This window comes from Vulpes lagopus, chromosome 24, assembly GCF_018345385.1.
Source record: "Vulpes lagopus strain Blue_001 chromosome 24, ASM1834538v1, whole genome shotgun sequence".
In the NCBI taxonomy this organism is placed as follows: domain Eukaryota; kingdom Metazoa; phylum Chordata; class Mammalia; order Carnivora; family Canidae; genus Vulpes; species Vulpes lagopus.
In genome coordinates this window covers 7,674,527-7,746,615 of record NC_054847.1, presented here as the reverse complement: position 1 = coordinate 7,746,615, position 72,089 = coordinate 7,674,527, and positions in this window count along the sequence as shown.

Here is a 72,089-nt window from a genome sequence, read left to right as displayed (position 1 = left end):
TCATCAGCATCTCTGGCTTTATACTTTACCAAGTTGTGGCAAAAAAAAAAAATGTGTGGAATCTACATATTGTCTCAGACCTCCAGGTTCGCTAGCACCACTGTCCTTTACTGAATACGTTGCTGGTCTTCGTTACCCACGTTTTACATAGTAAGCCTGGAGAGGTTGATCATCATAGCCAATGCCCATAGCTGGGAATGAGTGAACCCACAGCTTCTCTCCAGGCTGGGGAAATCTGTGCTTTTTCTGTCATACAACGCTTGCTCTTTAGTTTTGCCCCCCCTCCCCCTGATGACACAGTCCTGAGTAAGCCTGCATAACTCAGTAGCTCATCTGTACTTGGTTAAGAAGTTGGAGTAATTGAGGGTGGTCTACTTTTCTAGAGAGAAGACTTTTGACCTTAGAGCAGGAGCAAACTAATGAAACAAACATGACAAAGACTAGATTCACCAAATATGTCTACTGCAAAGCACAGAAACAATCCCCAAGAGGATAAATGCTTGTGTTCAATTTTGTATTTGGGTCAAGCAAACTAAGAAACTGCTGATAATTAAATAATCCTGGAAATTTTTTAGGTTTAGGTTTCAGCAAGTGAATATGTAGACTCTCTGGTAAGCTGGAAGATGATTGACATCCTTTATTTGTATGTAAGATCATGCGCATTTTCTTCCACTGTCTTGCCCTCTCTCCTTCCAGCCCTCAGTGTAGGTGAGCATTATCCTAACTAAAGGTGATGCAGGTTCAGCTTTCTCTATCCTGTGCACTGGTCTGGTCTGGAATTTTATTTTAGTTTGCTCTTTTTCTTAAATCCTCTCTCTGTAGGGTCAGGAGTCTTCTTGCCTACTGGGCTGAAATCTTGGGCTTTCACTCAAGAGTCATGGACAAAATCCTGTGGGAGATCTGGCCGCTGAAAGTTGTTTCCATTTAGCCTTTTGAACAGGTATAGTGGAGATGACCATTTGTTCATGTGGTTAGTTCATGGACTCTAACAAATTGCTGAGGGCAATGAGGATGGCCCCCTCCTGAGCTGCGATCCCTGTCTCTCCATCTCAACAGTTCTGGCCTCTCAACTCTCCTCTCCATTCCACGGCCTCTGCCTGCCCCATCCACGTCCTCACCACTGCTTGCCTAAAATGGTCACTACCCCAAGGGGTTGTTCTCTTAGCCCTGCTTTTTACTCTTTGCTTCATCCTGCTCACTGAAGATGGAGGTTTCTCCAAAGCATGACTGTTATTCCATCACTTCCCTGCTTAATGTCTTTCAGAAATTCCCAATTGTTTACAGGCCAAACTTCCAAACAAAGTCAATTAGACCCTGATCTGGAACACAATGGTCTTTCCAGTGTTAGTCCTTGAAACTGTCCCCTGGGATGCCCTGCGCTGGCTTTGTTAAAACACCTGCAGTCCCTCTAACCTGTTGGGTGTGCCCCATAACCAGCTGTTACTTTTTCTTCCTCATGTTTCAGCTGCTTGGTGAACATCAGGACTATTTCAAGATTAAACTCAAACCTTGCCTCTTCTGTGAAGTTTCCCTGATCCTATCAAGGAACTGACTGCTGTCCAATCCTGATTTCTCTTACGTCACTCAAGCACATGGGCTTTGGAGTTGTGAAGTATAGAGGTAAGTATGCCATGGACTGAAGATTCTCCAAAATTCATATGCTGAAGCCCTAATCCTCAGTGTGATGGCATTTGGAGGTAGAGCCGTTGAGAATGTTATGAATTTGTCAAATTAACATTGTTAAATGAAGCACAGAGTGCTGGATGGTTGAACTGTGGTTCAATAACACACCACAGGGGGAATGTAAATAATGAAGTTTATTATTTCACGGGTCCTAGAAGAGTCCCCAGAATGCCACAAGGGGTCACAGGGTGGGATCAAGGCAGAACGAGGACAGAGAGGGAGACAGGACCGGGGCACATGCCTTCATATGGGTCTGGGGAAGGAATGTTTTGTGGTTTCCAAGCCAAGGTTGTGTCTATTAATTCAAACCAAAAGTGCAGGATCTGGTAAGCCCCACCAGGGTCTTAGCTAGGGGGTGCAAGAGGAGAAGGCCCTGGGAGGCAAAAGAGACTGTTGACCACAAGGGCTGCTGGGGAAGTCATATCAGTAACTTATATCTGCCTGTGACTCTGCAGACTGCTGTCAAGGGCATGAACTTTTAAGAGGGGGAAGGGGTTAGTGTGAAATTACAGTCCCTACAGGCCACTCAGCTAAGCAAAATGGATGCCCAGAGAGCAATACCATGGAGTGACTTAGCTAAACTCTCCACAAAAAGATAATTAAATTGTGAAGATGGAGCCCTCATGATGGGATTAGTGCCCTTCTAAGGGGAAAGAGAGGAGATGATCTTTATCATGTGAGGCTATGGCAAGGAGGCATCCACCTGCAAATCAGGAAGAGGGCTCTCACCAGGAACGAAATCAGAAGGCCACTTGCTCTTAGATTTCCCAGCCACTAGAGCTGTAAGAAATAAATATTTGTTGCTTAAGTCACTCAGTCTGGAAAAAAAAAAAAGTTCACAGAAACAGGGATCAGAGTTGGTGGCTGCCATACACAGCATGGAGACTGTAATTAATAACACTGTCTTGTGTATTTGAGAGGTGCTAAGAGAATGAATCTTTAAAGTTTTTATCACAGGAAAAAAATTCTGTAACCAGCATGGTGACAGATGTTAAATAGACTTGTGGTGATTATTTCACAATATATATATAAATAGTGAAACATTATGTTGCACACCGGAAACTAATATAATGTATGTCATTATGCCTCAGTAAAAAACCAAACCCAAAGAAATTAAATATGCAAAAAGAGAGTAAGACTATCTTAGAAAAAAACTTTGAGTTTAGTTAGAGCTACATGGGTCAATTGGAATCAAATAAATCAGAATTTAAATGCATTTCTGAAGGCTTATTGCCAACAAAACTTTAACCCTGGAAAATACAAAAACAAAACAAAACACGCTTTCAATTTTGGAACAAATAAGTCATGGGGATGCGAGGAACAGAACAGGGAATATGTCCCTATATTGATTTTGATATAGCATTGTATGGGGACAGAAGGTAGCTACATTTGTGGTGAGCACAGCATAGCATGTAGACTTGTCAAATCAGTGTTGTTTGCCTGAAACTAATATAACATTGTGTGTCAACTATACCTCAACTTAAAAAATAAAAGTCTTTTCCCCTCAATTAAATACCCTGTACTTGTTTGATCTTCAGTTTGGTCTAGTTTTACTACAGCAAGAAGGCTGGGGAAGCAGTGATGTTCCCAAGGAAGACCCTCCCCACATCCCCTGCAAATATGATAAGGAGAATGATGGAAAGTGGACAGAGGCATTCTTTTTGGGAAACAGAATCAAAGCTTAATCATGGAGCTTCCCTCACCCCAAATGAACTGGATCTTATAAGTTGGCCAGTGACTTCTATGTGTCCTTTATTCTTTCATGATCAGGCTTGGAATTTTTATTTTCCTGGCCCTGGCTCACCATTGCTTATTGACTCTGCATATGCCTATGGTGGACAGGGGACTTTCACTGGGCCATGAGAAACCATGAGGGTATCTGTGTTGTCTCATGAGGGAGGGGCTGACTGTATTTCATGGCAACCAGCAGGCTAGACCATGAGGAATATAATGTTTGATGCTCACCAAACCCAGTTCCTTTTTCTCCTGGTCATCCAGAAGGCATTTCCCAAGCCGTTTCAACAAATCTATGCTTGCTAAAGTTCAGTGGGACTTTGGATGGAATTCTGGTCCCTGGAATGTGGGTGGAAGTGGTTGACCATTCAGAGCTGGCCCTACAACCCCTTCTTATAGAAGCCTCCACAATTTCTCTCATCCTCCATCTTCCAGCTGGATTTTGATATCCAGGGCCAGTTGGGGGACTACACGTGGGAAATAGTGAAGCCTCTATAATGAGATAGAGAACCCCCCACGCCCACCCCAGCTCAGGAATGTGCCAAGAATGAGCAACGAGCTCAGGCTGCTTTAGGTTTCTGAGATTTTGGGTTTGTTTTGTATTTCAATTAGCTATTCTGACAAATCCTATTTAACTTCCACCTGTAACCTCAGTAGTTAACAGAATTTCTGGAAAATAGTAGGTACTCTGTGCATACTTGTTGAATTAGTGTATAAAGTTTTCTACTGAATTTAAGGTAAGAATTTAATGAGTAACTGCTACGTGACAAGAATTCAGCAAAGTACCATCGGAAAATAATGACTCAGATAGTGTTTTTGCCCTCAAATAGTTACAAATCTATTTTTAAAAAGTTGTATTTACTTTATTCAATGATTTCGTTCTTAATGGTTTTGAAGCATCTTAGATTAAATGCAGATGCAATAGAATGAAATTCAATATCACTATGAATGAAGAATCAGGATCAGGGAAATAGAGGTTTTAATGGGTGGTCAAGATGAAGACATGAGGTTGATAATAGCAAGCTGTAACACTCCCACCACCACCCCAAACCCCCTCGCCTGCTGGAGTTGAGCATTTTAACTTCTTGGAAGCTCAACTGGAAAACAGGAAGGTATGGGAACCTAATTTTTATTGTAAGAAAGGAAAACCCAGGAAAAATAAAGCAATGGATATTGTGAAGCGTAAATAGCCATTTTTTTTCTATTCCAAAAATTCCCTTTGAACTTGGAATTGAGAATATCTTACTTTTCATTAACAACCTGAGTTGTTTATTAGCATTGGAAAGACCATTAGGATTCAAAAATTTTTTTCAAGGTAAAGTTTTATTTACAGTGTGACAGAAATAGTTCTTTAAAGTGCTAGTGACAAATACTATACATTTATGTGCACTTGAATCTATTGCAAAATTTTAAGCTAGTTACTCCAGGCTGCAAACCTAAAGGGAAGCAAAAGTGACTTTTGAGAAATACTTCCTAGGTGCCTAGTGCATAGTAAGCACTCGATAAATATATGTTGAGTGAACACGGTAGCTATCATCCGATTAAATTTCAGTTGAATTAGAGTTAGTTACTTTTTATAGACTGAACTTTATTAAAGTTCCTTTCAATAGGCCTTACATAATAGACTGCATTGATTTTAATAAAATGTGCATTGATTAAGGTAAAATGTCAGTTTTCTGCCCTGAACACAATCTCCCACAGTCATTAAACAACATTATAATTTTATGAAATAAATTCCATCCATTCATTTTAATTAAGGCTAGCTTTTTATTTGACCTTCCTTTTATTTGGAGGACACTTGATTAAGATTTAGTAAAGAGTTAATGATGTCACTCAAAGAATTTTTAAGATATTAAATAAAAGAAGCTGTAATTATGTTGTCTTGATGATCTTATCTAAAAACATAAATAAAATATGTCAATCACATCGCTTTAAATTTCATTTGGGGGTGAGAAGGGCCAAGTATTTGAAAAGTTACTTGTTTTGGAGCCAAATTTCTCTTATCTACTGATCTAGAGTCAGATTCTGAAGGCAGATGATAAAGCAGAAGAGTTTGGCCTTTGGAACACCTCCTCTTCCAACACTTTTCTTCTCTTTATACACTTCCTTTCTCTCTTTTTTTTTTTTTATCACTACTCAACTCATTTTCATTTCACATTAGAGGTGTAAGTAGCCATTTTTTCTATTCCAAAAATTCCCTTTGAACGTGGAATTGAGAACATTCCACCTTCCATTAACAACCTGAGTTATTAGCACAGTAAATAAGTGTTAATAAAGTGTCCCCCAAGGTGCTAATGGCAGATCAAGGTTCATATGCCTCACTTTCCAAGAGTTTTTGCATCTTAACAGAAGAAAATGCCTTGGTTCTTGTACTGCCTCATTTCTCACTCCAGACTGGATATGGACTGCTTGATCCACAGCCACAGGCCACCTGAGACTCTGTTTAAAAAAAAAAAAGAAAAAGAAAAAGTTTAAGAAACATTGTACTTATGACAAGGAGACCAGTGGGGACTGACCCCTGTCTCTTGTCACTGCTGTGTACCTAATAATACCAAGAGCCATGCCCACAGGCTTGACTCAAAGAGTAATTACAATCAAAGTGGATTATAACTAATTATCTGATTTTTTTTTTATTTTATATATGATAGTCACAGAGAGAGAGAGAGAGAGAGGCAGAGACACAGGCAGAGGGAGAAGCAGGCTCCATGCACTGGGAGCCCGATGTGGGATTCGATCCCGGGTCTCCAGGATCGCGCCCTGGGCCAAAGGCAGGCGCTAAACCGCTGCGCCACCCAGGGATCCCTAATTATCTGATTTTGATGAGCAGTTTATATCTAATTTTTAAAATATTCCATTATGAAAAGGATGAACTTATAAGGTGTTCCAGATGAGAGAAATAAATATGTATAAATTTTCCAGGCACAATTAATTTATCTTTAATCCCATCTAATTCTCTTATTCTTCATGTGAGTTGAACTTTATTATTAAAAAAAAAAAAGGTAAGCAATGTGTCCTGTACATTCACGCATTTCAGGGAACATGGCCACTACAGAGGGTGAAAAACAGAACCAAATTGAATAAATAGTGTGTTAATACCAAACGATAAAAATCTAATGAATATCAGTCATTTCTTTCCTTCTTCCTTTACTCCCTCCCCTTCCCTCACTTCGGCTTTTCTGTACTATCTGTTTGGTTTCTAATTCTTCCTCTGTCAAGTAGAAGATGAGCGTTTTGGGAATGAGGCCTGTCTTCTATCTTCATTCCATTTATGTTCATCATAGAGTCTAATTTATGGTAAGTCCTCAATCCATGCTTACTGAATGAATGAATAAATGAATGAATGAAAATCAAAATCACTCTTCTCTGTGAAAATTTCAGTAAACGTTTTACCTCTGCACTCTGCAAAATAAAAACATCCCTGGAGGAAGTCAATGTAGTATAATAAAAACTTAGGATAAGTTTCTTTGGAAAAAAATCTTACGTGACTTAAGTGCAGTTTTCTTAATGATAAAATAAGACTTCTTATTCCTTCCTGTGGTTATTTTCCAACTGTTCGTAGGGGACTTGTTAGACAGAATTGAGCTAAGCAACATGGAGAATTGATAAAAATACAACACTGCTGTCCACAAGCTGTAATCTGGGAAAACAGGCAGGTATAGATAACAGTATGTGAAAGTACCAAAGATTCCTAAAATTAAAAGAACCATCACGAGAAAGGCTCTGCTATGAGCTAGATGCAAACCAAAGGTGGGATGGGGGAAGCTTCATGAAGGGTGAGAGGTTCACTTGTGTTTAAGCATGGGTGGTCCATAGATTCAGCAGAGCAACCTGGTAGTCATGGGTTTTGGAGATCCCTATGGCATCTATTTGATCCATGTGGGGAGCAGAGTGTCAGGAATACCCCAAAAAGGAAAGATTGGATCAACGTTGATACAGGTCCACGTCTAGGCTAGGGGCACCTCAGGGTGACACTGCCCACCCCAGCCAGCCCCAGGAACCATAGGGGATTTAGAAACTCTTGAGGAGACATTAAAGGCATTCAAAATGGCAAAGAAGAAGTCAAACTCTCCCTCTTCGCCGATGACATGATACTCTACATAGAAAACCCAAAAGACTCCACCCCAAGATTGCTAGAACTCATACAGCAATTTGGCAGTGTGGCAGGATACAAAATCAATGCCCAGAAGTCAGTGGCATTTCTATACACTAACAATGAGACTGAAGAAAGAGAAATTAAGGAGTCAATCCCACTTACAATTGCACCCAAAAGAAGAAGATAACTAGGAATAAACTTAACTAAAGAGGTAAAGGATCTATACCCTAAAAACTATTGAACACTTCTGAAAGAAATTGAGGAAGACACAAAGAGATGGAAAAATACTCCATGCTCATGGATTGGCAGAATTATTATTGAGAAAATGTCAATGTTACCCAGGGCAATTTACACGTTTAATGCAATCCCTATCAAAATACCATGGACTTTCTTCAGAGAGTTAGAACAAATTATTTTTAGATTTGTGTGGAATCAGAAAAGACCCCGAATAGCCAGGGGAATTTTAAAAAAGAAAACCATAGCTGGGGGCATCACAATGCCAGATTTCAGGTTGTACTACAAAGCTGTGGTCATCAAGACAGTGTGGTACTGGCACAAAAACAGACACATAGATCAATGGAACAGAATAGAGAACCCAGAAGTGGACCCTGAACTTTATGGTCAACTAATATTCGATAAAGGCGGAAAGACTATCCACTGGAAGAAAGACAGTCTCTTCAATAAATGGTGCTGGGAAAATTGGACATCCACATGCAGAAGAATGAAACTGGACCACTCCCTTGCACCATACACAAAGATAAACTCAAAATGGATGAAAGATCTAAATGTGAGGCAAGAGTCCATCAAAATCCTAGAGGAGAACACAGGCAACACCCTTTTTGAACTCAGCCAAGTAACTTCTTGCAAGATACATCCACGAAGGCAAAAGAAACAAAAGCAAAAATGAACTATTGGGACTTCATCAAGATAAGAAGCTTTTGCACAGCAAAGGATGCAGTCAATAAAACTAAAAGACAACCTACAGAATGGGAGAAGATATTTGCTAATGACCTACCAGATAAAGGGCTAGTTTCCAAGATCTATAAAGAACTTATTAAACTCAACACCAAAGAAACAAACAATCCAATCATGAAATGGGCAAAAGACATGAACAGAAATCTCACAGAGGAAGACACAGACATGGCCAACACGCACATGAGAAAATGCTCTGCATCACTTGCCATCAGGGAAATACAAATCAAAACCACAATGAGATACCACCTCACACCAGTGAGAATGGGGAAAATTAACAAGGCAGGAAACCACAAATGTTGGAGAGGATGTGGAGAAAGGGGAACCCTCTTGCACTGTTGGTGGGAATGTGAACTGGTGCAGCCACTCTGGAAAACTGTGTGGAGGTTCCTCAAGGAGTTAAAAATAGACCTGCCCTACGACCCAGCAATTGCACTGTTGGGGATTTACCCCAAAGATTCAGATACAATGAAACGCCAGGACACCTGCGCCCCGATGTTTCTAGCAGCAATGTCCACAATAGCCAAACTGTGGAAGGAGCCTCGGTGTCCATCGAAAGATGATGGATAAAGAAGATGTGGTCTATGTATACAATGGGATATTCCTCAGCCATGAGAAACGACAAATACCCACCATTTGCTTCAACGTGAATGGAGCTGGAGGGTATTATGCTGAGTGAAGTAAGTCAATCAGAGAAGGACAAACATTATACGGTCTCATTCATCTGGGGAATATAAATAATAGTGAAAGGGAATATAAGGGAAGGGAGAAGAAATGAGTAGGAAATATCAGAAAGGGAGACAGAACATGAAGACTCCTAACTCTGGGAAACGAACTTGGGGTGGTGGAAGGGGAGGAGGGTGGGGGGTGGGGGTGACTGGGTGATGGGCACTGAGGGGGGCACTTGACGGGAGAGCACTGGGTGTTATTCTGTATGTTGGCAAATTGAACACCAATAAAAAATAAATTTATTATTAAAAAAATAGAAACTCTTGAGGAAGGTGGCAATGCAAAGTATGAGGTCCCTGTGAAGCCAGGTCTGGGTTAGGAGCCCAATTTCTTTGTTTGTGACTAAGGGCGATTTAGGTCTGGGCTTGGTCCCAAGTTGACTTTTCACTAGATGTGAAAGTTGAGCAAGTTTCAACCTCTCTGAGTCTTATTATCTTCTTCTCTAAGATAAAGATAATAATCTTGGCTGTTTGGAAGAGTGAATGAAATATTTATTGAGGCCCTGTGATAGGCACTGGAGACAGAAGTGAACAAGATACCTAGAAACTGCCCTCCTAAAATTTATAATTTATTCTTTGAATTTATAAATTATTTATAAAATGTATAATTTTATAATAATAATTTATATAAATATTAATAATTCATATAATTTTATAATAATTTATAATAATCTATATATTATATATTTATATCATTATAAATTATAAATTATTAAAATTTATATAAATTATTATGTAATTTATTATTTGCTCAGCTCAACTGTGTTGAGCAAATAATATACTCTCCATAAATGAACTAGCATTTTTGTTGGTCCAAATGGTAGATCTCCCTGGGGCATGATGCAGGCCTGCCTTGTTTCTTTTTTGATGCTTCGGTATGAGGCCATAACTTCTCTTGGGCTTTACAGGGTGGGTGAAAAAGGATATGATCCAGGTGAGGAGCAGTTTTACTTGTCTGATAAAATCCAAAAATTGCTTTAAGAGTACCTAGAGGAGAGGAACGCAAAGACCACAGGGCCCTCCCTAACTGTGTCTTCTGTGTCTTTCTTCCAACAGAGATTTTTCTAGGGATCAGGTAGCAATGAGTTCAAGGTTCTACTTGCTAGTGAGTCAGCCCTACTCTGGTTAGATAAGTGGAGCTTTCTCTGCTTGAACAGCGTGGGGGCACTAAATCACAGGTGAATGTGTACGTAGTAACAATATATGTGGTAGGTTTCCATCCAGTGATGACTCTTCCTGATGCCTTCAACATAAATCCTATTAATAGAAAAATGCCCTTGATAATTTTTCTAGAATGCAGACATTTCTAAAAGCAGTACAAAATCTCATTGTTCCTTCCATTCTATTTTCTGGCTTTCAAACATTTTTGGACCTGAAAAATATATTTTAAAAAGGGCTGTGTGAACCCTGGAGACACTGTTCCTCCTTTGAACACTTGCCTCCCATATATCCAAGTGCAATGTAACACAGTAATTAAAGGACACCTTAGTCATAATTGGGGTTAGCTTTATTTTCTGCTCAGGAGGAATTCTGTCTGAAGTTCACTTCCTTTCATGTTTAAATGAATACATCACATGCACTGCGGTTGAATAACAGAGGAAAACCAATTATATTTGCTACACCTATTTTCCCCCCTTGTCCCACAATAAAGCATTCTCTCCATGCAGAGAGAGTAAAATTGACCCTTGTAGAGTAAGTTTATGTGGAAGAGTTAACTTATCTGTGATCAACACTCTAACAAGAATGTAAGGCTACTCTCTGGACAAGTTTTCTGTACTTAAGTTCTTTAGAAGATAGTCATAGGCTGGCGATCGTTAGGGACTGAGTAGAGTTCCCCCACATTTTATACTTTGAAGCCCTCACCCCCAGTAGCTCAGCATGTGACTGTATTTGGAGATAGGATATCTAAAGGGGGTAATTAAGTTCAAATAAAATCATTAGGGTGGGCCACATTTGAGTCTGACTGGTGTCCTTATAAGAAGAGGAGATTTGGAGACAGACACAGAGGGAAGCTCCCGTGAGAAGACCATCATCAGTAAGCTAAGGACAATGGCCTCAGAAGGAACCAATCATGCTGGCAATATTGACCTTGGACTTCCTCACTCCAGAACTGTGAGAAAACAAATTTCTGTTGCTTAAGCCCCTGAATTGGTGGTACTTGGTTTTGGTGGCCCAAGCCGACTACTCTAGTGAATCAATACTTTATAGTCACACAAAACACAGGGCTGGAATAATAGCAGGAGAAAACAGTACACTTAGGAATTTTACTTCCATGATATTTTAGCTGAATCATAAGAACTGCTCCTTTCTGAGTATATTTCTGCAACATTAACCACCACCATCATCATTTCATAATAGCAACTCCAGCATCTACCATCTACCATACATTTATCGGCATGGGGCTCTGGACTTTCATCCATACCATAGAAACATCACAAAGCCCCTTGGAATATCAGTAACTCAACTTGGTCACTCATTGCCCAGCATGGGCACTCCTGCTTGGGAGGCTGTCCTTAGAGGTTACCTTTCAATAAGTGAATCAGGGACCCAGCAAGGTCCTGCTTCCTGCTCTGCCCTGTCTCTCAGCATCCCCTATATTAATTCAGTCATTGGAGAGAGAGAGAGAGAGAGAGAGAGAGAGAGAGAGAGAGAGAGAGAGAGAGAGATTGTGTTGCTCATATGAGGATTTTATGTGCCAAAATTGGAAATGGACTTTGTCCCTGGCCCACCACCTTCCATTACCCAGAATTAGTTATGTGACAAGTGCAAGGGAGTCCAAGAAGTGTAGACCCAAGAAGGTGAACAAAACTGGGCAATAGCAAGCCTTCCTTTGCCACAATCTCTGAAAGTTTCTTTTCTCTTCAGGTCTTATGCTATAATAATGACTTATAAAATGTGCAAATAAACATGACGTTAGAGAGGGCATGTGATGTGTTTAAGATCATATAACTGATATGTGATGGAATTGAGAGTGAAATCCAAGCCCAAATATTTCCAAAACATGTGATCTTTTCATTATACTGGTTTAACAAAATGAATTTCCAAGAGACACTTTAATTTAAAGAGAGAAAGCTCTGTGGTCACATACATTTAGAACACCGCACACCATAGTCCTCTCTTGGATATTTAAAACAGACTTTGATATATCAGAGGACAATGAGAACTCTGGAACCCCACCCAGAGCCACCTGAGATCCTCCTTTGGAGTCATTCCCATGATATGGTAACTCAAAGTTGCTGAGAACACAGCAGCAGGTCACAAGGACTCTTCCTTCTCTAGCACTAAGAATAGGATCTCTTCTGATTATTCACTGACAATATCTTTTAGCTTCCAGAAGTCTCCACTTCCTGGGTATCTTGATGTGCTGCTCCAATCCCTGACCACATTGTTGTCCAGATTAATGGATCCATAGGAGGGCACCATAAAGGAATAGTTCTGGCATCTGTTGGCCTGCTGTCTGCCAGCCAGTGGAGTCCCAACCAGAGTGATCTCTCCTCTAGTGGTAGAAGAGGCACTCTTGGTAGTATGACTGGCTCTCCAGTGCTAAGTGCCTGCTGTCTGTCTACCTGCATCCGTGGATACCCCCCATTTCTTAGTGCTTTCCCAAAGTTCCCTCCACATGGCTATTTTTGATAGAAATACTTCAGTTCTGAGAAAGCAAACAATGGACAAGAAAGCAAGTCATGACACAGTCATGGAGACCAATGTAGATACCAGTTGTGTATTATGTAATCTACTAGTACAGAGAGGGGGATATTCCTAAGATAGGACATAAAGCATAGCTATGCCTGTGGGGTGGTTTGGGATAAGGGAGTGCCAAGGCATAGAGTCCCTCTGTTAAACAATCCTATTGAAGTTCATCTCCATTTCATTAAAACTCATAAATGCTGACTTATCATAGATATTGGTAACTTTGGGCTTTTTAATAAAATGAATTTATACTTATACAGCCTTGCTGTATTCCAGGAAATACTGTCTAAATGTATAATCAACTCAATAGAGTATTATGACCATCATCATCATCCCCTTTATGGTGAAGATGATAAAGTAGAGAAAAATTATTTAATCATAGAGCCAGAATTTGGTCAGCCAAGCAGCTTACCATAGAATCTCTGCTACTTTGTAAAAAAGATTTTATTTATATAAGACAGAGAGAGAGAGAGAGAGAGAGAGAGAGAGAGAGAGAGAGAGAGAGATAACAAGCAGGGAAGAGGGCCAGAGGGAGAGGGAGAAGCAGACTCTCCACTGAGCAGGGAGCCTAACACAGGGCTTGCTTCCAGGACACTGAGATCATGACCTGAGCTGAAGGCAGATGCCTAACTGACTGAGCCACCCAGGTGCTCCTAGAATCTCTGCTCTTAATTACCAAATAACTGCACTACTTTCTGGTCAGGAAGGCAAGATTTGACCTAATTATCTATGGCATTCCAATACATGACTTTTATGGCAATCAGTAGTAAAAGTAGTGAAAAATGCAAAAAAATCTAAGACACTTTTTATTTTAAATTTTAAACTTTTTTGTGCTGGTTCAGCAGAAACTGAGAGAATAAGCAATGGAATGAATATTGTTAGTTTTAGAAGGAAATTTTGACCTCTTATGACTAAAAGTGGCCTAATAGCAATAACTACTGATTCAATGGAAAAGTCATCAAGATAGTTTGATGTGGTTTCCTATGTCAAAATACAGTTCAGAGAAGTGGCATCAGTCATGTCACCAAAGCTCACACTGGCAACCATTTGGGCATTTTTGGAATGATTTGATGAATGATTTATGCTATAAATTGTAAAGATTGATAATTAGTTTTACAGTTTGGTTTGTTTAGAAAAAACCCTAAATGTAATATTTTAATACATAAATATATAGATTTCTATCTTAATATTATGAATGTACCACTGGTTAAAAATCTTTAATATACACCTGTTAGTGCTAAATCTCACAAAAGTCGTTCTGGTAGCCCACACGTTGAAAATTACAGGTATATTATCCAATATATTCACGTGAATTATGTTCTTGCCAAATTTATGTCACTTGGAACTTCAGAATGTAAGGAAATGGAGTCTTTGCAGATGTAACTAGTTAAGATTGTATCATAATCCATCCTTTATTTGGACCCCAAATCCAAAGATTAGGGTTTGTATAAGAAGGATTCAAGATACACAGACACACCAAAGAGGAGAAGGCCATGGAAATAGGCAGAAGTTGTGGTCATGCTGTCACTAACCAAGGAATGCCAGGGACTAATGGAAATCACCAGAAGGGAGAAGAGGCAAGGAAGGGGACTTCATTAGTGCTTTTGGAAGGAGCTTGGTCCAGCTGACACTTTGATTTTGGACTTAGCCTCCAGAATTGTGACACAATGCATTTCTGTTTTAAGCCATCTGGTTGTGTTAATTTATTATGGCAGCCCTAGGAAACGCATACATCTGTCTCTGCACATCCTACTCATTCTTCAATTTAAATTCAGTCTTTGTCTTTTAAGAAGTCTTCCTACTTAAGGGACGGAGATACTGCATTTCTCTAAACTCTACAAGGGCTTATTGTCTTAACCATTCCTGCTCATCCTTCAAGATCTGGTACAGACTGCACTTCCCAAGAAAGACTTCCCTGAACACTGTCAACTCCTTCATAAGCAAGGGGCTGTTGGTCTACATTGCCATGGCTCTCAGATTTTTACCTTTGTCATTGTACACATTTTGCTATTTTTGTTGTTCATTTATCTGTGAATCACTTGAGTGTGGGAATTGGGTCTTTCATTTGTACCTAGTGTCCTTCCTTCAAGGATGTGCTTTATTGAATGATGTGCATGAAGGGAGGCTGGAAGTCAGAGGATTTTGCTCAATTGCATTTGCCAATGTTCTTGTGATTTTTACTCTAAATTCCCTTAGCCCTTTGCCATTGTTTTTCTCAGGGCCGGTGGGCTTACAAGATGTATATACTTGATGTAATAATACATTATAACCCTGGGTCTTTTAATAGCTGCAACATCCTCAGAGAAGTTGAAAATACATCAAAGATGATTACAACATTGCTTTGCATTTTCCAATTTGTTAATTCTCATCTTTTTTATCAGCTTCCTTTGTTAGCTTTTCTTTATTAGTTTTTAGTTCTTGTCTTATTATTTTAAATTGGGAAATCACTAGTAATATGGTAAAAACATTTAAAACTTTTTATTGCTCTTTATCCAATTTCATAGGACAAATTCATTCCTGTTCTATGTTCTTAACTATTCTTTATTCCATTATGCTGAAATCTCATGATTTTATTTCATCAATTCTGGTCGCTGTACATCCATACTTCATCTTTGTAAACTTTATTTGCTGTGCATCTATAATTTTGTGTTTATAGTGAATGTCTGTGACTGTTGTTTGTTTTTTAACTGGTAGAGCATCCTGAATCTGTTTTGTCAATCTACTTCTGTTCCATTCTCAGTCCTTGTGGCTCTGCTAGAATGACTCCAACCCAAACTATAGGAGTAGGTATAAGGCCCTGGAATTCTGGAATTTAGAGCAAAGAAATGCAGAAAAAGGTTAGGATATGTTTACCCTGATATTAGTTCCCAAATGAACAATCCATGTATTCCTCCTATACTTAGATTTAGTCATCCATTTATATAACAAATACCAGTTGAACACCTGCTATGTGCTGGTTTTGGCTTTAGGGATACAGGCTAAACAAAACAAAATCTATGTTCTCATGAAACTTGTAATAATTGGGATATGGGGAGAGGGGAGAAAAATTAAGTAAACCTATAAATTGGCAGATTATTTCAGATGGTGATGAAGCACCATGCATGCAATACAAAGATGATGTTCTGTGAAGAAAATAGAACGCAGAAGTGTGGTTAATAGTATTTGGTGTGAGTGTGTGTGTGTGTGGCAGGGGGGAGGTTAATTTAAACTAGGTGATAAGGAAAGGCATTTCTGAGGGACAACATTAAATCTGAGACTAAGTGATGAGACAGAGATAGACCAGCAAAGACAGAAAATTTTATTGTAGTCAACTGATTTTTGACAAGGGTGCTAAAAGAATTCAATGGGGAAAAATAGTTTTGTTTTTTTTGTTTTTCTGTTTTTTTGTTTTTTGTTTTTTTTTTTTTTGCAAATGATGCTTGACCCTGAGATAATAGTGGACTACTGCCTCACACCATTTATAAAACTTAACTCAAAATAGGTCAAATGTGTCATAACTTTTTTATATATCGTATGTATGTGCATGTCATAGCTTTTTGATGGTATTATTTCTTATAAAGCTCTTATAATGCCAAAGCACACAAACCAAAGAAAAATAGAAAAATTGGACTTCATCAGAATTTTAAAAACTGTAGAGAAAAGGACACTAAAAAGTCAAAAGACCACCAATAGAATGGCAGAAAATGTTTGCAAATCATACATTTGATCAGGTCCTAGTGTCCAGAAGATATAAAGCACTCCTACAACTCATGGTAAGTAGAATATCCAGAAGATATAAAGCACTTATATCCAGAAGATATAAAGCACTCCTACAACTCATGGTAAGTAGAATGGTCATCCGAAGATATCTACGTTCTAACCCCTGGAACTGACTGTTGTTACTTTATGTGGCAAACGGTACTTTGCAATGTGATTAAGCCAAGAGCCTTGAAATGAAAAGATTATTCTGCATTACCTATATGCACTTAATATAATCAACAGGGTTTTAAAACAATTATTATTTTAAAGATTTGATTTGAGACAGAAAAGAGCCAGAGAGATCACAGAGGGACAGAGAGGGAGAGGCCAAATCGCTGCTGAGCAGGGACTTCGACACAGGGATTGATCCCAGAGCCTTGAGATTATGACCTAACCGACTGAGCCACCCAGGTGTCCCTCACCACGGCCTTTGTAAGAGGAAAGCGGGGAGGTCAGGGCCAGAGAAGGTGTGACAATGAAAGCAGAGATCAGTATGCTGCAGTCATGGGCTAAGGAACAAAAGCAGCTCTGAAAAGCAGAAAAGGCTGAGGATGAGTTCTTCCTTTATGCCTTCAGGAGGAATACTTCTCTATCGACATCTTGAGTTTAGTCTAGTAAAACTCATTTTGAACTTCTGATCTGCAGAACTGTGAGATAGTACATCAACATTGGTTTAGACCACTGTGTTTTTGGTATATGTTACAGCAACAATAGGAAACTAGTATGGGCTTTGGCATCTGGAGATGGAGTCCTGCTGTCACAAATAGCCTAAAAATGTGGAAGTGGTTTTGGAATTGGACAGTGGGCAGAGGCTGGAAAAATTTGAGAAGCCTGACAGAAAAAGTCTAGTTTGCCTTGAGCAGATTGTCAGTAGGAATTTAGATGTTAAAGACTCTGCAGGTGAAGGCTGGGAAGGAAGTGAACAGCACAGTAGAGGAAATCTATGTAGTTCTACTGAGACTAAAACTGTCGTTGACAGACTGTTAGTAGAAATTTGATATTGAGTACTGTTGATGGGTCTCAGAAGGAAGTGAAATACATGGTTTTTTTAATTAAAAATTTTTTTTACTTTAAATTGAATTAACTAACATACAGTGTATTATTGGTTTCAGAGGTTCATCAGTTGAATATAACACCAGTGCTTATTATATCCTATATCCTTCTTCATGCTCATCACCTAGTTACCCCAACCCACCCCAACCCCTCTGCAATCCTCAGTTTGTTTCCTATGGTTAAGAGTCTCTTATGGTTTGTCTCCTGGGAAGTGAGAAACATCTTATTGGAAAATGGAAGACAGGGGATCCTTGTTACATAACGGCAGAAAACCCTATAGAATTTTATCTTACAGTTATGTGCAAGTCAGAACTTGTAAGTGATGTACTCAAATGTTTCATTGAGATTTCCAAGCCAAGCGCTAAAAGTGTTGGCCTGGTTTCATCTTGTGGCTTATGGGAGAGAGATAAATTGGTAGAAAAAATTATTAAACAAAAAAGGAAGGTGCTCTGGGAAGTTCTCAGCCTATCTATATTGCAAGAAACACCACAATTTGGAGATTTAGCCTGTATGACAGGACAATCTTTTGCTAGTACCTGGGAAGGATCTAGAGGTCAGAGTATTCAAATCCCACAGAGGACTGTTTGAAAAGATTAGATGTGTGACCCAGCCATCTCAGGAGAAGCCAGGGATGGAGACGGGATTCTTCTTTGTGGAGGAGCCTCTGGTTTATCGGATTGAACCTCCAGACAGACACAGGAAACCCACAGGTTTCTTGAGAATATTATACCATCAGAAACATTGTGCATTTAGTTACAAAAAGACAAAGAGAGGATAAAGTGAAAGGAGGCTAACAGACTCTCATAGGAGTCTAGACTTCTATAAGCAGGAGGCTGACAGACAATTCAGCAGCAAACATGTGCTACCCTCCACGAGACAGGAAAGATGTCTCAGAGGGAGGATGGAGCCTTGAGCCCAGAGAGACAATAGAGGCTCTCAAGCTTTGGTAGGAAAGAGTATACTATTTTCTCTTGAGAGTTGCAATGTAATATATATTGTATATACCAGTAATATATATCTTGATGCCACAGCAACAGCAGTGGCATCAAGAGGTGTCATTTACTGAGCGCTCTTTTTTTCAGACAATATTGTAAATGTGTTTCATTTGATTATTCTACCAATCTTATAAAGTAGGTATTTGTATGCTCTTTTAAAAACATGTGTAACTTATGGTTTGGAGAGATCAAGAAACTTGTCCATGGTCACAAAGCAGGGGTGGAGCAGGCTGCTTTCAGAGTGGGTCCTACTCTGCTGCATTTCCACCTCAGCCTATGGTGGATTAGGGTGACATAATAAAGGTCACTTTAAACATACTAACTGGCGGGCCTAATATAGTTTATGATATTAACCTATCAGAAGAGAAAAAAAAAAAAGATCAACTGGAAGGTAGCTATCAGCAATTCCTCCTGTAAGTACTCCATACAGAAAAAAATTGGCTAAGAATTCTGAATATTTCCAACCTCTGGCCCTGCTAACCATAAAGTAAGGTAAGGGTACTTCAAGGGACTTTAGCCTTTGAATACTCTGTACCCCAGAGAATCCAAATACTAGATGCAAAATATCAAGTCTTCACTCACGGCAGAACCTATGATTTTAACATAGCTCCAAATAGAAACTGTGGAGAGTACATATGCCTAAGGAAGCTGGTCCATAGGAGAAACGCATTTCTCACTGGAGTCACTAAAAATGACAGCCTTGGAGATGTGCAGTTAGGTGCTGTAACGCAGTTAAAGCTTAGATTTCAGAGGAGGATAGATAGACTGAGTGTAAATTACAGTTCCATCACCAACTAGTTATGTAACGACGGATATAAAGGCCTCGTCGGACAAGAGTGAGGACAAAATGTAGGATTTCATGGTGCATGCTTAGCACCATGCCTTGTACATAGTATGTACTCAGTATAGGTTAGCTGCTGTTCTTATGATTTTTTTTAAAGATTTTATTCATTTATTCATAGACACACACACACACACACACACACACAGAGGCAGAGACACAGGCAGAGGGAAAAGCAGGCTCCATGCAGAGAGCCTGACGTGGGACTTGATCCAGGGTCTCCAGGATCACACCCTGGGCTGCAGGTGGCACTAAACCACTGCACCACCAGGGCTGCCCTGTTCTTATGATTATAAGCTGATCCCTGAAACCTGGTTAATGTGACTTTGAGAGGATGGTGGAGAAGACCTACCACTGCAGCGAAACTCTTCCAGGGGTAATCTATTCTGTCTGAATGCTATGGAATTTCACGAAACAGAGTTATTTCAGAGAATAAAGGGAGGAGGAGGAGACGAAAAAAGGATTGCTAGCATGTTATCAAGTAAGGCTGTTAAGTTTTAATTATACAAAAAAGAGCCAAGTCATGAATAGAACAAACATATCCCACTGTCACCACAATTTCATAGAATAAAGAACATTTCACCATCAAAATATAATAAAGAAATAATTGGGGAATAAAGAATGGCTCTTTGAATGACTTTAGATTTCTGAAAAACACACTTAATTTATCTTGGTTTTTCTGTCTGATGCAGATCAGTGAAAAAAATGCCAGCCTCTTTGGTGCCCATATGTGGACTGGCATTTAGCAAAGATCAAGAGAGATCATTTTAGCAGGTCTGTTGTCATCCAACTAATTGATGTTGCTGGTGGACAACCAAACTTGCTCCTCTATTTATATGCAAGGTTGCATTAAAATGTCTATAGTGCTCTGTTAGTCCTCATATTTTTGCAAATGAATACTGAGCACAAGATCTGGCTATGCCAGAATGCGCAGAGCTATTGCTGGGAAAGAACAGATAACATTGAAAGAACAACCTGGTGGTTGCTAGAAGGAGGGGGACTGGGGGCTTACTCCTATAGGTGTATAGGAGTAAGGGGTACAAACTTCACATTGTAAACTAAATAAGGCACAGGAATGAAAAGTACAGCATGAAGAATACAGTAAATAATATTGTAGTAATTTTGTATGGTGATAGGTGGTGACTACACTTCTCGTGGTGAGCATTTCATAATCTATAGAATTGTTGGATCACTATGTTTTACACCTGAAATTAATATAATATTATGTGTCAATGATACTTCAATTAAAGATTTTAAAAAAGTAAAGAATTTTAGTTTCTCTTTTTACACACCTAATATGTTTTCAGCATATATTACTATGTCCTAGATGCTGTTTTTGAGTTTTAAATTTACACTATTTTGCCAGAGCACCACAGTAACAGCTGTTCTACTTAAAGAACAGTAGGTCAAAATATTATTTAGTAGGTAAAATTACTATTCCCATTTACAAAGTGTCTAAGGCATACAGGGGTTAAATGTCACAGTCAAACAAGTAGTGGAACGAGGATTCCACCCTGAATGTCTTCCTGCATAGCCCCACCTAGCAATTTCTCTTTATTGGTCAAGCTTGTCATCTGTGAGGGAGAAGGACACAGAAACAGATTATTTCAGCAAAATAACATTATTAAGACCTAGACAGGAATGTGTAAAATTAATCATTGGCTCATTCTGAGGTTCAGAAAATCTTCTTTAAGAAGATGATGCTTGAATACAGTCCTCAAGGAGAAGATGATAGTAAGAGTACTCCTGAGATAGAAAATAGCACCAGTGAAGGTCCAGCTCTATGAGAGGTATGTAGAAACCATGTAGCTTATGGGAGTTCCATATAGTTCAAGATTAATAAGTATAAATAACTCAAATGAGGTTTTTTTAAAAAATAACATTATTATTCTTATGGAAACCTACTGTCATACTGGAAGTTGAATAAGCAGGAGGATGGCTTTAACTGGCCAGACATTTATATCAGAGTTTTTCTTTGCTTTTCTTCTGCTTGGTTAATTAAATCAAGCTTTTAACAAACCTAACCCCAGACCAAAACATGGTTATGTCTGGGGAGGGTGAAGAATATATGCTTCCTCATATCTGAAGCATTTATATTTAGGATTTTTCAGGTTGGACATGAAACTTCTTGGAGTACAATTGTTTCCTTGTGGAATATTTAAGAATGAGATGGTGTCAATGGGAAAGGTGGGCTCAGCAATGTCTCAGTGCAAAGGACAGAGTCTCTCCACTTCTTTCCGTTGTATAGTGATGGAAGTGTTTATACTGCTTGGTTGGGAAGCATTTTGGAAGTATTAAGAGGGAAGATTTTGTGAAAATCTATTAATATTGAAATGGGTTTAAGATTTTGTGAAGATTTGTTAATGTTGATGCATAGAATCAGGCTTGGTTGGGATTATTACTCTACTCTTATGGCATATGGGAGGCCACGTGGTCAAGAACATCTCTTAAAACCCTGCTAAGCAATAGGCCTCTATTTTAATTTAATGATCTTAGTATCCAGGGGCCACTACTGTAAGAAAGCAGGGGTCTGGTTCGTTATTCCTGGCAGGAAAAGACATGATGGAACAAAAGAGAGCTAATTTATGCAGGGCTCTGTATGCCATCTGAAGGAGCACACAAATGATTAGGAATCACTAGTGGATCTTAAGAAATGGAGTCTCAGTGGTTCAATATGAAATAGTATTTTCATATAACAGTGTGGAAGATGGAACAATGGATTAAAGACAGGAGGAGAGCACCTGGAAGTAGGTGGAGGAGCATGGGTTATGGAGTGAGACGCAGCAAAGTTCAAACCTGGGATCTTCATCTCCTGGATTTAACTCCTGGAAAGTTACTTCAATCTTTTCTAAAGCTCAGATTTCTCTGCTGTATGGAGGAAGGTGGGAGGCTGTAACTCTCAGTATTGTGAGATTTAAGAGATCATCTGTACAGAGTGCCTGACAAAGCATCTGTCATAATAAATGACATTATCGCATCATGTAATTTTTAGGTGCCCATCACATTTTCTCACTCATATGCAATACTAATTCTGAAAATTTCTTGGAAAGCTAATGATATAAGATAATGATATCTTTCTTTATTCAACTAAGTATAAAACTTATAATGAAAATCTCTCATAAAGAGAGCTCACTGATTAAAATTAATCCTGATCAAGATACAGATGTTTGACATTAACACCTTAACCCGAAACCATGGAAAGTGGGTCTCTGATGAGAGAGAAGTGGAGGAATGAACACGTTGCAGCAATGGGAGGAGGGTTGGCAGTGGATGTGTTGTGAGAACAAAAGGCAAACGCTTTACAAAATGGCTGGCCCTGCTAATTGGGTCCATCTGTAGTTTGATCAAGCTAAAAATTCTAGTTTTTTCCTTTTGCGTTTTCAGGTTTTATTCCTCCATCCAACAGCACTTTGTATTGGAGTGAAATTCTCTGAATGCAATTTAAGTATAGGTTGTGTTATTACTGAATGACCATCTGGCTTCATTTTTTTTTTCCTACTAGTAGTTTCAAAGTAAGGTCTCTCAGTCTTGTGGGTGGTTTGAAGTGGCTGTTTGGAGCCAGTAATACCCTTGTAGTCGATTTTATTTTTTCAGTCGGGAAGCAATAAGGTCATCGTCATCCTCGAAAATGATGGATTTATTTGACAGCCTCAGATTTCTATACTTGAACAGAAACTTTGCTTTCACTATATTCAGCAGTGGATTTCATAGGCTACTTTTTGGTTAAAAAACTCTAGAAGAAACTCTACTTTGAGAGACAGGGTGAAGGAGTTGCATAAGTTGAATGGAGCTGCTATGGTGTGAGTTCTTTGACCTCTTCAGTGATCAAAACTAAAATTGATTTTTCTCCATAGTTTTGGGCTAGGAAGCTTTTCTTCCTAAGTCATCAATTTATTTTTCCTTTTTTTTTCAAATGAAGTTGAGCACAGGAAGACTTGCAGTGACAACCACCCATTGATAGTAGATATAATTAAAATAAATATATTTAATGCATTTTTTTTACAAATTAAAACTGATTTCTTCTTATATTACATTTTTATGAAATGGTGCTGCCATAGTTTATAATGATCTGAAAACATAATTTGAGCAGAGTCAAATGAAAGAGACATGTGGTTGTTTGAATATGGTCTATTTTTCCACATCAGCTCAATAGATCTAAGATTCAATAGCGTGGATTAAGAAATATTTTATTACCAAAAAGACTTAAATGGGCATTGATAGGGTAAGCTGAATTATTTCCCTTACAGAATATGCTCTGAGCATAGACAAAATTGGCAGCAACCTAATTCACAGTAAGATTTGAATGGCCGCAAAAGTCCTTTTGTCCTTAGATTCACTCTGCCCTGATTTCCAGGTCACGGGTTCTCACACTGGCTCATCTTTGGGAGAAGGCTTTACGATTTGGATCAATGCCTCTTCTCCATCATTTGAGAGTATCACCTTGTTGGTGGAGAGACAGGCTTTGCAGCACATCTCTCTACTTCTCAGCCCATGGGTCATGATTAGACCAAAAGCAGTCAAAAGCAGGATACTACAAACAAATCAGCAAATAGGTAAACTTGGGTCATTAGATTTTCTTGTCGCTTTGAATCAAGATATGCTGGGACTGTGTCCATCAGCAGGTTGTCAGGGGGCTCTGCTGGGGACCCTGGTCAGCAAACTAACTCCATATGCAGGTGGAGGAAATAGACATAGTGTTGAATACAGGATGAGGACATTGGTAAGATGGAGAAGAAGGGTCAGATATGCAGAGAAGCTGAGATTTGGTTAAGAAGAGAGACCTAGAAGAGAGAAGCAGAGCCTCACTCCCTTGGCACGCTGATTCTTGCCCAGCCTAGATGGCCTTATGATAATCACACACGCTCTCTTCTCTCTCTCTCTCTCTCATAACTTAAATGAGGTCTCTAAGCTTATGCAAATATCAGAAGTTTTTCCAGTTGCAAATAAGCTTCATAACCACTTACCTGGTAGGCTCCCACAGGTTAATGAACTTAACAAAACTAATGAACTGTCACCTGATGGGACTGAGGGGTTGGGGCAGAAACTGAAAAGGTCCAATGGGAAGGGCATGCTGAGGGGAGTTCTACTACCCGGCCCTGGTTGTTCTCCTGAGTAAACTTTTGGCAGGGAGTCTAGGGAGATTGGGAAAGATACATTGCAAACAACTTTCTCTTTCCTCTCAGTAAAATGACTTTCACTCAGTTGTGTGCTGACATTGTACCCTAAACATTCATTGAGACATCAAAGAAACCACTTTCAGTCTTTTGCTTGCATTTCATATTGAGATATGGCTATTAATACCACCTACAGCATTGCTTGGGTTCCTTTTAAGAAGTCCTATGTAAGAAATTTCTTTCAGAGCTAAATGCTAGGTGACATTTTGCTTCCTCTTAGGAACTGTCATGTTTTGTCTTCATGGGCATGTAAAAACCACCCAACAATTCTGTTACCATTTTTATTTTGGTTGTCAGGAGGCTCAGAAGTAAAGCCCTGGAGGACTTTCTGGCCCATAATATCTGCATTCTCTGTATGTTTTTTTCCCCCAAGGCATTAGTTCCCAGGCTTTAACACAATATTCACTAGGCTTAACATTTATATTATAATTTGTACTTGAATATTTTATTGCCACACTTGTTGCAGACATTTCTTTAAATTACTGAACTCAGGCTCTTCCTTCATTTGTCTTTGTTCACTGTGCTCCTTCTGCCTGGAAAGCCTTTACCCTCTGCCATCCCCACCCCCTGGAAGGATACCAACATTTTCTTCAAGGTATACCCAGGCGCCACCCTCTGGAAGCCTTGCTGCCAGCTTCAGGCCATGCACCCCATCACCTTTTCTGGCCTGTACTCGTTATGTTGCCCTGCGATGATCTGATACATGTCTATCTCTCTCCCTAAACTGTCAGCTCCTTGAGGACAGGAACGGTTTTGCGTGGCAAGTAGTAGGTGTTTTATAAAGCACAGTGAAAGAATGGATGAAACGCTTTATGGAATATAATAGAAAACACGCAGAACTTAGTAAGTAACATTTCAGTTGAAGAACAGCTTCTTACAAAGAAAAACAGTTGATAGTGACAAAGTGCTTACTGTACGTCGGGGTTATTGATGCACTTTTATATATTAACTTATTTAATTATGCCTCCACCAAATAGGTAGCAAGTACTCTTTTTATCTCTCTGCTACAAATGAGGAAACAAAAGCCCAAAGAGGTTAAGAGACTTGCCCAAGTTTTCTCAGCTCGTGGCAGAGGAGGCAACAGAATGCTAGTGGCCTACCCCTAGACCAGGCACACTAATTTACTCTGCTGCACTACCTCTCTGTGTCATAATGTAGCGATTGGGGCACCAATTATTTTAAGTGTGTATTTTTATTTTACTTTTATAAATTGATATATAATTGGCATATGGCAAAATATTGGTTTCAGGTGTATAACAGTATTTGAATATATGTTGCAAAATGATTACCACAGTAAGTCTAGTTATCATCTATTACCACAGTTATATTTTTTCCTTGTGATGAGAACTCTTAAGATCTACTCTCTTAGAGACTTTCACATATGCAATACAGTGGTCACGATGCTGTACATTACATCTCTGGGACTTGTTGTATAACTGAAAGTTTGTACATTTTGACCACTTTCACCCAATTTGACCACCTTTCCATCCCCCACCTTTATCAACCACTGATCTGTTTTCTGTATCTATGAGGTTTTTTTAAAATTCCAGATATAAGAGAGATGATATGGTATTTGTCCTTCTTTCTGACTTAGCATAATGCCTTCAAAATCCATCCATGTGGTTGCAAATGACAAGATTTCCTTCTTTTCAATGGCAAAATAATATTCCTTGTATGTGTGTTCCTGTGTGTGTGTGTATAAATTCACATATATATCCCATTTTCTTTATCCATTTGTCCATTAATGGACACTTAGGTTGTTTCCATATCTTAGCTATTATAAGTCATGCTGCAATGAACATGAAGATGCAGTTGTCTTTTCAAGTTAGTGTTTTCATTGTCTTTGGATCCAGAAATGGAATTGCTGGATCACGTGGTTTTTCTATTTTTTAGTTTTTGAGGCATCTCCTTACTGTTTTCCAAAGTGGCTACACCAATTCATATTCCCATCAACAGCGCACAGGGTTCATTTTTCTCCACATCCTCGACAACACTTCTTATCTCTTATTTTTTTCATTTTAATCAATCTGATAGGTGTGAGGTGATATCCTATTGTGTTTTTTTAAAAACGATTTTATTTATTTATTCATGAGAGACAGAGAGAGAGAGAGAGAGAAAGAGAGAGAGAGAGAGAGAGAGAGAGAGACACACAGGCAGAGGTAGAAGCAGGCTCTACGCAGGGAGCCTGACGTGGGACTTGATCCCAGGACTCCCTGGGCCAAAGGATCATGCCCTGAGCTGAAGGCAGGCACCAAACTGCTGAGCCACCCAGGGATTCCCCCCATTGTGGTTTTGATTTGCATTTACCTGATGATTAGTGATGTTGAGCATCTTTTCATGTACCTTTGTACATCTTCTTCAGAAAATGTCTATTAAGAGCCTCTGTACACTTTTTAAATCAGATTCTTTGTGGGTTTAAATTTTTTTAATTTAATTTATTTTTTTTTCATTATTGAGTTGTATGAGTTCTTATACATTTTGGGTATTAACCTTTTATCAGATATATGATTTGCAAATATTTTCTTCCATTCCATAGACTGCCTACATTTTATTGATGGTTTCCTTTGCTGTGCAGAAGCACCAATTTTGATTGCTGTTCCAGGAGCTTCAATCCATATTTTGATTTGTTTTAGTCAATAGGCATTCCCATTCTCCTCACATCATGCTGTATAAGCATAGGCATTCACACCGCTAGGTTTGGAGGCCCTCCTTTTCTCCTTTGACTCCTTTGATACTGTAACTGAGTCATTAGATGTAAATAAAACATATGCAAATAACCTAGTACAATTCCTAATGCATATTAGATAACTGATATATGGAAGCTTCTATCCTTGTTATTATTCTTATAATCAGTTATATTCTTGATTAGCTACCCTTTTCTTTAATGGAAGGGTTTTTATCTTACACAAACATAGTTGATGTGTATAGATGTTAACTTGGATTGATTAGTTTCTGACAGATTAGGGGATAGCAAACTTATACATGTGAAGTCACAGACAGGGTGGTTCCATTCCTCATCCAATCTAAAAATATTTAGTAAGCACCTACTATGGCCCAGGAACTATTCTTGTCTGTGAAGGATTCAATAGTGAAAACACAGATGGAAACCTCTGTTTCATGGCATCTGCATTATGATGGAAAGAGGCAGAGAATCAATAATATAAAGAGTGAAAATATTTAATATGTGAGACGTATCATGGAGAGAGCTAAGTGGGGCCCAAGATGAGGGAGTGCTGGAAGGATTCTAATTATGAAAGAGTGGTAGAAGAAGGACTTGTGGAGAAGATGATATTTGAGTAAGGTATAGAGGAGGTGAAAGAGGGAGCAATGTGGAGTGGAGATCAGCATGGATGAGAGGTCCAGGAAAGAAAACATCAAGTGCAAGAGCTCTGAGGAAGGAGTAGGATACTCAGACTCGAAGAACAGTGGGCTAGCCAGTGTGGACCAATGGAGGGTTTGAGGTGGGAAGATATATGACATAATTGGGGTGGGAGTAAAACTGCGTAGGACCATCCAGGCCACTGTAATAATTTTGGTTTTCACTTGAAATGACACAGGAAGATACAGAAGGGGTATAAGAAAAGAGGAAGATGATATAACTTGCATTTTAACAGGACTAGCCACTTGCGGTGCCAAGAATAGATCAAAAGACTGGATGTAGGCACAATGTAGATTACAAGGACAGAAGCAAGAACAAAATATTGGTACTTCAATATCCACACCAGGGATGCTGCTGGCTTGTCACAGGTTTGTCTCAGTGCAGGTGGTAAGGATTCTTTGTGTATACACTTTGATGGCAGCATGGGTGTGCCTATAGATTTGATATCGAATGTGAAACAGAGAGAAAAGTCAGAGGCAGCTGGGCCAGAGCAGCAGGAATAATGGGGTTACCAACACTGGGATGGAGAAGACTGGGAAAAGCTCAAGTTGGGATACATTAAATTTCAGATGTTTACCAGATGTCGGGGTTGGGATGTTAAGCAGATAGTTGGGGAAGGAGCTCAAGTGAAAGGCCTGGAGAGAAGAGTCACCAGCCTCAGCCTATAGATGGGGATCCTCAGCCTATAGATGGATTTTAATGCCATGAGACTGGTGAGACCATGAGGAAGTGAGCACGTTCAGAAGACAGGCACCCAAGACTGACTCAAGGGAACAAGATGGGTAGAGCCAAGGATATGCAGAGGTAATGGCCAGTGTGCTAGGAGGACAATTTAGAGAGGATAAAGTAAGCAAAGACCATTGAAGAGGAAGAGGTGATCAACTGTGTCAAATGTGAATTGAGGATGGAGAATAAACATTTATATTTATTCCAGCAACATCGCCTCAAGGAATATCTTGATGAGAATACTTTCCTCCCAAAGCAACAGAAGTTAAAAGCCAAAGAAGGTGGGGGCAAAGCCGATTAAAAGAAAGAGGATGGCTAAGTATTAGGAGGGAGGGGGGTCAACACCATATCTAGAGGGGGCAGGTTAAGACTGAAGCCCTTAACCCCAGATTTTGGAGTAGGTGAAACAGAATCTTAGTTCAATAGGCTTACAGGCAAGTAAGAATTTCCTTAGAAATTACTTTGAGCATAAGCTGGTGTTTTTAGCTGCTTTTTATAGAAGATGGCTGTGTGGTGTGTGAATGTTTGGCACTAGCTCGTAGGGTTAGTGAAAGAAGGAACATAGACTCTTAACATTTGGGATGGATAAGTCAAGGAAAAAAATACAGTTGTGGATATTTGATACAAATGTATGTGGAAAAACATTTTCAAAAAGAAAAAAAAACTCAGCTTAATTATCTCGTAGCATTTTACCAATGTTTTGAATTGCTGTCATTTTATCTTTTAAAACATATCCTTACAGATTTAACCTCTATGTTTTAGAATAATTCCCGTATTTTTGCAGAAGATAAATTTTATTTTTGGACATGATAATTTCATTTCCCAGCATAATGAAATTCAACTGAACAATTGCACTAGCCCCGAAAAAAGATTTGGTCATTTTGGGTCAGAAAATTAACATTAGACTGAAATACAACAAATCTCCCATTACTTTGTCCTGGAAAAAAAGTAAAAGCGAGTTTTCTGGTTTTACTGCATCTAGTGATCATTTGGGTGAAAAAAAGCTTCTGTTCCATCCCTTGTGGTGCCAAATTTTATTGCATTTCCTTCACTGCACAGCTTGTTAAATGTGAACAAGTGCCTTGGATTTCACAGCAGTGCTAAGATTCTCACTTAAATTGCCTTGGAACTTGGTGGCCCCTAATTAATCCAGTGACTGCTAGACATTTTGTGTGATATTGTTTATATGGTTGATAGGAAAAACACATCTGTGCTGCAAGGGCTGGAAGCATAGTGAAGTAGGAGATACAGACTTTTAAATGTGGCCATTAAAATGTCCCAACAGTATGCACAGAATATAGTTGTTGTTACTCTTGTTATTAATGCTATTTTTAAAAAGCTTACAAAAGGCGCAAGGATAATTACATACTAGGCTGGTTTTGGACGTTGTTCTCTGAGGGAGTTGTTGGAAGAATTCAAGCATGAAAACAGCATGATCCCTTTATTCTGGTGGACCTTTGGAGACATACAGGAGAAATATGAGATTGCTGACAAGGAGTTGATCTAAGAGGTTATTAAAATTGTCCAGATAGACAAGGGACCTAGACCCAGGGGAGAAGAAATGAGGTCAATGGCACGGATGTGGCAGATGTTACTATGTTACTTTGCATTTTACTCTTGCCTTTGACTCTAGACGAGGTAAGGATAGCTCACTTTTCCCTGCTCCAGAGTTTCCAATTCTAACATTTGCTTCCTTACTTCATTGGTTAGGTGCTCTGATATCAAGTGCACGATCTATTTTCTTGAGTTCACTAAATTGGAATATTATTCAGCCATCCAAAAGAATGAATTTGCAATAACATGGGTGGAGCTAGAAAGTATTATGCTAAGTGAAATAAGTCAATCAGAGAAAGACAAATACCATATGATTTCACTCATATGTGGAATTTAAGAAACAAAACAAATAAGCAAAAGAAAAAAGAAAGAAAGTGGCAAATCAAGAAACAGACTCTTAATATAAAGAACAAACTGATGGTTGCCGGAGGAAAGGTGGGTTGGGGAATGGGTGAAAAATGTGATGGGGATTAAGGAATGCACTTACTGTGATGAGCAGCAGGTTATGTTTGGAAGTGTTGAATCAGGACACTGTACACCTGAAACTAATATTATGGGGCACATTAACTAACTGGAATTTAAATTAAAACCCTAAAGAAAACCCTAACTTTTGTTTTGGAACCTGCTCTGGCATGACTGAATATGGCAGAATGTGGTAAGCAACAACTCCTGATACGCTGCTGGATTGTGGATTAAAAGGAGATACTGAAAATAGTCTTTCTTAGAATGCCTAGGCCACAGGGTATTATCTGGTGATGGAGCTTACCCATAACTGTTTATTCTAAGTAGAAATGAGAATTTTTTGGATGAAATTTTTGTGACTATTATGTTAACCTAAAACAGCTTATAACTAGATTTCAATTTATGGAAGCCTGTTTCCTATGATGTTTTGCTTAATGGGCAAATAGGCAACAGAGGCCTATTATTCCTCTGTAAGTGCTTTCATTTTTGCATCTTTTGGCCCTTCTCATGCTTGGTCCTTAGGAGGCAGCCAATAAATTAATGCTGCAACTGTATAAACCCAATAGAAGTCTAATCTGGCATATTAATATGTCATTAAAAACATTCTTAGTGATAATTTACATATTAAGCAAACCATTCATTTAGGAACAAAAAGTCCCACATGTACCCATTTATCATTTTCTTAGTCTCCACTGTGTGTGTGCAAGCAATAATTACTGCTGGGGTCTTCTGACATCAGGACTGCATTATTTGCATCTTCTAGCTACCCACAGTCAGAAGGAGGTGACAACTCTATAAGTTATTACAAATCGGTATGAAGTGCTGTAGTAGATGTGTTGAAAGACTTATGGTATATCTGGAATGGCCTCGTCAAGGCCATCTTAACCTAGAAACACAAAATCAGTGAATGCTTTTTTTTTTTCTAGAGTTGGGGCAATCATGATGCAAAATTTTAGCCTCTCTTCTCAGACAAGTTAAATAAAACCATTTTATTTTTTTTATTTTTTTTTTTAAGAATTTTTTTTTTAAATTTTTATTTATTTATGATAGTCACAGAGAGAGAGAGAGAGAGGCAGAGACACAGACAGAGGGAGAAGCAGGCTCCATGCACCGGGAGCCCGACGTGGGATTCGATCCCGGGTCTCCAGGATCGCGCCCTGGGCCAAAGGCAGGCGCCAAACTGCTGCGCCACCCAGGGATCCCAATAAAACCATTTTAAAAATGAATCAGTAGCAGATAGTTTGAACAAAGACACTCTATCAATTGCTAACTTAAATGATCATTATTTCAATAAATGATTATTTAACACCTATGATGGGCCAGAAACTGCTTAAGAATTCAAAATATTATAACCTGAATTTGATGCATTGAATATATATATATGTATGTGTGTGTGTATGTATATATATATATATATATATATATATATATATATATAGTGCTCTATGCTTTAAATCTACCACATTAACCAATTCTAGTTTTTAACTCTTTTTTTTAAAAAAGATTTTGTTTATTTATTCATGAGAGACAGAGAGAGAGAGAGAGAGAGAGAGAGAGAGAGAGGCAGAGACACAGGCAAGGGGAGAAGCAGGCTCCATGCAGGGAGCCTGACATGGGACTCGATCCTGGGTCTCCAGGATCACACCCTGGGCTGAAGGAGGCACTAAACCACTGAGCCACCTGAGCTGCCCCTAGTTTTTAACTCTTATATGCACTTTCTTTCTCAAAATATTTCCTGCATGTTGCAATTTTGGATTGGAGTAGAGCTGACCGGAATTGAGAAAGGCATGACTTTAGGAGCAGACACACTGGTGAATTATGTTCTCAAAGGTTTTCCAATCCAGAAATGAATTTTTTTCAGGTGGAAAATGGTGGCTGAGTACTTATGAAGACCATGGAAATTCTAGATACTCACGAATAGTCGCTGGGTTCAGCATAAAGGACTACCAGCCCACCTGGACTGTAGGCTCTTCTCACCAAAGGAGGAAATGACTATTGAGGACAGAAAATGGAAGGGACTATTGAACTATTGTAACAGGTGGCTATGAAGAGGGCAGAATCAATGGAAAAGGCAGAAACATTATTTTTCACTGTATTTCCATACTACTCACTGATCGGTAGATATGAAGAATAAATTCTAGTTACTTTCTGCCATTTTAGGGGAATAAGAATGGGTTACACTCAGTAAATTTAGCTATTATTATTAGACCCACATTCTAATATTTTGTTCGGAGACTTGAGTAGGAAAGAAAGCCCCATACACTCTTGAGAGAGGAACAATTCTTCCACTTAAGGGAAGCATAGAGGGGTGGAACTCAAGGATAGAAGGGTGGAAAAAAGAAAAAAACTCCAAAATCACATAAGAAATCTGAGTTCTGGGTAATGACAGAATGGCTTGGTTAGATTAACCCTCCCATAGATAACTAGTATCGAATGCAGATAAATATTTGGCAATACAACCATCTGAAGGCCTTAGAGAGTAAACATGGACAAACAAGAGTGAGACTTACCAGTTGGCAATATTAGGCTCGGAGGCTCCCTCACTGCCCCATACTTGATTAACATGCAACTTCAGCTGCAGAAAGTAGCTGCCTGGTTGGCATGAGATGTGAAAGGGTAGAGTTCAGGCTAGCAGAACAAGGGCAAGTTGTGGGAGAGTTCTTGGAATGGAGGGAACCACACAGAGAATGTGAATGCCTTTATGTACACATAAAATGCATCCAAATCCTTGGCTGGATGCTTAACTATGTCCACAAAGGGGGAAACTGGGGAGGGGGTGAAGAGAGAAGGTTCTATTAAACAACAACAACAACAACAACGAGCAGCTGGAAATGCAAAAAAACTAAGTGGACATTTTAGCTGTTTTCCACCACAGGAGAACCAGAGTTTGGATTTGAAGTCCAGCCAAATTAACTATCTTCTAATCAAATCTCATTATCCAAAAGAATATAAGATAATCCAGAGTCTTTACAAATATATCACTAATAATATTCAGATTCAACGAAAAATCACTTTATATGCTAAGAACCAGGAAAATCTTATCAATAATCAAGAAAGAAAAAATAGAAACTGGCCCTAAGATGATTCAGATGTTGGAATTATAAGAAAATGATTGCTGACATTGCTGTTAATATGTTAAAGAACTTAGGAAACTTACACATATAAACAGATGATTAATCTTGGCAGAGATGTAGAAACTACAAGGAAAAACTATCAAATGGAAACTCTAAAGCTGAAAAATGCAATAGCTGGAATGAAACTTTTACTGGAAGCATTTAACAGCATAGGAAACTAGTGAACTTGAAGGCAGAGCCAAAGAAATTACATAATGTAAAATATGAAAAGAAAATAAAAAGTGAAGAAAGATGAGCAGACCCTGTGGGATTGCCAAGCAATGTAATTTATGTGTAATTGAATTTCTGAAAGAGCAGAGACAGGAAATTTTTTTTAAGATGGAAACTTTTCAAATTAGGTGAAAGATATATCAATATAAAAATCAAGTGTTTCATGAACCTTTTTTTTTTTTTTGAGAGAGTGTGCATGAGTGTTGAAGGAGGGGTATAGAGGAGGAGGAAGAGAGACTCATAAACAGGCTCCACATCCAGCACCAGCACGGAGCCTGAAGGAGGGGCTGGATCTCGTGACCCTGAGATGATGACCTGAGCTGAAATCAGAAGTGGGGCACTCAACCAACTGAGCCACCCAGGTGCCGCTCTATTTAATGAAACTTATGCAAGATAAATACAAAGAAAAACACACTAGGAACGTCATCAAACTTGCTGAAATAAATAAAAAGAAAATATTGGAAGTGGTTAGAGAAAACTGTCACATTACACACAGGGAGCAAATGATAGAGATGGTGGTTAACTTCTCCTAGAAACAATGAAGGACAGAGGTAAATGGGACACTTCAAAATGCTTAAAGACTAAACACAGTCAGAACAGAGTTCCATATTCAGCAAAACCATCCTTCAAAAACAAAGATGAAATAAGATATTTTCAGAGAAACAAAAACTGAAGACATTTATTGCCAGCAGATCTATTGTGTAAGAAATGCCAGAGGAAGTTCTTTTCTTCAGGGTGAAGAAAGATTCTACAGGATGGTAAGTTGAATCTATGGGACGAAATGAAATCACTGAAAAGGATAAATATCTAAGTAAATATAAAAGACTAGGACTTTTTTCCTCTTCTTTATTTTTCAAAAAACTAAGGGTATTTAAAGCAATAATCATTATCACTGCAATATGAGGTTTATAATGTTTATAGGTATAGTATGATAATTACATCACAAAGAATGATGGTGGTGAATTGAACTATGATATTAGAAGATTTCTGCAGTTTTTAGATGAAGTAGTAAAATATTAAGTCCATGTAGATTGTCTTGTGTTCAATAAGTACATTGCAGTTTTTAGTGAAACTAGTAAAAATAATGCAGAGATTATAGCTAAGATACCAACAGAAGAATAAAAATGGAACACCTATAATATTTGATTAACAAAAAGAATATAACATAACATGTAATATATAATATGACAAAAATAACACTGTAAATCAATAAGAAAGACACTAAAAACCCAACAAATGAATGGACCAAGAAGCATAAAGAAATAATCCACAAAAAAAGAAAAAGAAAGTGGTCAATAGGGATCCCTGGGTGGCTCAGCGGTTTGGCGCCTGCCTTTGGCTCAGGGCACGATCCTGGAGTCTCGGGATTGGGTCCCACGTCGGGCTCCCTGCTTGGAGCCTGCTTCTCCCTCCTCCTGTGTCTCTGCCTCTCTCTCTCTCTCTCTATGTCTATCATAAATAAATAAATCTTTTTTTTAAAAAAAAGAAAGGGGTCAATAAAGACAGGGTTGAAGCACTTTATGAAGGAAAAATTCAGAAGAAATTTATACAATTATTAAAAAGCAAAAGTTTTCTGTTATTTGAAAAATTAATCAGGATGAAATATCCTAGGAAGCTTTTTTTTTTTTTAATTGAAGAAGGATGATGTCTGACATTGAATTCTAATTTTTTTTTTCTTGACTTATGCTGTAATAATCCTCTCCTATCTTCAGGTCTTCAATTAAGTCCATTATATTCAAGAATCTTGTGTCAGCAGTGTTTGAAGAAATGTAATCATAGTCACCACTAGCAATGTGGTATCTCCTACTTTTTCTTTCCAACATCCAAAATGTTGTAAATCGAGGCAAACCAATGATCTACTCTGTGTCAAGCACTGTACTATATACTCCAAGCATTTTTTATCTCTTACTCTGGATTCATTCTCACTTCATGGATGAAAAAGTATGGAGACGTAGGGAACTTAAGAGACTTAGTGAAGGAGCAAGCCGATTCTTGGCTCTCTGACTTGAGTGTCAACATGTGTGATCATGGAATATGTCTAAGGAAGATAAGTGGTGCAAGTGTGACACAAAATGGGAATAAAAAGAGAGTAGCTACCTAAAGACTCAAGTGTTATGAATGGAAACAAGTGTTAGATGTCAATGGGAAGGATCACTGCATACTGGTGGGTGTATAAATATCCAGGCAGCTGATGTCTGAATCACAAAAAGATTATGATTAACACAGGATACTGATAACTGTAAAAAAAACAAAACAAAACAAAAAAACCAAACCCAAAGTGGGACACAAAATTGAAGCAGTGTAAGAATGTAATTAATGTGCATTTATAGGGACAACTGGGTGGCTCAGCGGTTGAGTGCCTGCCTTCAGCCCAGGTTGTGATCCTGGAGTCCCGGGATCCAGTCCCACATCGGACTCCTGGCATGGAGCCTGCTTCTCTCTATTGCCTGTGTCTCTGCCTCTCTCTCTCTCTCTCTCTGTGTGTGTCTCTCACGAATAAATGAAGAAAATCTTAAAAAAAAAAATGTGCATTTATATAAAAATAATGCTAGAATTTAAGTTTAAAGATCTCACTTATATAAAATAAATGCTACTCATATAAAAATAATGCTAGAATTTAAGTTTAAAGAGTAATAGAATACAAATATTCAGTTACCCTCTGTGTTTGGACAGGATGAATGCATAGATGAATCCCACATTGATCTCTATTATTCTTTATACTTTTTAATTTTCAACTTTTCTACCATAAACATATTTTTATAAGGGGAAAACATATTTCTAAAAGGAAAAAAAAATGAAAGCATCACCATTTTGACTGCTCCAGGAAGAAGTGTAAAAAGAATAAACATAATTTCATCTGGCTTTAAAGAGTATCTCTCATGGCAACTGCTTCTGAGAATCTGAGATCTTCTCTGAGGGAAACTGCTCATTAAACAATTTTCAATAATGTGGTGAAGAAATACAGCAAAGTTATTAAAGAGATGATGGCTCTCCCAGGGTACACATACCACAGGGGCCAGAGCCACTCTTTAAATATATTTTCATTTGACTACTGCTCCTATGGACTGAAGCCGTATTACCATACCTAATTTTTAAAACTCTTTTTAATGGGGGTCATTCTTCTTGCCTTGAAACTAGCTCATTTTATTACTTTGGAGTCTCTGTGGAGCCTGGTGATTTTACATTCTTTTGATACTTGCGTATGGTTTGGTTTTCGCTAAATCAAAGGATACAGTCTGCTTGTGATGACTTTAGGGGACTTCTGACACCTCACCTGCTCAGTGGCTGCTGAAATTACCTAAAAGTGTACACCAGTTAATTGAACAAATTACAGAAAGAAATTAAATGCAAATAACCTAGAAGAGGTCATGTATTGGCAATAAAATCACACTAAAGTAGAAATGTCTAATTACCTGTCATCTATCTATTATCTATCTATCTATCATCTATCTATCTATCTATCTATCTATCTATCTATCTATCTATCTATCATCTATGTATCATTTTTCTGATTATAAGAAATTGGAATTGATGGAGATGTACTATGGATGGGGATACGAGAGATAAGCAGGTCATATAGTTTGACTTGTGAACCAAGTGTTCTTGCCTCATTAAGTGCCTATGTTGTCTGTTGAACAGTTCTGCCTCAGTTTAGCCCTAGCCAAAGGAGTTTGCATGGCTTAACTGAAAGACTGTCAAGGTTGGGAACAAATATACTTGGGTTAAAATCCCCTTTCCATGTCCTCCAGCTCTTTAACTGAAGGCAAGGTGTTCAGTCTTCTTCAAGGTCAATTTCTTTATCTGTAAAATCAAGGCGATGTGAGCCAACAGTCTACTCTACGCCAAGCACTGTGCTATGTATGCAACTGACATGTTTTATCTTTAAATTTGGATTCATCCCCATTTCATGGATGAAAAAATAGGCTTATTGGTTAGTTATGGGGGTTAAATAGGGGAAGGCTTGTGAAGTACAAGATATAAGGCTTAATACCTCATAAGCACTCAATAAATATTTGGTCAACCCTCCAATGTCTTTTGACAAGGACAATGCACACCAAGAGAACTAATTCAATCCATAAATTAATGACTTTAATTTCTTAAGCAACTATTTATTTTCTGCCTGTAAAGATGTGTTCCTTCTCTCCCTGGTGAATTTCTATCCTATAATTCAGGTTCATGATTGAACTATCACAGCCTTATATATTCATTCTGTGAACGCTGATTTCTCCTTCCTTCAAATTTCTGTATCAGGTTCCATACATCATTCGACTGGAATTTTGCTCTATCTTGTAAACTTTGGAGTCCATGACTTATAACCTAATTTTATAATTCACTATGTAAAGACTCAAGGCAAAATATTAAACCTCTCTGTGTCCTTATTTGTCCTCCTAAACAGGGAAGGACTTCAATGTACTTTGAGGACCATGATAGGGATAAAGCTAAATAAAATATGTGGAAGCACCAAATGCATATATACATACAACTGGGATATCTACAAATGAGCTCCTGTCCTCAATTGTCCCAAAGAACTTTAATATTTTGAAGCATGGATCGTTTATTTTTTGTTTATATCTATCACATATTCATTGTTAAGAATTTCCCTGGACATATTGAACTACTTGCAATCTCCTACATGTACCATACTTTCTCTAAGATATGAATTTTGAATTTTTTGACCTGACTTCTATTCATCCTTTAAAACCCAGCTTAGGCATCATTTCCTCCTGGAAGTCTCTTGGGCTCCGTTAGGCTTAGGTTTCTCCTCACAAGGCACTATGTGTTTCTATTATTGTCCTAATGATAATTTATTGCTTAGGTACATAGTTTCCTCCCTCAGTGGGCCACGAAGCTCTTGGGAAGTGATTTACTTGTCCTTTTATCATAGCAGGATAGTTCGGTCCATGAAACATAGGTGATCAGTGAGCATTTGTGGGATGGATGAGTAAAAGAATGGGTATGAAGAAAGACTCTCAGGAAAGGAGTGTTGCCACTGGGCAAAACCTCATGTCACACTTTGGGGGATGTCTGATTGCCAATGAATATGTTCAGCATTGCTACCCATTATGCTATTGGCATTTTTGGTGATCCTTTCCTGACAGTCTCTGCTATGTCTCAGACTCTCAGATATGGCAAAAGGCATGTGAACAGTTGTCTCAATGGTCAGCATCAAGATGACCTTTGGAAATTTAACCACAAGGGACAGCTTGCCTTCTTTGGCCATGAGTTTATGTAACTTACAAATGCTGTAATGGTTCAAATATTACTTATTTGTATGCCTGCAGCAGCTGATCTATAAAACATATGGTATTTTGAAATATTGATCTCTTCAGTGCCAGCAAGTAAGAGATATTAGTGTGGCCTGGGATTCCATTTGTAACCGTGGGATTAGAGTCAGAGAACTGGAAAATTGGAATAGACCAAAATTCATGTGAAGTGGAAAGTACAGCTGGCAGTGGTGCTAAAGAAGGAGAATAACAAATAAGGGAAGCATTATTTTAAAAGCTGACTCAACCATCAAGTGGGAAAGGAGCACTCAAATGAATAGGCTTTCACTGCCTCAGCTTCCTGTACCTCCAGGTTGGTTTTGCAGACTTAAATTCAGCATAACAGCTGGAAAAGGCAAAACCAAATGATTTGGAAACAGGAAAAGGTGGCATCCCTATGGGTTCCTATCACATCTGTCAAGCAAGTAAGTGGGATGCTGAATTCCAAAAGCAGTCAGTTGTAGTGAGGAAAGATTGAACAAACAATAGCACATTTTCCTAATGCTTGGAATTATACCCAAACTAGACCTTTCAAGCTTCTTTCAATGTTACTTATACTCTGAAGTCTTTCTAAACCCCAATACTGTCATGTCTACCTGCAGAACTGATCCTTTTCTCTCATCACTAAATATAAAGATTCTTTTAAAATGCCCTGGACTTTTGACTTCATGTGTTTATCTGTTGCATCTGCTTTGGGCAGGTACCAGGTTTTACCTGACCTAGTGCATTTAGAGACACAGTGTCTAGCACATTATTTGGCACATAGGAGGTGCTTCCTAATAGTTTTTGATTGATTTACTGGATGAATGTATCTAGAGGGTTTTAGAATTATTTGGTTTATATTCTATCCACTTGACCTCTTTTAAGGAATTTTTGAAAAGAATTTTATTTATTTTGGAGAGAGAGTGCATGATAGAGTGCATAAATGGGGTGGGTAGGGGCAGAGAGAGAGAGAGAGGGAGAAGCAGACTCCCCACTGAGCAGGAGGCCCAACTCAAAGTTTGACCTGAGCCAAAGGACAATACTTAACTGCCCCGACCTTTGAGGAATCTTTATCCAAAAATATATATCGTTTTTAGATGGGACTGAATCTTCTTTGGTTGTAAGGAAAAGTTACACTCTAACATCTTTATCTTTAAGAGAGAGGAGATGTACTAGATAAAACAGGAAAGGAAACTAAGATACTTTAGGTAAAACATTTAAAATTAAAGAATGGTCCCCTGTTTAGCAATTCTCATCTCTGGTTATTCTCTAGCAGCTTCTTATAGGTTATGGTCTACCATATTCCTGAATTTAAACCACACAGTATCACCTAGAAGATTCTAAAAAAAGATTTTTAGAATAAGTAGCAGAGACAGTAATATTCAGAAACTATTTCATTGATCCTCTATATTACCTTTCAGTAATTTCCTTTTGCATATAATTTGAGCCATTCTTTGCTCTGTCAATCTGACCTTGTCTTTCCTATATCTTATATTCTATAATGTTGTGGATTTATTATTTTAAAAATATTCTCATTTATAGGGCTTTGCAAGGGGCTAAACAGCAGGTGTTTTTGCTTGGGCAGCAGTCTTGCTGTGCCCTTAGAATATACATAGTGGGGATACATGTATGAACATGTTCATAAGAGAAATGAAGATTCTCAAAACACATTCTTATGATTTGAAGGAGACTTCATGATACAAAGTGATGGATTTTCATAATAATATCATTTCGACTGAGCAAAATTATCATATATTTAGTATATGCTAGGCTTGCTAGATGCCATTAAAGAGGGTGGGAGTGGAAGAATAAGGAATTCTAAATCATAGTTCCTGTTTTCCAAAAATTATAATATTTCTGGTTTTAAGGGTGAAAAGTATGCAGTTGAAACATTAATGCAACAAAACAGGCAAATATTGAGTAATTTTTCATTGAGGTCCAAACAAATAGGTATAAGTGATTTTGCTTTAGAGTGATTGAAGTCTACCATCTTTTCTTGTTTTTACCACCATGGTGATCTCTTAGACAACTGTTTTAGGAACCTCTTCTTTTTCTCTGCTGAGCAATAAATTCATGTGAGCCATAGTAAGTAAGAGGGAATTTCTCAGAAAGACTGTAATTGGAACTTGGTATTGAAGGATGTGATACAAGGCAAGGGGTGAGGAGAACATTCAAGACTTTGAAAAGAAAGATTATGATGGAAGAAATATGATAATGGCCACCTGGATAGACTTAGGGCTGTATCTTAGAAAAATAGTAGAAGGGGTTCAGGTTTTTGTGGGTCTTCTTATTTTCCATCAGAAATATGATTCTTTATTGTTTACCTTTTTTAGTCACTTAATCTTGTGCACGACCTATTGCCAATTTTATAGTTTTAGTACAGTGATTAAAATGTGGGGACATTCCCAGGTTTACCAAGATAATCTGATTTTTAGTCATTTCTATATTCATACAAAGGCTCAAACTCATCTCCTAGACAATCTGTCTTTATCATCATCTGTCCTTTTTTTCTTTCCACCATTGATCTTCCTCCAGCTCTTAGCACTGGATAGACATGCAGGTTAAGGTATAGAAAAAAAAATCTCTGTAAGAATCACTCATAGTCTGGACAGAACTCTCTCTGGATGTTTATCCTCTCATGTCTTCATTCACTTCTGTTTTTTCCACAAGTGGTACTGAGTGTCAGAGATTGTGCTAGTTATTAAGGGTACTCATAATGTTAGAAGGGAAACAGACTTATAAAATCCTGCAACACAGTGAGATAATTATGTTAGATTTATGATTGAGAAACAGAAGACTTAGCTCATGAGAGCTGAAGTTCAAAACTGGCTAGAATTTCATGTGTCAACTGATCTCTGTTTTTGACCTATCTAACTTGACGGCAGATGAAATATTTTCTTTTGTGCTAGTCTGATCCTGATACTTAAAAATAGACTTATTGTCTGTCACTAGAGTTGTTTAAACCAGCCACACACCATATGAAACAGGAATTGGGATGCAGTGACTCCCCAAAAGAAATTTGAGAGTATTATTACCAAGAGAAGAGGAAAGTGATATAAAAGAGCAAAAACAGTAAATATCTACTACCTGTGATCAGCCTATCTGAAAAGAATTCTAGGAAGCCATAGAATAGACTATGTTAGAGTGGAGAAATGTAGACTGTAAAATAAACATATTCTGAGGGAAAGAGCAAGTACAGAGCAGGTGTGACAGACACTTCCTTTTCTTCCTCCAGATCAGATCTGTCCCCTTCTCTCTGCCCTATTTTGTGTCCCAGGTAAATGAATTATATGGGCTACCCTAGCCCAGCTCCATTGCCCTACGACTTCCACAATCCAAAGATGGTAAAGTGGAAATACAGGGAGACTAGGGTATTTATTCCCTTTACTTCTTCCCTTTTGAGTAGAGGTGGTAGTGGCTGTATTATTCTCCAGAAGATCAGAACTTCTGGTCTGTGATCCTCTCCTACAGCTATAGTTGTTATAGTAGTTTACCTATCACTCTCACCAGGGTCTGGAATCTGTTCTCTCTTCTTGCCCTCTCATCTTAAGGGGTAGAATAGCTACCTGTTATTTCTGTCCTTGGGGCACTTCACCATTCCTGGTTGGCTTCCTTTAACTTCATTCACATCATTTAAGTGTAGGAACTATTACTCTACCTGAGTGGAGTCTGACTCTTTTTTTGCCTCCTAATGTACGATGGGATGTAGCTGCTGGTATTTGTTGTTGTATAAGATACAACTTATAGTTGTATAAGGTACAACTGAAGGCAGAGCCCCATACAGAAACAGGTAATGGGTAACTGTCAAGTTGGGTAAAGTCCCCACAGGCTTGTGGACATATTGAAAGGTAGCCCAGGAGCAGGTAACACGTACACTCAACCACATCAAGATAGCTGATGGCAAATTAATAGCAGGACCACCAGTAATTTCAGGGATTGCTATTCACTGAAGTGATTGCTATTCAGTGATTGCTATTTTAAGTAATAATATTTTCATTGATAGTCAGGAACCACTTTTAGTCTTAGGGTGCAGCTAGGCAAGGTAAAGTGAGTTATCCTTCTTAGAGGTGCTGAGTTTCTGGGAAAGTAGTCTTTGTAGGATGTTGATTAGACAGGGTCTTTGCAGTTACAAACACCACAGTTGATGAGAATGATGCTACTTTTATTTCAGGGGATTATCTAAACTCTTCAATTCTTAGTTTCCTCATCCATAGACTGGGGATAATGATACCCACTCCTGTGTATGGGCTAGTCTTGCAGCAGCCCATGGAGGGTCATAGTCTTGGCACAGATGTGGTGAAAGGTTTCTCATTGCAGTAGCTGATCCATTATGTACCCTGTAATTAGAGGTTTGTGGGGCGCATTGTCTTGTCTGTGTTCTCTTGTGGCAGAAGTCTGATTTTAAGAAACGATACACACAAAAAACCCAATATGTCTAAAAAGAAATCAAAAGAGACATAAAAAAATCCTGAAATAAATGGAAATGGAAACACAAGATATCAAAATCTATGGGATGCTGCAAAACCAGTTCTAAGAGGGAAGTTTATGGTGATAAATGCCTATATCAAGAAAAAGAAAGATTTTAAATAAACAACCTAACTTTACACCTCAAGTGACTATAAGAAGAATAACAAACCAAGCCCAAAGTTAGCAGAAGGAAAAATAAGAAATATCAGAGTAGAAATAAATAAAATAGTGACCAGAAAAAATCAATAGAAAAGATTAATGACACTAAGAGCTGGGTTTTTGAAAAGATAAACAAAACTGACATACCATTAGCTAGATTGAGAAAAAAAAATGAGAAGACTGATATAAATAAAGCCAGAAATGAAAGAGGAGACTTTACAACTGACATCACAAAAATACAAAACATCATAAGAGACTATTGTGAATAATTATATGCCTATACATTGAATAACCTAAGTTAAATGGACAGATTTCTAGAAATATATAACCTATCACAACTGAATCATAAAGAAATAGAAAATATGAACAGATCAATAATGAATAAGGAGATTGAATCAGTTAATTGAAACTTCTTAATAAAGAAAAGGCTGGTACTAGATGGATTCACTGACAAATTCTACCAAATATTTAAAGAAAAATTAATAACCTTCTGAAATTCTTCCAAAAACTTGACGATGAGAGAACAATCCTAAACTAATTTTACAAGATCACTATTACATTGATAACAAAACTATATAAAGACACTACAGGAAAAGAAAATCACAGGCTAACATCCATGATGAATGTAGATGCAAAAATTCTCAACATAATACTAGCAAACCTAATTCAATAGCACATTGGAATGATAATACATCATGATCAAGTAGAATCTATCCCAGGATGCAAGGACAGTCAAACATACACAAATAAATAAATGTGATACAACACATTAATAACAAGATAGATTAAATAGATACAAAAAAAGCATTTGACCAAATACAACATCCCTTCATAATTAAAATGCTCAACAAATTGGGCAGAAGAAGAACATATCTCAACAGCATATAGTCTATATATGACAAATCCACAGCTAACATTATAGTCAAAGGTGAGAGGTTTAAAATTTTTCCTGTAAGATCAGGAACAAGACAAGGACAAGACTCTCACTACTCCTTTTCAACACAGTGATAGAAGACCTGGCCAGAGCAATAAGGCAGGAAAATGAAATAAAGGGCATCCAAATCAAAATGAAAGAAGTGAAACTCTTTTTGTTTGCAGATGATATGATCTTATATATAAAAACCCAAAAGACTCCACCAAAAGAATGTTAAATTCAATTAAGTTGTAGAACATAAAATAAACATACAGAAATCAGTTGCTTTTCTACACACTAACAAAACCTCTGAAAAAGAGCTAATGAAACAACAGTAAGCATTTTTTGTTTATTTGTTTAGCAACAAAAACAATAAAATACTTAGGAATAAATTTAACCAAGATCAAAGATCTATACACTGAAAACTATAAGACTTTGATAACAGAAAGCAAAGAAAACACAGACATTTGGAAAGCTATACTATGTTCATAGACTGAAAGAATGAATATTGTTAGAAATTTTTTACTATCCAAAGCCATTAATATATTCAGCGCAATTCCTACAAAAAATTGAAATTTTTTACAGAAATACAAAAAAAAAAGTTCTAAAATTTGTATGCAATCACAAAAGACCTTGAATAGCCAAAACAATCCTGAGAAGGTTGAAAGCTGGAGGTATCACACTTCCTGACTTCAACTATACTACAAAGCTATAGCAATCAAAACAGTATGGTACTGGCATGAAAGTAAATATACAGACTAATGGAACAGAATTGAGAGTCCAGAAATAAATGCTTGCATTTATGGTCAACTAATGTTTGACAAGAGAGCCAGAAATACTCAAAAAGAAAAGAAAAATCTCTTCAGTAAATGGTGTTGGGAAAATTGCATAAACACGTGCAGAAGAATAAAATTAGACTCCTATCTTAAACCACTCACAAAAAATAACTCGACGTGATTAAAGACTTAAACATAACTGAAACCATCAAACTCCTAAAATAAAATAGGAAAATATCTCCTTGATGTTGGCCTTGGCAAAGATTTTTTTGAATTTGCACAAGCAATGAAAGCAAAAATTAATAGGGAGGACAGCTAAATTAAACTTAAAAGCTTCTGCAGAGCAAAATAAATAATTAAAAAATAACAGCAACATATGGAATGGAAAAAATGTTTGCAAATTGTATATCTAATCAGGGGTTAATACACAAAATATATAAATAACTCATACAACTTAATAGAACCCCCTCCCCTAAATCTGATCTTAAAACAGAGGAACTAAATATACATTTTTCTAAAGAAGATATACAAATGATCAACATGCACACGAAAATGTGTTTGGCTTGACATCACTAATTATCAGGGAAATGCAAATCTAAACCATTACGTCACAACTGTTAGAATGCTTGTTATCAAAAAGATAACTAACAAAAATTAGCAAGGATGTGGGTAAAAGAGAAACACATGACGGTTGATGGAGATGTAAATTGGTGCAGCCATTATGGAAAATAGTATGAAGGTTCCTCAAAAAACTAAAAATTGAATCATACAATTCAGCAATTCCATATTTGGGTATATATCCTAAGGAAATGAAAACAGAATCTCAAGGAGATATTTGCACCCTCGTGTTTATTGTAGCATTATTCACAGCATCACGATATGGAAACAACCTAAGTGTCTGTCAACAGATGAATGGATAAAGAAGATGTGATTATATATATTATAATTATATATAATATACATATATAAAATTATCTATCTAATGAAATATTATTCTGTTATGAGAAAGAAGAAAATCTTGCTATTTGTGACACCATGGATGGAACTAGAGGGCATTATGTTAAATGACATAAGTTAGACAGAGAAAGACAAAAACAAATATTGAATGATATCACTTAGGTGGAATCTAAAAAAGCCAAACTCAGGAACAGAAAGTAGAGGGGCAGTTACCAGAGGCTGGAGTTTGGGGGTGGGGGGAATGGGGAGATGTTGGTCAAAGGGTAAACATTTTCAGCTATAAGATGAATAAGTTCTGAGTATCTAATGCACAGCATGGTGATTATGATTAATAATACTGTATTATATACTTGAAAGTTAGGAAGAGAGTAGATCTTAAATGCTTTAACTAACTACAAAAAAGAAATGGTAATTATATGACGTGACAAAGACGATAACTAACATTATGGTGGTAATCATTTTGCAATATGTAAGTATATCAAATCAACATGTTGTTATACAGTGATATATGTCAGTAATATCTCAATAGAGCTGGAAAAGAAAAGAAATAGTTTACAATTTCAAAGCAAAACTATCCATTAAGTTGTCTTGTTTCTGAGTGATCTGAACTAAGGAACACAGATTATATTTAGTTCTTCCTGAAGGAAAGGCAGTATCCTTCTCAGAGTCTAGGGGTGAGCCAAGTGGCCAAGAATGAAGGCAAAACATTGCAGTTGAGTACAAGGCTTGGTCACTCATTATATCATGTGGATTGTATTACAGGACCAAAACCAAGCAACCAACCAACCAAGAAATGTCTGTGATAGAAATCCTCACATCTAGAAATATTTAGCAACCTCAAAGGGCATAAACAAATTTAATGAGGGGAATAGGTTTCATTAGCATTGCTCAAAACCCAGTGAAGCCATCAGAGTCATTACACCCCATAAATCCCCATCAGAGTTCCTATGTTGTTTTCAGGATTCAGAGTTAGCTTGTTCCAGCCTAAGAAATCTGGATAACAATCCATATAATCAACTGAATAATTTATTCAGAAGTGGACCTATGAGTTTTTGCATTTAAGTTTTTCTCCCCTCCCCCTCCAGAAAAATCAATGTTAATGAGATTACATTAAGAGTTACTTCTAGTCAAAAACTTTATTGAAAAGATGATCTTGGTAAGTACTTTAAGAGGTCTAAAGCACATTAGAGAGTAAATTTGTGTCCCAAAGATATCAGTTACAGCCATATCTAAAACAAATAATATTATGATATTGTAATGGGAATAAAAAAATTCATTGCACACATGCTATTAGAAGCAGCTCAGTATTAGAACATAAGTGATGACAATCCAATTAAGCCAAGTATTTCCTCCCTGTTTTAGGGTTACATGCTTAAAGCACTTCACAGCTCCATCCAGACTTTTATATTGGCTCTGACCAGAATCAGTGTCATGGCTTACTATCATTTGCAATTTTATGGAAAATTACAACTCAGTATAACTTGCTTTTAAGACATAATGGCTATGTATTTGGAAAATAGGATAAATTATTAAAGCACAGGCTTTGACTATATCTCTAAAATTGATATGTCAGTGAATTAATTGGTCAAGCTTTGATGAGAAGTTGTGATGCAGAGCTTTGAGGTAAGATAGAAGGGGAATAGACCAGTTACATCTCTGTAATGTCTGTCAAATATTTAATTAAGTAGGCAAATAGAACCTGAAAAATCCAGTTGGCTCAGGGTTTTGAGAGGGTTGTGTTTTTTACTTTTTAAAAAATTTATTAGGGTGTAGAAAGATCAGTCCAGCCAAAAGACCTGGTGGGTCCAGTTGTCTATACTTTCAGCCTGTGTGGAGCATTGTGGGGCTGGGGTGGGGTGCCCTTGGAAGGTAAAGGCCTGGCCCTTGTATGTGGAACACAGTGATTCAGACTGCACATCCTCTTCTTTATGTAGGCCCAGACCTGATGTTGACACCAACTGACAATTTATTTTTGCTAAATTCCTAAAAGGAGCTAGTAGAATAAAGAGGAAATGGATTTTAGTATTTTAACTGATTTTATTCATCTGATTCATTCATTATTTCCATAAGAATTTAGCAAGTGACTCCTGTATTTCAGACCCCATTTCAGGCATTGCTCACATGAAGATAAGTAAGACATGGTCCCTGAACTCTGGAAGTTTGCAGATAAGTGTCAAGGGTGGTATCAGAGAGACAGTAGAGCATAAAGTAGAGAAGTTTCCAATTCTTACCAGGGAGGGATAAGGTAGTACTGAGGCCATCCAGGTGAAGGTACCAGCTGAGTCAGGGCACAAAGATGGAGATCTGGCAAAGCTTGGTGCTTTCAGTGGCTACAAGGAGAAAGTCAGCTTGGCCAGTGAAGGACCGATGTTGGGAATCTCTGATTCATATTAAAGAATTCAGACTTCATTGTATAAATTCTGGAAAAAGATTTAAAGTTAGGATTGAAATGTGGTCAGGATTATATATTAGAAAGGTGTCCACAGTGGGGAAAGTTTTGATGGTGATATGAGAGGATTAGAGAGGAAGATATTGCAGGAGTAATTATGGTTAACATTTCCTAAGCCATAATATGTGCAGGACATATAATTTTTCCTATATGTAAAATATATAGTGTATATATACTGTATATATATAGTATAAACATGAAATATATACTACTATAAAAATATAACTTTTACTATATTCCTGATAATAGTTACTGGGGACTTTTATAAAAAAAAAACTAGACAGAAAGCTTCTGTCATCCATTCAAATGAGAGAAGATAAAGGTTCAGACCAACATTATGGTGTCAGGGATGAAATACAAGAATGAACTGTGCACATGAAATACACAGGACTTGTTGGGGATTGGCTATTGTGTGCAGCATTCATTTTGCATTGTATCCCCTGATCTTGAGATATAGTAGGAGTTCAAAACATGCTTGTCAAATCAACTAATTTCTGATCAAAAGGTGTGTGTGTGTGTGTGAGAGAGAGAGAGAGAGAGAGACGGAGAGAGAGAGAGATCTTATGCAACCTACTTTATTCACCAGAAATCATGTCCCTGAGGTTCACAATGGAGCTTGGCTATTTCCTTACATGGCTAAATGTCTTACAATCATTGTTCTGACCTCTCTCAAGAGCATAAAGATGATTTAGGCCTAATTATCTCAGGTTTCCTGAGAGGAACCATTATCACTAATGGATAGCATCTAAGAAAGCTCCCCATTCTCCCTTTATAGAAATCAGGGCGATGCTTTAATTCCCAAGCCAGATCACAGCACTTCTGACAGCAAGAGAAGTTTGGACTCTTCAGTTAATTAATTTTAATTAATTAGTTAATTAGTTTCATGGCTCCTATCTACTACAAACATATCTTTTGTTAGTCTTTAGGCATTTTATTTTCATTAGGTAATTTAGAAATCCATTGAAGGATCTCATGACTACCCTGGATCCAGGGAGAAAAAGCTGAAACCTTGCTCATGACTCAAAACCAGGAACTTGCATACCTGTCTGCCACCAGCCTCACCAGTCACAAGCTTTGTGGTTCTCATTATTGGCTACCTGGAGCTGATGCAATCAATAAGGAAGCCATTTCTTGTTTGGTATCCAGCTTTCTGACCACATGCATATGCAGGAAAAAATACATGGCATTTTTGATTCAGAAAGACACCCTACCTTAGTTTTCAGGGAGGCTTCTCCCATTACAATAAAGGTTTTACTATATGGGAGAGTAACATGTATCATGTGAAGCAATCTACAGAAGTTATTTTATTTAATTCTCACAGTGGCTCTGAGGGCAAGGTATTCTGTAAGGAATTTGAGGAAAGGTAACGACAGTGACTTACAGAGGTGATGAGATGTGTACACGTCTCATGGCAAGAATTTAACTTAGATTTGATTCCTGAGCTCATGTTCTTTCACCTATGTTATTGCGTTTATCATCATCATCATCATCATATTATTATTATTATTATGAAAAAATGATACTGGTTGTAGGCAATTTGAAAAAAAAATAAAAAGAATAAAACCCCATCCATAGCTCATTGTAAACATTTCAGTTTATTTACTTTAGGGTTTTTTTTTTTCTCCTAGCCAGTTTTGTTTTTCTATTTTTACATGACTCTGAATACACTGCATAGGTAATTTTGTATCACTTGGAAATACTTTAAATATTATTTTGGGAGATAGAAAAAAGTATTTAAATGCTATGAAAGAGATCAAAAATAGGAAGGAATATAAGCTCACAGAAGTGGAGAAACTTTGCAAACCCAAGAACATTGTCAATCATTAAAATTTATTTTGAAACATGTTGGCAGTCTTAAAGGAATAGCATCATATCACTGCCAATACTCAGACTTAGAAGACTCCCATACACCTACAGCCAAACCTCCTGAGCCCCTGTAAATTCCTGTTAATTTGCCTTCTTTCCATGTCAATCAAATATTATCATTTTTGAGGTTACCATGACAGTTAGATCCCTTTCTCTAGATAAGGAAGTGGTCATTGAATAGTGAAGTTGTGTGGACTATAATTATGAAAACATAATTAATTATGAGGCCTTCTTAAACTCATCCATTAATGGAATTATGATAAACTAGGGGAAAAATGGATTCTAGTGCATGAGACTTAGAAACTCCTTCCAAAAAGTATTTTGAGATGGCTATCAGGAGTCAGCTACTCCCTGGTGACTGATAAATTTGAACAAAAGTGAAATAAATATTTTTAAAGAGTTGTTTATTATAATATAATCCTCAGATTCATTGCCTCATTAAACAAATAAGTTTATTTTGACTATGGAAGTTAGCTAGCGTACACTCTGGGAGTCAGCTGGGGAAGCATGAGGACTTGCGTTCAGATCACAGGACTTGCCACTGAACTACCTTTAGAGATGGTGTTTCAATGGTGCCAAGCTTTTGTTTTGGCTGGATATAGAGTAGTATGATGGTTTAGCAACCTAAGTCGACACAAAGAATCGTTCTATATTATTACCTAACAAGAGCACAAGTATGATTTGAACAATATAGGATTGATAAATGGGAGTATGGAGTCAGTGAATTGCTTTGTCCAAAGCTAGAAATGCAGCCTTGCTTGTCTGCAGTGGGGGTCAGTAATACATGCCAAGCTGAGGAGGCAGAAATCATAGTTGATGGGTGAGGCCAAGCCAGGGACCAAATTATTGGCCAAATATCGAATTAAAGATCAAATTCCTATATTGAAAGTCAGGTGGGTTCTAGAACCAAATTAGGTCATGTATCATGAACAAGAACTAGTGAGAGATGGCTGCAAATTTGACAAATTTCTTCTTGTTACCTTAGATATCTTTTTCTTGTTGTTCCAAGCGGCTGACTCTCATTTCCCTGGGACCATCTTAAAGGAGTCACAATGTTGGCAACACAATATTAGATCCATCTCCAGCTGAGGAGAAAAATTTAGGTAGTTGGATAAGGCCCAGACACCCAGGTTGATAAGCTACCTAAGACAGATGAATGACAAATATTTTAAATAATACATGTGATTGGAACATGGCAAAAATAAAGCCACAATCACTGTGGCTCAGGAATTTATTTCAAATAACTTTAGGGAGGCCTCTGGTTAGATTAATCGTTTCCTTGTTATCCTTCCTGTCACCCTCCTCCACTCAAACATAGGCTATGGGTTTTTTTTTTTTAAAGCTCAGATTTCATCTTATCTTCAAGACATCACAATAAAAACTCTTTGAAGAGTGTTTATGTGTTTCCTCCATGGCAGTTATTTTTCATTTAGCTTTATAGAAAACACACTTTTGTGGCATATTTTTATCATTATTTACATTTCTTCCTTATTTTAAACTCTGTTTTTATATCTTATTTCTCTTACTGGTTATAGTCTGCCTGAGGCCCGAAATCAAGGTGAGGACTTTTGCATTTCTCCATCAATGCTGGTAGGGAGCCCTGTAGGCAGTACTTAACTGTAGGGATGGTGGACAGCTGGGTGAGAATCAACAATCACCTTTAAATGAAATTTTTGGTGGTTTCTTATTACTACACTCCCAGTTTCAATATAATTTACTTGGAAGATTTGTTGTTATTGTTCTTTTCTGAAGAAGAGGGAGATCTATGTGCATAGGTAGAAGATATGAGACCTGGAGTTAATGCTGTGACCTACCAGATTTTCTACTGTTTTAGTTGGGATGATGAAATAATTTATGTGAAACCAGTTTGTATACTATTAAGGTCCTTTTCAAGTAGTTTTTTTATACAGTTAAAATCCTGGGAGCTGGGATGCTTCGGTGGCTCAGTGGTTGAGCATCTGCCTTTGGCTCAAGTAGTGATCCTGGGGTCCTGGGATTGAGACCCACATCAGTTTGCTGCAGGGAGTTTGCTTCTCCCGCTACCTGTGTCTCTGCCTCTTTCTCTGTGTCTTTCATGAATAAATAAAATCCTTAAAAATAAGTAAGTAAATAAATAAATAAATAAATTCTGGAAGCTGATGATTGCCTTGTAGCTTTTTTTTTTCAATATCCTTATTATTTGTACAATTGTTTCTAAATTCACACTAATATATTTTGATCTTTCACATAAAGATATTCTGTGTTTGTAATAAAACAATATTAGAGTTAAAAGCATGACAAATACCATAAATACCACAAACTGGTGGGCTTAAATAACAGAAATGTACTTTCTCACAGTCTGGGAGGCTGGAAGTTGGAGATCCAGGTGCCTATAGAGTTGGATTCTTCTGGAGCCCCTGTCCTTGGCTTACATGTAGCGGTCTTCTTGTTGCATCCTCACATGGGCTTTTCTTTGTATGCCTTCCCAGAGTTCTTGCCTTTTTTATAAGGACATTCTGCTGTATTAGGGCCCCACCCTTACAACCTCATGTATCCTTAACCTTCTCTTAGAAGGCCTTTTGTCCAAATATGATCACATTGGAGGTTAAAACCTTCAACACATGAATTTTGGGGAGAGGGACACAAAGCAGTCCATATCAGTGACTTTATGGTTTAACCCAGTCATCATTTATATATGAAGAAAGTGAGATCTGGAAATGTCAGAACTGTAGTCAGTCAGTTGTAGTTCTAGCTCCAATCACACCACATTCTTGCATTTGTGCTTCCTCTTTTTTTTTTTTCTCCAGTTTCCGTACACTGAGTATACAAGCAAGACAGGACACTTCTGTGCCTTCATTTCCATCTCAGACTCTCAGAAACATGTTTGCAGAGAAATAACTTCAACATCACCTGGGATATACTTGCAATTATAAAATTCTGCTGGTAATACGGTAGTGTTAAAATTCTTAAGTTTTTCTCTGACTTCCAAAGTCATGTGTATTTGTATGTCTGTGTGTTTATGTTAAAAAATACGTATTTGGACACGACTGCATGTTTTGTTGGCCTTTTTTACATGTACAAAATATGAAAAAGGAGGGCACAAGGACAAAATGAAGACAATAATGAAATGGGAGTGTGTTCATGCAATTAAAGTAATCTAATAAGTAGATATATAAGGGCACTTGGGTGGCTTAGTTGGTTAAGTGCTTACTTTGGCTCAAGTGGTGATCTCGGGGTCCTGGGATGGAGCCCCACAACATCAGACTCCCTGCTCTGCGAGGAGCTTGCTTCCTTCTCTCCCTCTGCCCCATCCCCCCACTTTTGCACATGCACTCTCTCTTTCACTCTATCTCAAATAAATTAAAAAAAAATCTAAAAAGTAAATCTATAAATCTTCTTCATATATGTATTTTCTAGTTAACAAGACCAGCTAGTCTTTGTCCTAACACAGGCATTAACATTCAATTTGGGATAAAGTGAATACATATGTGGACTGCTGACTGCCCCCTGTCTCCCCTTGCCCCCACTCACTGGACAAAACCAAGCTCCTTTCACTGCTCTGCTCCCCACTCCAAACCCCCACTACTGCCACATGCAGGGCAACTCTGGGACCCTGGTGTCTTCATTCCTCTCTTCATATGGAAGATGAAACTATAGAATAGGCACAAAACTATGGTGAAATGAAGGCTAATTTTGAATAGAAACTGTGACAGACTACTAGCTGTCCATACACCTGTTTCCCCTTCATAGTAATAGAAGCCCCATTAAAAAACAAAACAAAACAAAACAAAAAAACAGACCAACAAACAGGCATGAGGCTGTCTAGAGACTGAGTTTCCCATCCTCTCTTGCAAATTATTGTGGAAATGTGACTACATTCTGGCAAAGATAAAAAAAAAATATTTTCCAACTTTGAAGACAGTCTTTGAGACAAAAGTCTGCTGTGTTCCCTGTGTTGGCCTCTCTGAAATGAATAACAAATTCCTTTCTTATTTCACCACCCCCCCCCCAAAAAAAAATTCTTTTCCTTATCCTCCTTCCAGATGGCAGGAATGCAGAAGTAATGGCTGGAATATGAGCAATCATCCTGACTATGAGATAAAAGTCACATTCTGAGAGAGAGCAATAAAATAGAAGTTCATATCCTTCATATTATGTGAATCTGCTTTATTCTTCTCTTCTAGCTCTGGAACGAGAACAGATAAAATCCCCAACTTCTCACTTATTAACGTTACATTAGTTTTCTGACACAGACAACAAACCCAACCTAACAAATTCAGAGGTCTTTTAACATGTAGAGCTGTTAAAGGCTCAGCAACAGACATTTTTGTGCCTTTCCTTATGAATGTGGAGTATTTTTAGTTTCTTTGCACAGAGGGCTAGCCTGGGAACATGGAAATTTATTTTCCTGTGTAAATTGTTTTGATACTTGGGGACCCAAACATCATTTTAAATATTCTTTTTTTTTTTTTTTCATTTTAAATATTCTATAAAAATCATGAGATGAATGCATGTCATGTTTACTACTTACAATCTATTTAGGTGGAGAAAATATGCATTTATATAAGAAGGACACAACATAAGAGAGCTTGAGGTCAGTTGGTTTTCTTCAGGGAAGTAGAATTTGGATGATGCTCCTGGTTCTGCCAGCAAGTTAGGGGCATTTCTGGTTTCTGCAAGGGCTCCCCTGTAAGGATCTTACCCTTATTATCTGGTTTGTCCCATATAGCATTTAGTTGATGTTAAATTAATTAATATATTTATTATTCCTGATTTTTTAGGTATTCAATATTTTAAGGATCATCTGAAATGATTTTCAACATCCTAAAGATTTCCTCAGGATGTTTCTAGTGGTTGAGCACTGGTCATTGTAGCTGCTTTGTTGTCAGTAGGAAAAAGGAGAGGCAAAGAACGTCAATCTTCCTATTAAAAAAAAAAAATACTGGAAATGGTGCACCTTTATAGTGATGGTTGAAAATACTCCATAATTTTGGAATTCAAGTTGTCCTTTACTAATGTGGAACATCACTGCACAGTATATACAGTCTTTGGCGAATAACAGGTATTCATTTTGTTCAAAACTTTTGTTATCTTATTTAAGAGCAACACTTCTCAAACTATGTCACTATCCTGCAAAATATTTTTCTTTCTGTAATTGAATAAGTAGAGTAAAATGTCAATATACTTGAAATTTTGAGTAGACCTCCTAGATGTGGAATTAGACCTGAATATTTGTGATTATGATGAAGCCAGAGATACGCAAACCCACAATGACAAACTCCCTGCATTAATCAAGGAAAGATAAGGAAGAGAAGAGATGCTCAAAATAATTAGCTTCTTTTTTTTTTTCTAATCCTGCATCCAGGTGTTGAACTTTGTTCTCCAACTTTCTTTCTCCACAGGAGGGGCAGCTTGCTATAAGTAGCAGTAGCAAGATGGCATCTCCCACTGAGAGACACTTGTACCATTTAGAGATGAGAAAGATGCACTACCAAAGGTGGGCATTTCCGCTGTGCCTGGGTTCATGCATGACTAAATATATCCCACATCTGCATTGGCCCTGGAGACTGCCTCACAGCATGCCTTAGCATCATTCTTTGTGGGAATTAGCATTTGCACATATTATGAGACATCCCTGACATGAAGCTGAGAATCCACGTTGACTATACTTTACAAAAATAAACACATATAAATGAGATTGGTTCATCACAGGAAAGGAATGCATATTTTTTCTTGATCAGAAAGGGTAGTTTGGGGGATCCTGAGATTCGCATTAGGAAATGTTAACTGAATGTGGTGGGTTACAGGGAATGATAGTGGCTTTTAAACAAGATGGTAGTGCAGCAGGAGATGTTGGTGAGAAAGACTTGAACCGGCAGAGGAGTCTCAGATGAGATGCAGGTTGTACTGTGTGGGGAGCCAGCTCTGGTGGGGCTCGTGAGAAGCTCCAGTACCCTGGACTTATACAGCTACCTTTTATGTCATATCTTGGGAAAAAGTTTTAGTGCAGTTGTGGGTAGGGAGAATGTGAGATGAGAAATCCCTGAGGAATGAATGGGATTTTGAGGATGGAAAGTGTTACGAGATACTCTTGGTGGTACCTGGAAAAGTTTGGAACTTAAGAGATGTAGAGAGCAGAGAACTTCCTGAGCAATATCCTAAAGGGGTGGAGAGAGATGGGGATTAGAGCTGGGAGGAAAGAAGACATCTTTCTTCATAGAGGCAGTAGAGTTTAGACCTCTCAATGAGAGGGAACAGTAATGAAAGAGACCTAGGAGAAGTGACCTGAAGGGGAAAGCAGGGCTTGAAGAAGCATACTTGTGACTGATGGGAAGGAATCCATGCATTCAAAAGAAAACATGGAACAATGATAGGGAACTTGGTGGAGGACATGAGGATGCTCTGGAGCAGAAGGGTTAGCCACGAGTCAGAACACAGGTGCTTCTTTGACTAAAACAGGGCTGAGGGTATGGAGGAAGAGATAAGAAAATTGTAGGAACCATGGGAAGCCCAGGAGGGACACTGACAGAAGAGTGGTCTGGGTGGACGGAGCAGGGATCAGGGTGAGGGCGGGAAGAAGACCACCTTATCAATATAGAATGTACTTTCCCAGAGAGTGAGCAAGGGTCACAATTCCAATAAAGACAGGATAGAGGGGAGAAAGCCCAAGTGGGCATCCTCAGTTCTGGTAAAGTAGAAGATTCAGTCATTTCCTGAGACTGACTAGGACAGTGGAAGTGTAGATGGGACAGGGAAGATGGCCAAGCTTTGAAAACCCACAGTGACACAGGAGACAGGAAATCAAAACCAAAGTCTCCAATACCAGATTGTACAACTTCATGAAAGGCTCAGACAGATGTGATTTGTGATGTTATTCTGCAATACTGGAAACGTAAAATGGCATGTAGATTGGGCAATGAGGACTACTGCATTAATCAGTGTAGAATTTACTAGTGAGATTCATTCATTTATTCATTCAACAAATGTCACTGAATATTTGCTTTGAGCAAAGCAGTCTTCCAAGTGCTGGGTGTTCAACAGAGCACGGAAAACAGTTTTGAGTCTCAAGGACTTTGTAACCTAGAGCTGGAGGAAGAGGAGGAGACAAAAAATAACCTTAAGGTTTGATATGGAGTCATTCTCGCGTGGGAACACAAGCCCCCCACATCCTACCTGGAAAGTTAGGGACTGAGCAAGGAATGCATGGTTTAAGGTGAAGCCAGAAACAATGAACAGAGCATTCACAACAGGGCCTGGGCTCCACCAAGTGCAGTGAAAGGGTGGAGAAAAGGCCTAGAGAATATTGACTGGAGGCGTAGACAGAATGAGGAAGCTGAGCTACAGAGTGCTTTTGTCTCTGCAAGAGGGAAGGGCTGGGATAAGCTGCACAGGTATGTCAACAATTGTAAAAGGAGATTGATGTGTGGTCAGGCATTGGATAATGAAGGTTAAAGGAATATAATTGGTCTCCTGCTTGCTTTTGGCAAATGGGCCTGGGATCAAGGAAGAGTCAGTTCTGTGCTCCCTACCAGGCTCCATGGGAGGTTGGCCTGTGTTGAAGCAAATCAAACCCAGTTCTTGGAATCATACCTAGGAATCATACCTGAACCACAGTTCTGCATCAACTTTCCTGAACCTTGAAGTCCTCGTCTTTAAGATTATGGTAGTATTTAAGTTTCCAAGCTATTGTTAGGATTGTCAGATCACTTGGGAAAAAAGGTGTTTGGTTAAACATTAACTCCAAAAACAATGATTATTTGGCTTGAAAATGCTTCCTAGAACATTCCCAAGCAGAAAAACAGGCAGCCCACGTCCAGCTGTTTTTTTTTTTTTAAATTTTTTTTTAATTTAATTTTATTTATTTATGATAGGCACAGAGTGAGAGAGAGAGAGAGAGGCAGAGACACAGGCAGAGGGAGAAGCAGGCTCCATGCACCGGGAGCCTGACGTGGGATTCGATCCCGAGTCTCCAGGATGGCGCCCTGGGCCAAAGGCAGGCGCCAAACCACTGCGCCACCCAGGGATCCCCCATGTCCAGCTGTTAACATAACTCTTCATCCCAGCATTTTTCTTCCCAAAGAGAGTGGAGAATCATTAGCCCGCCCCTGAACATGAGATCATCAGAGAACCTGGCCACTGTTTATTTCTGAGGCAGCATTCAGGTAATGAGTTCTCAACACGAGTTGCCTATGACTTGGAAGCTTTGCAAGTTCATGTTTCAAGCACAAACCAAGATGTACCTGACAAGCATCTGTGAGACCAGCAGGAGGGGACTGGGCATTTCTGATCTGAGAAGAAATACTTTGGGGTTTATCACACTGTGGCAAGCCTAATCCAGTATTAATTAGAATTTAATGATTTTACAAGCGCATTCAGGAGTCTCGGGCCCCCACAATCATAGCGAGCTCATTCCACAGCAATGTTTTTCTTTGGAATTTGCTTTTCTGGCTCTACTTCCCCAAACTCTCTTCTCTCCCCCACCTCCCACATACCCTACACTTCAAACTCACCCTCAGCAGCAGGTCTGTGACTCTTTAAAATGTGCAAAATAGGTACTTCATTGCCTTAAGCAGCCTGTGTAAATTCAGAACCCAGGTATTTCCAAATCCTCCAGCATTTACTCCTAGGCTATACCATATAGGAAAGATGTTTCATTTATATACAGACCAGGAAATTGAACCATATGCCTTTTTGGCTTCCTTTAGATGTTTTTTGGATGCATGATATGCTATTTGCTTTTTCCCTCCATGTTTCTGATTTTAAAAATTGTGTCCAATACCTGTTTGAGGTGGTTCACGTACTTTTAAAAATCCTTGTTTATTAACTGATAGACTGGTTGGTGCATTCATTCACTCACTAAATAAATATCTATTCATGCAACAAACGCTTGTGCTAGGCAGACATGGAGAGGAATTGTAAAACTCACCTGGAACTCAATGAGACTGCAGCCCAGGGCGGGATGGAATATTTGAAAGAGGAAGGGCAGAGCCCAGAGGAAGGACATCAGCAGTATTCAGTTCTGGCACAGGGCAAGTGGCGCCTGGCTAGGACTTGAGGCTAAATAACAGTTGCTGGTTCAGAAGGTGAAGGGGGGACCCAGGGTGGGTAGAGACCAGAACTTCTGTAAAGCCCTAGAGGGGAAGTCTGCTTGACATGTATTAGTGAGAAGTCAGGATGAATTTTGGGGGTACAGAAGTGGGGCAATATCGAGAAGAACCTTCCACTGTATGCTGAGGAACTTGACCTTTTATTGCATAGGCAATAATGAATTATTGATGGGTTTTATTTTTTTATTTTATTTTATTTTTTAATTTTTTTTTATTGATGGGTTTTAAATGGTAGAATAACACACATCTGTATTTTAGGAGATTCCCCTTGGGAGGAATAGGAAGAAAACCTGGGGTGGGGTCATTAATACACTGATTAAGGAAATTAGTTTAAGGTCATGAAATTAGTGCTGGTAGGTTCCAGCACCAGGTTTTGATGGAATGCTGGGAGCCCCCCATCCCCCAGTAACTTTTTAAGAGCCACCTGAATTTCCTTACTGATATTCAAACAAAAGCAAATTTTTGTAGAGCTTTCTTTAAACAAAGCAACACCTAGGATGGATTTCAAGATTATCAGTCATTCAGATCTTAGTGTAAACATGTTCCATCCCTCTGCTAGTCTCCCAAGCTTAGAAGAAATTGCAGCTTGGTGAGATTTTGAGTTTTAGCACTGTGATGACATAGGATCCTTTTGGAGAAGTCATTAGAGAGGTTTGAACAGTAGAGGGCAGGATGAAGGTTTGCCTTGCCTAAAGCATGGGGAATGTACCCTAAAAGGTATAGGAAGGGGCAATGGTCCAGTGAGATCTAACCCACTCAGCATTGCTCCGCAGATTTTGTCTAGCTTCGTGGAAATGACCTGCTGGGATGAGTTTTATTACCACTTAGAACTTCACTGCCATTCTCAGAAGGCACCTCACTGAAAAGCTTAGGGTAGGGAGTTATAGGCTAGGGAGGTGAGTAGGCAGTGAGCTCTTTTCAGGATCCTGAGCATTCGCCCATCGCAGCTCTAAAGCAAGGCCTTGCCTGATCTGTCATGAATTAAAACCACCTCTCAAGTGAAGCTGAACAAATGGACGTTCATTTCTTTCACAACAGAGACTTTCCTCTTGGGTCTTGTAAGAATTATATGGGTCACATTAACCTGTAAGTTCAAAGAAATTTAACTGTGTAGAAATGTGCTTACCAAGGGCTGGTCCCCTCTGATATGAGCAGGTACACATAGCATGTGGCCCTTCCCAACCATAGAAAGCCAGTCATTTTAGACTCATGAGCTCAAAGAATTATGATTATGGAATTACCTGAAGTAAAGTTGATAGACGTTGCAATTTAACCGAATCACCAAATGGGTTGTCATGGGTTCTTAGCAATCAGTGCATTCACTTACTTGATTAAGTCACACATAAATGACTATTTTAGCACTTTCTCTGTGTTGGAAACCTATAAAATATATTGATACCCCTTCTGTTTGATTCTAAAACTCCTTTAGCGTTAATTAACCACTTCATTCTTTTGTTGAACAATAATTTAAAAGGAGAGCATTCTTGGATCTTCCCATCAAGAGCCATCAATCTGGTGAGGCATGTACAGGACCATTCTAGAACAGGCTTAGACAAAGTGCCACAGGGATGCTGGCAGTAGAAGCATTACTTCTAAGTGAGGGGATCAGGTTAGGATGTGTGAAGGGGTAATATTTTTATTGGACTTGGAAGAATGTGAAGATTTTGACATTTAGTGAAGAAGATTCTTGAGAGTTGCATAGGAGCAAAAGCATAGAGGGTAGAAAGCAGGGATTGGATGAGAATAGTGAGGTGTTTTGTTTTTTTTTTATGTTCTGGGCATAGCGTGTGGGAAGAGCTGTTATAGGACATAAGATTGGAAACGTTCCCAGCAGAAAAATCCATGGAGACCTTGCATGTCAGGCTGAAGTGTTAAGATTTCATACAAGATTTTCAGAATGAAAATGATTTGGCTAAAGCTAAGTTTCATGGAACTTAATCTGATAGGAGCCTGAGCCTGGAAGGTGCAGTGAGAATGTAGACCCTTCCAGAATGCCTTCATTTTTTTAGGATCCATCGGAGTCAGTGCCAACCCTGGCACTAATGACTTCTTGGGGGAACGCTTCTCTGTTGGTGTTGTTCTGTATGTTGTGGAATGTTTTGCACCATTGCTGGCCTCTACCCACTAAGTGTGAGTAGTACTCCTCATATATAGACACTCCCTAGATAACACAAGGGGTGTCTAGACATTGCCAATTGCCCTCTTAGGCCAAAATTGCCCCTGGTGGAAGACTACCAAAGTAAAGGCCTGGAAGATGGTAGTAAGTGATGGAGCTAAGATTCAAACTTGGGCCCTTCCAAATGTGCAAGGCTCCAGTTTTCCAAGTGATCAGCACTGTCTCTTGTGTCCCCACCCCATCCCCCAGCACATATGTGCATATATACACACAGACACATGCAAACACACATGCACACATATACATATGCACATGTACCAACACAAGTGCGCACACAGTACACACATGCATATGCACACACATGCACATGCACACCAATATAACCTAGATGGAAATGGTACCCACAGGACCTTAGGAAGCTGGGTTGGAGTGAGTATGGAGGTGAGATCCTTAGTGAGTGAGCTGTGTGTCTAGAGTACAGGCCAGGGAATGTGGACTGGGAGATGTTTTGGAAGCTTTCACTCTTAGCCAGTCATAAACCCTGCTGGAGGGGGATAGAGAGATGGTGGCTTTGTGTCAGTGATAGTGGGACTGGCAAGGGCAATGTGGGAACCCAGGCCCCAGGGACTCTGGGGCAATATCAGAAATGACCAGGGATAACTGGATCTGCTTCCTTTCCATCTGCCCTTTGGCATGACAGGCTCTGGGGTGCCAGAGAGGGACAGTGGAGACAACCAGGAGTTTGGGGGTAGGTTTAATCTCATCTCACCACGTTCTAGATTTCTGGGTCCAGCAGAGTTTAAGCTCAGTTCTCTGAGCCCCTGTTAAATAGGGCCAGTTCAGTTAAATAGAGCCAGTTCTTTTTATTATAGGAGTCAGGGTATTATAAAGAACCTGGTAGCCTGTGTCACAGTGTAGGAACTTGAGAAATGAGAGCTATTATTCTTATTTATATAAGTTTAAATGGTATAGAAAGGTTATATCTAAGATGATTTATATAACAAGAAGCCTGGAATCATCAAGATAGTTGACTCAACACATTCAGAAGTTTATGCATTTATACATCTATTTTTTTTAGGTTTGTCTCTGCTGAATATTACTTGTCTGAATTTTTATTTATTTTAAAGGTTTATTTATTTATTTGAGAGAGAGGGAGTGAGCAAGCAGGGTGGAGGGGTAGAAGGGCGAGGGAGAGAGAAACTTAAGCAGACTCCACGTTGAGCTCAGAGCTGATGTGGGGCTTGATCTCACTACCCTGAGATCATGACTTTGAGCCAATCACTTAACCAACTGCACTAGCCAGGCACCCCTACCTCATTTTTAAACTTGAGTTTTTGAGTGTTAAATGTTACTCCTACAAAAAAAAAAAAAACAAACCTCTATTTCATATGGCAAGTCAAAAATAGTGTTTATCCCTGGGTTTCTAGGTTATTAGTAAAAATGTCACATAATGCTTACCAAATTAAATATCTCTCTGGTTCCCCCCTGAGTTATACTGCCTTATGTTAGCTGTCTTGTAGACATATTTAAATTAATCAGTGTGCCTACAAAATTGACTTTAATAAAATCTTTGTGAACTTTCTTAAGTACAAGTCACACTTCCAGTGTATATGCATATATTATTGTGTTCAGTCATGTATAATACACGTGCACACATGCAGTCACACACAAATGTGCACACTCCTTTCGCTTGCTCTGTCTACTTATGCTGCAATATTATCCAGAAAGCAATCAGAGTTGGTTGGCATCAATTGATCAACACAAGCCACTACTCCTGTTTTCCTTTGCATTGTTCAAGTGGAAACAAACCTATTTTCTTACACTCTTTTTTCCAAGAACCACGTCTAGATTTTTTTTTGCATGTTAATTGCCATATTTGATTTGCTCAGGTTGATTTATAAGGTGATGAGCTTTTAAAGACATTTCTCAGAGGACATTTGTTTTCTTTGACACTGTTTTGCTGCTAGAAACTTGAGTGTTTTTGTTACCCAAGGCCACGATCATTGCTGATTTTATTAATTGGTTGATGCATTAGAACTTATTTTGAGTAAATATTGCGAGGCTTATCATAGCATGTGTTTTTCTTTCAGGTCATTTTGCAGATTATCATCTTATATAGTTTCTGCTAAGCAATTAAGATCAGAAAGTCTATTAAAAATCAAGCTTTGAACAAAGATTTCAGAGTTATCAATATATACTGGAATAATTGCTTTTCAAAAGTATCACAGGATTACTTTCATACCTTTGCCCCTCATTTCTGTTGAAGCACGTTTGTTGTGACCTTGGAATTATTCTTAAAATCCTCTCCTTCATCTTTCTTACGCTTTTCTAAATAGTACTTTGGGGGAAGATAGGTAGCAGTTACTATTACTGTTGTTTCTATCCAAGATTTTTTTTTTCAAGAGAAAGCATAAGTGGGCAGTTGGGAGAGGGGCAGAGAGAGAAAGTGAGAGAGAGAGAGAGAGAGAGGATCTTAAGCAGGCTCCACAATCAGCACAGAGCCTAAGCTGGAGCTCGATCTCATGACCTTGAGATCATGACCTGAGTTGAAACCAAGAATTGGATACTCAACTGATTAAATCTCTTAAAGAGATGTAATTTTTAATCCAAAGTTACTCAGCATATGTGAGGCTCACAGATATATCCCTCACCGGGAAAGTGGAGATTGCAACACCTCCTTTATCCAGTGCCTAGGGGGCCAGATGTGCCTACAGAAAAATGAGAGTGTGAGCTAATGGGGCTTCCATTAAGGATCCCAACATCAAATTGTTTCTATCTCAGATAGGCACACTTTGCTGCTGTAAGAAATTTGATCTTCTTCCTGAAATGACTCCTCAACACTTGCCTTTGCTCTCTCACTCCACTTCCCACTTGAGACCTTGCCTCACACTTCAATGGGAAAAGAACAGTCCTGGTTGGGAAACCCTCATCTCTGCTTCACCTTAGTCTTATGTAACTGTGCTTGCACTCTCTGGGCCCTCTCCTGTTGTGACCTGGCCCGAGTGGCCAACACCTCCACCTGTAGCCACCTGTAGCCCTTCTCAGTTCTTCCTCCACACTTGAGGACTTTGCTCCCACAGATTCCTCTCTCCCCTGCATCTTCCATTTCTTCTCTAGGGGTCATTACTGTTTCTGTAAATAAGTACCAGGGTGGTCTAATTATAAATAAATCTTTCAGTAATCGAATTTTATCTTCCTTTATCTATTGCCTCATTTCTTTGTTTTACTTTTCAACAAATCTTCCCAAAGGAGTTGCTACACTCACCACTGTCTATCTTTGCTACATCCTCTCTTCTTTACATCACTTGGCTCAAGTCCTCACTACTCTTACTGCTAGGTCAAAAGTACCCTAACTCTTACAGGCCAAATCCAGTGGCCATTTTTGTCTTTATCTTCCATGACCTCTCAGTAGGATTTAACATAATTAACCACCCCTTCTTGAAACACTCTATACTCTTATCCTTTGTGTCCCTAAGCATTTTTAATTCTTTTTGTTTTGTTTTAGATCCCATGGGACTTTCTCCACTGGTTACTTATTGAAGGTGGGATGACCTCTCCTCTTTCTCTGCTAACCCACTGAATATCCGAACACCTGACGGCATTGGGAATGGTGTGGTCAAGTGTAGGAGTTCTCCTAGATTCCTCTCTTCACCACCACACTGGATCCATCGCTAAGTACTCTAGATGCTACATGGTAGGTCTGACATCTATCTGCTCTCTATGTCCCACCTCCACCCTAACCCAAACCAACATCACCTCCTAGTGCACTACCACAACCCATTCCTCATGGGGCTCCTTGCCACTATTTTGCTCCTCTGAAAGTGACTCTCCACACACTAGCCAACATGATCTTTTAAAGAGATAAATTATAGCATTTTACTCCTTAAATTTTAACGCGTAGAATTTATAAATCCTGTCTGTGGCTTTCCGTCGCCCTTGGAATAAAATCCACTCTCCTTAACATGGCCTGTGCATCTCTCTTTTTCTTATACCATCCAATCCTCATCCAGTTACAGTCACAATGATCTTCTGATTAGTATACTCATCAAAGTCATTAAGTTTTGGCCTTTGTATCCATTTGTTTTATTTTATTTTATTTTATTTTTTTAAGATTTTATTTATTTATTCATGAGAGACAGAGAGAGAGAGAGAGAGAGAGAGAGAGAGAGGCAAAGACATAGGCAGAGGGAGAAGCAGGCTATCTGTGGGGAGTCCAACATGGGACTTGATCCCAGGACCCCAGGATCAACTTTAGTTGAGCCAAAGGCAGATACTCAACCACTGAGCCACCCAGGTGCCCCTGTATCCATTTGTTTACCCATAGATTTGGGTCTCAAAAGTGGTAACTATACTATTATTAATTACTGTATGCATCCTCTTTCCAATTACATTTGGAAACATTGTTTAGAATCACATTTCAGGCTGATGATGGATAACGCGTTGTTTTTCTCAGCCAAGTTCCATTTTGGGGGGCAGCTTTTTGGTATTGTAACTCTAAGCCTAGAAAGTGTGAGCTGTGCAGGTGATATAGTAACAAAGTAAGAAATAGGATGTTTAAAGCTTTATTTGAAGGTAATTCAACAAGACCTTTTTGTTAGAAAAGAGATTTAACAGATAAAATTTTCACTAGCTAAGAAACCATTCCTTAGGAGTATTGTAGAAGACTATATTATAAAAGTCTTCCTGAATTTTTTTAAGGCAAAGAAGAAAATGTATGAAGATTCATATAAACTTTTTCAAATGTAATTCTAAATCAAGTATTTTAAATATTTTTGTGATGTTGCAAATAAAAGAACATTTAAAATTATTTTATTAATATTTTTCAACTAAATTAGATCTTCTTATGCTCATTCCTCTGGAACTTACATTTTCCTCTTAAAACATACCATGAATAACTTTCCTGGTTAATATTTAAAGGTATCATTCATGGTTTAAATGGCTGTAAAACATTTAATAATGTGAATACCATGATTTATACACATTTTTTTTCTATTTGGGGATATTTAGATTAATTCCTTTTTTTTTTTTTTTGCCTTTACAAACAGTGCTGTGATAAATATATTTCATTATATACTTTAGGCACTTTTATTTCTCTTTTTGATATTTTTATTTCTATAAAATTTGTTTTTAAAAGTGCAATTGCTGAAGTTATCAGTCTCTGACAGTTTATGCCAACTTGATAGGTAAAAATTATATCTCATTTTAATTTGCTTTTTCATAATTACTAGTGAGGTTTAGCATTTACTCATTCAACAAATGTTTACTGAACACCTACTAGGTACCCAATGGTAAGCCGGAACTGGGTTGTTTTGGCTCATCCCGCTGATTGGGCATAACTTTTTCTAGCAACCACCTTCCATTGGTTGCTTGAAATCTGCCAAGCTGGGGACTTCAAGCCTTGTAATTAATAAGTGTTACCTACCTCCCCAGCCCCTTGTTAACTATTTGCTAGTGTACATTATGTGTGAAGACTCTGTTCTAGTTTTTTTTTTTTTTTTAAGATTTATTTATTTATTAATGAAAGAGAGAAAGAATGAGAGGCAGAGACACAGGTAGAGAGAGAAGCAGGTTCCTTGCAGGGAGCCAGATGTGGGACTCGATCCCCAGACGTGGGATCATGACCTGAGCCAAAGGCAGACACTCAACCACTGTACTACCCAGGCGTCCCTGTTCTAGGATTTTTGAATGCATCAATGATCCCACAAATCCTGTTGTAGAGTTCATATTCTTGGTGAGGGGACAATGATTCAGAAAATAAAATAAATAAATTGTATAGTAGGTTAAATATAATATCCATTTGTATATATATAAAAAAAAGAAAGGCAAGTTAGGGAAGGGGGAAAAGGAGTGTGTGTGTGTGTGTGTGTGTCTGTGTGTCTGTGTGGGTGTTGGGGTAGGTATGCAATTATGTAAAGTGGTCACAGATAGACCTCTTAAGAGCAACATCCAGGGTGCACGACACATCAGTGAAAAAGTCGTATTTAGGAGAGCAACTATGTTTCTAAGGAAGAGCCTAAGGAGCCTAAGGAGGCCTAGGGATTGGAGTGGGATGAGTAAGACAGAGATTCTTAAGGGAAAATTCTGAGAGATAAGCTACTACAATATCTTTTCCACACTGATTGAGTAGGAAGCCATGGCCAGATTTTGAGCAGAGGAATGATCTGACCTTATTAATAAAGAGCATACTTTCTAAAGTTTGTGTATTTTGAATTTCTTCTTTTGAGAATTGCTTGCTTGTATCCTTTATAGATGTACCGGTTGGATCATTTTAATGTTATTTGTCAATTTGCAGGAATTCCTTATATATTAGATATATTTATCCTTTGCCTGCCATATGCTCTTGCAAATACTATCTTTCAGGCTGTAGTTTATCTTTTGACTTTGTTTATAGTTCCTATACTCTACTTTCATGCAATTACATAGGAGATATGTAAATCACTCCCTTTCTATTATCTGCCTTTCCTATCATATTTAAGAAAATATCCTCACTCTGCAATGATGAAAATTTTCTTTTTAATATTGTTAGGTTTAATATTTTTGTTTTGTTTTGTTTTGTTTTTGCATTAGGTTTTTAAGCCATATTTAATATATTTTGGGACACAAAATTTGCTTAGATTTATTCTACTTCAGGTTTTGGCAAACCATAGCCCACAAGCCAAATCTGGTCCACTGTCCACTTTTTAAAATAAACTTTCATTGGAACACAACCAAGCCCATTTGTTTATATGTTGCCTTTGGCTCTTCCTAAAATGTCAATGTACTTGTGAAAGACATTGAATGGATTGCAAATCTGAAAATACGAACTATCTGGCTACTCATAAAAAACAAGTTTGTTTTATATGATAGAGAGGTGCTTATTGCTTATTTCAATATTACATCTGAAAAAAATAACAATTTCCTTTATATTACAATATCATATTTACCATATATTAATTTCCAATTACATATTTTATTTTGAACCAGTGTTATTTGTTTTGTTCACTGATCTATCTATCCCTATGTTAATTCTAGTATTATAACATATTTATGTAGATTTAAAAGCTTGAAAAGCAAATTATCTGCCATTCTTAGCTTTCAGATATTTCCAGGAAATTCTCATATATTTATTATGCAATATAAATTTGAAAAAAATTTTCCAGTTTAAAAAATTTGGCTCCTGATTACTATTCTAGCAAGATAACATACTGGTTTGGGTAGAATTGCCTTTTTATGATATTAAAGGTCTCCCAATCCAGGAACATGCTGTATCTATTTACTGATATTTTAGTTTATGTTCTTTCATAAAATTTTATAGCTCTTTTTATATAAACCTTATAATTTGAAGTTAAATTTAATCTCTATTTTTGTGGTTCTTATAACTTCTATTAATGAGATGTTTCTCTTTACATACTTATTTCTAACATGAAGTTATTGTCATAAACTTATAGCTGTTGAACTTGTATTTGGCCACCTCACAAAATATGTTTTGTTCTTTGTTTTTTCTAGTCAAACCATCAAATAAATATATTTTTGTTTAGTGACTCTAGTGCCTGTTATAATCACTACTCTTTTTAACCATAATGACTTTTCATCATCATTGCTATGTTTCTTGTTGGATATTGTTTGTTTTTTTTTAACTTTATTTTTTTAATTTTTTTAAATTTTTATTTATTTATGATAGTCACAAAGAGAGAGAGAGAGAGAGGCAGAGACACAGGCAGAGGGAGAAGCAGGCTCCATGCACCGGGAGCCCGAGGTGGGATTCGATCCCGGGTCTCCAGGATCGCGCCCCGGGCCAAAGGCAGGCGCCAAACCGCTGCGCCACCCAGGGATCCCATCTTGTTGGATATTGTTAACTAGACTTCACTGTGTTTGGAGCATTTCTTTCTTTTTCTGTTTTGCTAAGCATTCGCATTAGGAATGGCTTCTAGAATGAAACTGGACCACTCTCTTGCACCATACACAAAGATAAACTCAAAATGGATGAGAGATCTAAATGTGAGACAAGATTCCATCAAAATCCTAGAGGAGAACACAGGCAACACCCTTTTTGAACTCGGCCACAGTAACTTCTTGCAAGATACATCCACAAAGGCAAAAGAAACAAAAGCAAAAATGAACTATTGGGACTTCATCAAGATAAGAAGCTTTTGCACAGCAAAGGATACAGTCAACAAAACTAAAAGACAACCTACAGAATGGGAGAAGATATTTGCAAACGACATATCAGATAAAGGGCTAGTTTCCAAAATCTATAAAGAACTTATTAAACTCAACACCAAAGAAACAAACAATCCAATCATGAAATGGGCAAAAGACATGAAGAGAAATCTCACAGAGGAAGACATGGACATGGCCAACAAGCACATGAGAAAATGCTCCGCATCACTTGCCATCAGGGAAATACAAATCAAAACCACAATGAGATACCACCTCACACCAGTGAGAATGGGGAAAATTAACAAGGCAGGAAACAACAAATGTTGGAGAGGATGCGGAGAAAAGGGAACCCTCCTGCACTGTTGGTGGGAATGTGAACTGGTGCAGCCACTCTGGAAAACTGTGTGGAGGTTCCTCAAAGAGTTAAAAATAGACCTGCCCTGCGACCCAGCAATTGCACTGTTGGGGATTTACCCCAAAGATTCAGATGCAATGAAACACCGGGACACCTGCACCCCGATGTTTCTATCAGCAATGGCCACAATAGCCAAACTGTGGAAGGAGCCTCGGTGTCCATCGAAAGATGAATGGATAAAGAAGATGTGGTCTCTGTATACAATGGAATATTCCTCAGCCATTAGAAATGACAAATACCCACCATTTGCTTCAACGTGGATGGAACTGGAGGGTATTATGCTGAGTGAAGTAAGTCAATCGGAGAAGGACAAACAGTGTATGTTCTCATTCATTTGGGGAATATAAATAATAGTGAAAGGGAGTATAAAGGAAGGGAGAAGAAATGTTGGGAAATATCAGGAAGGGAGACAGAACATAAAGACTCCTAACTCGGGGAAACGAACTAGGGGTGGTGGAAGGGGGGAGAAGGGTGGGTGTTGGAGGGGAATGGGTGACGGGCACTGAGGTGGACACTTGACGGGATGAGCACTGGGTTTTTTTCTGTATGTTGGTAAATTGAACACCAATAAAAATTAATTAAAAAAAAAGGAATGGCTTCTAAATTTTATTAAGTATTATTTTAGCACATGGTGATACAATCATGTATTTTTGTTTTATTTAACTTGTTGATATAAGAAGTTATAGTGATTGATTTACTCAATGTTGAATTAGTAGTTGTGGAAAACTATTCTTAGTTAGAATGTGACATTTTAAAATGTGGTACTATATTTAGTGTGATTATAATTTATTAGGAATTTCTATAAGGCATATTTGCTCCAGTTTTCTGTGCTGTCTTTGTCAAGTTTTGATGACTTAGTCTATATTCTGGCATAGTTAAAATAAGTAAAAGAAAATGGTGGTGCTGAAGGTAATTAAAGATGATGATGATGATGATGATGCTCAGACAGTAGACAGAACTGAGTGAGAAAACTTTCTGTATTTACCTTTCTAGGTGAGAGTTCTTTATAACCTATTAATGTTTTATTAAAATGAATTACTCTTAGAAATTTAAATTTTCATAAAAATGACAGCTTTCTGTCTATTAAGTTCCCATTGTCTATGACTCTTACATTTTTTACACTATAGGGCTTTTCAGTTTTGGTATTGCATGTTTTAGCTTTCTCTTTGTTTTGATTAGTGTTGACAGGAAGTTATAGATTTATTTTCTCTCTTAAAAAGGGTATATATTATAAAAACTTTTTAAATAGTTTGCTTATTTCATTAATTTCAAGTTTATGTCTCTCAATTTCATTTTTAGATTATATTATCCTATTACTTTTTTCAGGTTTTTCT